This window comes from Eucalyptus grandis, chromosome 10 (genome assembly GCF_016545825.1).
Source record: "Eucalyptus grandis isolate ANBG69807.140 chromosome 10, ASM1654582v1, whole genome shotgun sequence".
Classification (NCBI taxonomy): Eukaryota; Viridiplantae; Streptophyta; class Magnoliopsida; order Myrtales; family Myrtaceae; genus Eucalyptus; species Eucalyptus grandis.
The window spans coordinates 33,019,762-33,091,850 of NC_052621.1; the positions used below are offsets into that span (position 1 = coordinate 33,019,762).

The following is a 72,089-nucleotide window of genomic DNA, read 5'->3' on the forward strand; positions in this document are numbered from 1 at the left end:
GCATCATCTGATATGGTCTTTCTTTTATACTAATCGAACGTGATTCTGCAGGCATCTTTTCTTTTCCTTTTTTCGTTTAGTATTCGATTCAAATCTTTGAGGCAATTTCGCATTTCTGCCATATCTGGTTATTTTTTGAAAGAATCTCCTGGGATGGCAGCAAAGATAGATGTCTGCGGTGGTGGAGGCAAATACCCGGTTCATACTATAGTTGCAAATGGATCAAAAGGTCTTAACCTTCCTTCTTTAAGGAGCTGGATTTGTCTCTTGAGCTTTTCTATATCCGGCTTTGGGCCCTCTAGATGATGATACCCTAGATGTTGTCCTGATTCCAAGGTGTTAAACCTTTTTTTGGAATTCAGAAACCATTTTCTTGGTGGTCTCATCATACTTTCGAAGTTCTTGTTGCATATTTCCAATCTTGGAATAAATTGCTTTGAAGGCATTGTTTTTTTTTTTTTTTGGTAAGAGCTTTGAAGGCATTGTTTTGTGCTAATAAAGTCTACGGTTACCAATTTAGGACAACTTCAGCAGCATGAGTTTTTCTCTGTCTCCCATTTTCATCCACAAGGCAAGTACCGCCATACTCCAAAAATACCTACCCCCACATCATAATTTTAGTATACTAAATATGCTTGCCAGAAGCTGCCTCAATACTGATATAGTATACTAATCAAATCACCATTTTTATCCTTCCCGATAAAAATAATCTGTGTGGGTACACGGTCGGCCTTAGCCAAAAATACAATATTTTCCCACTTGAAAATCCAACTAATTTCAATAGTCCACAAATTCATTTTTGGCGCTGTAAACTGACGCCCGGTAATTTTCTAATTAATTACTAAAATTAATTATTTTTGGAATAATTACCCACCATCACAAATAGCATTCAAATTGCACAATTTAACAGTCAATTAAATAAACAGATCACACTATTGCAATTAGCATAAAATTCGGGTCACCGACTATCCGGTCTAATTTTCGAAAAATAAATAATTAATAAAATAATTACGGAAATTAATTATTAAATGCCAATAAATAGGACTTAGGCCCGTAAAGCCTAATTAAAAGCCGAGACGAGCCCAGAAAATTGCCGAACTACTCTAGATAAATACTAGAGTTTGTTTAGGCCCTAATTGCACTACTCTAACCACCTAACATGCAATAACGATTAATTAAATGGCTAATCTACTCTAACTATCCACCTAATCCATACGTAGTCTAAACTAATCAACCCTTAAACATCATTAACTTACTAAGCAGGGATTAGTGAGTTAAACTCACTTGTCAAACGACGGCGAGGTGGAGAGGCTTGACACACTCCAAAGCGGGACCGCCTTTCGGGGTCGGGAAAGGCTTGAAAACGGGCCGGACAGAGGTTGAGAGACCCACTCGGTTCTGAGCTGGTCGAAGGCTCGAAGAAGCTGCTTTGGTGCTAGCTTGGGTTGGAAACGAGCAGAGATGAGCGGAGGGGCTAGTCGCGAGTCCAGGCAGAGGCAGGCTACGGCTCCGGCGACTCTGACGGTGACGCACGACCTCCTGGTGACCTGCTGGACACACGGGCTAGTTGAGACGGCATGGCTAGGATGTCTGTGAGGTGTGACAAGCAGGCGTGCACGCGGGGGACATTCAGCGCGAGCAGGCGAGCAGTGGTGGCTCCTGGCTTCGGGCGGTGGTGTGACAGCTTGGAGCTAGCCGCTGGTCCTTCTCTAGAAATTTTTGAAGCTCTCAAGGTGCTAGAATGGGACTAGTCGATGGTGGGAAGAGAAGGAGAGGGAGAGGAGACCCATTTGCCTTGGAGAGGGCCACATGCTTCCCTTCCTATCGCCTTGGTCCCCTTGGTGTGTCCCGCTTTGCAAGGCTGGCTTGCACAGTCAATTTTAAACTAAAAACCCCCTTTTATAAGCCTTGAAGAGGTCCACAAATTGTGCCATGGGGGCATACGAATTTCACACATTTTCCTTCACATTGGACTTCCATTCTCACTTGCATTAAATCAATTTGGGCTCTAAAAATTCCAATATTGAGTCAATAAAAAATGGTCCTTTGATTTTTCCAGTCAGAAACGGCCCTATCTCGACTTTTTCCGCCAAAAGCTCGATTTGCAAAAAAATCTTCAGAGACTGAGTCGATGTTCCTACAATGACTCGTTACATGACAAAACTTTCAATTTCTGAAATCGGATTCAAATTCGCGGTTAATTTCAATATGGCGCGAGTTTAGTGTGGCCTAGGCTACCGGGTAGCTTTTAGAAATTTTTAGTGCAAATGACCCATGGTCGATTTTCTTCGAGCCACAATGAACCTATTCGGCATATTAGCGACTCTCGATGGTTGTGAAAATCTCAAGGTTTCTAAATACGGACACAGGGTACCAAAACGATAGAAAAATCGGTTTAATGCCGGTCGACGAGAATTTTGTAATTTAGTGGATTCACCCATGTTTAGCCACACATCTCTATCGGACCGACCTATCTCTAATCTCTAATCAACTTTTAACTGTGCCGTAATGATCTCTACATATAAGCACGGTCGAGTAATCGATTCCTGGTCAAATTTCCAAGTCTAATGCATTAAAGTTCTTTAATGACTTCCCTAGATAGTCTAGTTATCTCAGGAGTGATTAGCTCTGAGAATAGCACTATAGGCGGTCGATGAAAGGCTCGATTAATTTAATTGAAAGCAGAACTGAAAAATCCAGGATGTCACACATTTCAAAGTCTGAAGCTTACCATTTTCTTGTCATTCGATATTACGAGCTCAAAGTTGTATACAAAAGAGAGAAACTCATAGTGAGACTCTGTAAGAGAGCAGTTGAGACTCTTTATTGTGAAGTCGAGATCATAAGGCTGTAAAATCTTTTTTGATCCTTAGTAAAATTTAGCCAGTAGGCTGTCAGCTTGGGAGACTGGACGTAGGCTTGATCTAAGCCGAACCACTATAATTTATGTGTTCTTATTCTCTTCTCTGAACTCCTTATTTTGTTCGTAGTTTTATCTAACTACTAAAGTCTGAACTCGTTCAAAGTCTATCATTTTCTAAAAGCAAATACTTCTACTGAACTTTGCAAAAATTTTCATAACACCTATTCACCCCCTCTAGGTGTTGTTACTAGCCCTTTCATAGCTGATTCTAAAGAATAAGAAGAAGACGAGAGTGAGAAAGATCCATAAGAGGAAAGTGGAGGAGAGGAAACTGGAGAGAAAGAGAGTGAGGAGGATGACTCAAATGAACAAGAGGGAGATGCAAATGTGAATAAGGAGTAGGAGCATTTTGACAAGGAATGAGGTGATACAAGGGAACTTGATGAAGGAGATGCTGGAGAGAAGAACAAGGAAACTGATCAATTAACCAATACTGAAAGAGAAGGAGAAGAGGTTTCTCCTTAAACTGAAGCCACTGAGATTGGGGGAGTAAGTGAGAAAACTCCTCTTCATGACCAAATTGCAGAACCAGCTGTAAGTGATGGTATCAGTCGATCTCCTCCAAATGTAGAGGACATTTATTCATTTCATTTCCCTGAAGAATCTCATGAGGGTTGGACAAAAAGGCTAATGTTTAGGGGGAGCAACATACCTTCAATGTTTAGGTTGATATTCCTTCACTTTTAGATACTCCACCGGTTCAACTTGCTGAAGCTAGTGCCTAAACTGAACCATATTCAAACTATCCTCGGATAGTGGAACTCCTTTTGGAGATTAAGGCACAACAATATGGGATGGAGGTTGAAATTCAAAAGTTGCATGCTGCTCTCAATACTACCTCAAAATCTCTCACTGGAAGGGTACAATCTCTTGATAACAAAGTTCAAAACATGAATCAACAAGCCTCTCAGAATTTGGCGAAGGTTGAGACTATCTTCCATCAGTGCCAGACCAAGCTTGAGGAGACCATGCAGACTTTGGAGGATTTCCGACTTGTTCATGTTCCAAGGAACACTTGATCATTTTCAAAAACCAATCTCTTTTCTATTTTCTTTGTGCTTGTTTGCTTTTCTCCTTTTTTGTTGGTCACAAATAGGGGGAGAATTTTGCAAATTTGAAGCTTTGACTTGTTGGTTGTATTTGTAGTTTGTGTTTTCTATGCTTTATGGTGTGGTGTGTTTTTATGCAGATTTTATTGTGTAGACCAGACTTTAGAAAATGTTTATTCATATAATGCTTAATGTCTATTATCTCAATCTATTATCTTGTGCTACTAAAGTGTTGTTTTGTAGGATAACATTTACATTATGCTTAAATCTACATGATTTGTCATCATAAAAAAAGGGGAGATTGCCGAGAAAGCTCCTACCAAGTTTTGAAGTTGAAAAAACTTTCTAGTTCTTATTCTTATTTTGAAGAACAAAATACTTCTGAAGTTATATCATAGACTCTTGCTAAAGTTTATTCATTCCATAAGTCTTTCTCATTCTGATACAATTTAGATCGAAATCGTGTCCAGAACAAGGATAAAATCATACTCAAATTTTTTAATCTTGCGACAAGGATTCAGAATGAACACATTAGGAATTTATCCTCCAACATCTGGCTCTCTGGAGAAGAATCTTACTTTCCTTCTATATATACATTGATGGAATCAATCACAAATTGATGATATCAATATTGAAAACAAGTTTCTTTTTGGAAGCATTTACTTATGGAAACCTAGATTCTGATTGTATGGGCAATCAAAATTAACAGATTTTTATCTCAATCTTCAAACATCTATAAGAATTCCTCAATCGATTCTGTCCAATGGATTGATTGGGAGAAATTCCTCTGGAAAATGCGAGTGGCTAGTAAGGCGTGGATGCGTATTTAAGGAGATCATTTAGTCTATTTGAGGTAGAGACGTGAAAATTGAAATTCCAAAGTCTAAAATATTTCAAACTACTTGTTCTTCATTGGTGATGCTTACAAATTGTATTCAAGAGAGAAAATCACATTAAGAGGGACTTAGTGAGAGAAAAGGGATCTTCCACTAAGTGTTTGCACTAAAAAATTATACTTCTCTATTGATGCTATAGTGAATTCCAGTGAGAAGACTGTCGGTGTTAAAGAGTGGATGTAGGCTTAATCTAAGTTGAATCACTATAAATTTCGTGCAATCTTCTCTTCCCTTAACTCTCTTTATTTAGATCTATTGCAATCTTTAAGTATCGCAAAAATCAGTTCCATCTCTTATCTAATTCTGAACATTCACTAGAAGTCTGGTGACTCGTTTTATCAGACTTTGTTTGGTTCTTAGACTTTGTTTGAAATTTATTTTATTTATCACAATTTCTCTTAATCATCTATTCACCCCCTCTAGGTGTTCGTACTAGCTTTATCAATTAAACTAGAAGAAGAGAGAAAAGGCCATACGAAGAACAAAGCGTCCACTTTTGTGAAAAGCATCGTCTCCGTCCTCATCTCCATCGCCAAAGCCAAGTCCATGGCCATCGAGAACGAGACTAGCATAGCAAAGGGCCTCCTCATGCTCTTCTCGCTAATGAATAGCCAGAAGGTCCTGTTCAGTTCCATCTTCGACAAGATCCACAGTCTCCTTGGCCATGGCAACGAATACAACACGATGATAACACCAACCAAAGCAGGGCCCTAGTGCTGTACGAGGCCAAGGCCAACAAGTCACGGCCAAGGAGGCCGTGTGTCACGACCCAATTCTCCGAGCGCGTGCCAATCCCTCTCGGTTGATTAAATAGCGACGTCCTATGACGCATCGCCAACCCATTTATTTTAATGCACATGCGGAAGCAGATAATAATCCCCAGACAACAATTCTATGGGATAAGAAAGTAGGGCCATATATTTTTCTTTTTAAAACCAGCATCCATAATCACGCTTAAATTTATATATACACTAAACAATACATATTGTACATTACAATATGAACTATAAAAGTCAGGTCCTACACAAAACCAGTTCATAATGCAGGGTCTGCAAAACAGGGGTGGGGTTCTAAACAGCTACAGGTCCTTGTCCTCCCCGTCATCTCCCTCCATAATCCAGTTGGAGCCTACTGCTGAATACATGGGAGATCCTGGATCTTCAAGGTCAGGGTCCACCGGGTCTACCACCGAACCTCCTCTAGGGTTTACAGTGCCCTTTCCAAAAGCAACCACCATCACATACAGAGATATCTCAGATTTTGGTATGGGGCCCTCTCTCTGTCCATTACGATACAGGCGATACCATGCCCTGTATTGATGGGGTACCTTCTTGGTAAACCCGCATCAACCCAGACTATGGACTTCACCAGTTCGTACTCTAGCCCCTCAGGGTGCCCATGGATCGAAATATGAGACTTTTGTTCTGTGATCTTCTTTGGTTGTCCAAAATGCTCTAGAGGAGCGGCCATCTATGGACTTGAAATGTTATCCCACAATAGGGTGAGTCGACGTCTCAGCAAGTTCAACCCCCTAAGACCCGACTAGGAAGAAAATACGCCATCAAGGCTGCCTAAGCACAAACACGAATAAGAGGACTTACCTTGGCCTCAGTTCCTTCATGCAAGTCGATATAATTCAAGTAGACATTTGATTATTTCAACCAATCAAATCATCCAATCTGATCGAATCATCGATCAATCGACTCAGTCGATTCCATGTCAACAGGACCATTCCTCGGTCATCTCAATCAATACTATCTATAAAGTCCGGTCATACTCAGGACTGCTCAGTCTAAGCTGATAGTAGATAGTATAGCTCACCAGAAACTACCTCAAATATAATATAGCTCACCAAAAGCTGCTTCAAATATAATATAGCTCACCATTTTTATCATTCCCTATAAAAATAATTGTGTGTGAGTATACGGTCGGCCTTAGCCAAAAATACAATATTTTCACCTTTGAAAATCCCACTAATTTTTACAGTCAACAAATCCATTTTTGGCGCTGTAAATCGACACCCAGTGATTTCCCAATTAATTACTAAAATTAAATAAAATTTGGGATAAATTCCCAAATTTACAAACAACACTTAATTTGCATAAAATAAAAGTCAATTAAATAAACAGATCACACCACTACAATTAGCATAAAATTCCGGTCACCAATTATCCTGGTCTAATTTTCGAAAAATAATTAATTAATTAAATAATTACGAAAATTAATTAATAAATGCCAAAAATACACACTTAGGCCCGTAAAGCCTAATTAAACGCCGAGACGAGCCCGAAAAATTTCCAAACTACTCTAGATAAATGCTAGAGTTTGTCTAGGCCCTAATTACACTACTCTAACCACCTAACATGCAATAACAATTAATTAAATTACTAATCTACTCTACCTATCCACATAATCCTAGCTTAGTCTAAACTAATCAACTCTTAAGTGTTATTAACTTACTAAGGAAGGATTAGTGAGTTAAACTCACTTGTTAAGCGATCCGCTCGGATCGAAACGACGGGGACGAGGTGGAGCTCGACAAACTCCAAAGAGGGCTTGCCAACCGGGGCTGGGAACGACTTGAAAACAGGCTGAACAGTGCTGCGAAGACCCACTTGGCTTGTTCTCTGTCCGGTGCTGGTCGAGGGCTGGAAAGGATGGCCGGTGGTTGCGGCTTGCTCGCAAATGACGAGGAAAGGTCGGAGGGGACTGAACCAGGTCCAGGCGGGTGGTAGCAGCACTTCATGATGGCAAAAGAGGTCTAGATTGTGATTTGAGCTAGTCGGAGGACCTCCTGGACGCAAGGACTAGGCGAGATGATGGGGCTGGGACGGCGGCGAGGCGTGACGAGCGACGAGGCTCGCGGGGGTGCGCGACGGCGAACGACGATGGCTCCGACTTCGGATGGTGGTGCGGCGGCTCCGGCTGATCTCCTTCACTCTCTGCAAATTTTTCTGAAGCTTAAAGAGGCTAAGGAAAGGGGCTGCTCGATCAGATAGGGGAAAGAGAAGAGAGGGGGACAAATTGGCTTGGAGAGGGCCTACCATGGTCTCTCCCTATCCCTTGTGTTCCCTTGACCGGTCCCTCCTCCTTAGCTAGTGTCCACAGCAATTTTTCAAACCCAAATGCCCTATTCTAGAAGCTTGAGATGGTCCAATGGTCATGGGTGGTGGGGCATACGAATTTGTACATGATTTTGCTTCAATTGGACCTAAATGCTTCTCAATTCAATTCAATTCGGTTGTTAAAAATTCAACCATGAAGCTCACGATCAAATTGGCATTTTTCCTTGCCACTAGAACCCACTTGCATCCCAATTCTGCGATAAAAAATGGTCCTCTGATTTTTCTGGTCGAAAACGGCCCTATGCCGACTTTTTCCGCCAAAAACTCAGGTTGCAAAAAAATCTTCGGAGACTGAGTCGACATTCCTAAATTGACTTGTGACAAGACAGAACTTTCAGTTTCTAAAATCGGATTCAAATTCGTGGTTAATTTCACTCTGGCACGTTTTTAGCGTGACCTAGGCTACCAGGTAGCTTTCGGAAATTTTTAGTGCATATGACCCATGGCCGATTTTCTTCGAGCCACAATGAACCTCTTCGACACATTGGCAACTTTCGGTTGTCATGAAAATCTCGAGAATTCAAATATGGACACAGGGTACCAAAACGATAGAAAAATCGATCTAGTGCCAATCGACGAGAATTTTGTAATTTAGTGGAATCACCCACGTTTTAACCACACATCTCATTTGAACTGACCTATTTTTTTTTTTATTTCAAATCGATCTTTACTATGCGGTAATGATCTCGGCAGATGAGCACGGTCGAGTAATCGATTCCTGGTCAAATTCTCAAGTCTATTGCATTAAAATCTCTTATTGACTTCCTCAGATTGTCTAGTTATCTCATGAGTGATCAACTCTAAGAACAGTACTATAGGCGCACCAATCAAAGGCCTGATTAATTTAATTGAAAGCATAAGTAAAAATCCAGGATGTCACACCGTGAAGGTGGGGGATGAGGTCCTCGTTGGGGGCGATCTGACCACGTTTGATGGAAGGGCATAGGTGGTTCATCCGGTGGAGGCAGCAGCTCTTGTCGTAGCGAAGGAGGCCAGCTTGCTTAAGGAGGTGTGGGCTCATGTCCTCACAATTAATGTAGCCAGTAAGGAGTTGGTCCTTCTTCCGGCATCCAGGGCCCCTCTTCAGCCCCACCTTGTTGTAGCATAGGGTCATCACGAGGTCTACGTGGACCACATCATCGTTTAGCATCGTGGATAAATTTTTCTTTAAAGAAATGCTACATCATTTAAAATTCTCAATGGAAAAAGCCACGTCAACTATTTAGTCGGAGATTCTCGCCGTTAACACTTAAGTGTTTGTTTCTTTTCTAATTTTAGCACTTAAGTATACATTTTGAAAATTTTAACACATATTTGTCCTTCCATGCCAAGTCATGACACTTGGAATATTCTTCTGCCAATGATCTTTAAACTTGAACATATGTATATGTCTCATCCTCCCACTCTACCAATCTCTCCCTTTTTTTTCTCTTTTAAGTGTGCGAACAAACAATTTTATGTAAGCATTTTCTTATGTGATGGGCGACATGATGTCATCCATCCAATGCAAGATATTCTTTCTTTAGTCTTAGGCATGTATGTCAGCATATACTCAATCTAATGAGTTGGAAAAAAGAGAGCAGAAAAAGATAGAATGGCTTAAATGAAGTTGAGGAGTCACACGTAATGTGCGCAGGCTACGTGAGTCATGAGTTAGATTACTAATTTAATAAAACAAAAATTTTAAAATAAAAGAACCTGTAAGAGGATGGAAGAAATAGAAACATTATTATAGTAGTCCAATTAACATCAATCAGGTGCCAATGCTTATGTTGAAGAGCCTAGACCGGTAAGAGGACCTACAAGCCCTCATATGTTCATGAGTAAATTACAAAGCTTTTGTATAATGACTTTGCATTTAAATCACATATATACTACAAGTTAAAAAGAAGCCATGCCATCTTAGATAGTCAGGGGAACGATATCGTCACCATTCTGCAAAAGTAAAAGTATCCAAAACAAAGCTGCACAAAAAAGACATCATGGTGCTTTTCCACTTACGAATTTTGAGCTTAATCGCCGAGGAGTAAGTTGAGGCCAAACATCTCCTCGGAAGCTTCTTCTGGCTTGAAAAAAATAGCAAGCTTTGCTGAAATTTTGGCACTCTCGGCCATATGGTCCATATCTTCTGTGTTGGACCACAACCGGTGGGCTAACTGCGTATGTCGACTAAAAATAGTAAGCTAACAGTAAGTTCTCCAAAATTCAAAGCACTTTAAATTGAGGTGAATGGTATTTCAAGCTTACTTGCATGTCCACATTTACGTATGACAAGACCCTCACAGCCGAAACCATAGCTGGGCAATATCACTACATCGGTCATAATATATTTGTACACAGAAAAGCTCTCTTTAGATGAATCAAGAATTTCTAAATTGAAATACTTAACAAACTTTAAACACCTGAAAGCTATGGCTTTTGTACGCGGTCCATAGTGTGTTCTCCAACACAATGTAAAAGAAGTCCGGTCTGACCCACGCGGGCCAAGCCCTAATGACTCCCCTCCACTTGAGTCATCGGGTGTCACACCCAAATCTTTGAATCAGATAGCAGAGATATAACATTCTTTGATATGGAAAAAGCATGATATAAATTCTAATAGAGAAAACGAAAATTTTGCAAGGTCCTCCAGAATAATTAATCCATCGTTCATTACATAGCTCAAACATGGCAAGGGAACAAAGCTCACGCAATGCTGACCAGGTTGATCCTTCTGCTGGGCAGTGGACTCCTCTATTCAGAAGCGGAAGCCATACTGCCGTCACACTTCTCAACTGCCCGAATTATATCTGCTTGAAGCTCATTATTCACAGAATCCTCCGGTGAATTATGAGAACCACTACTTGAAGAATTTTCTCGGGATCCATAATTCAAAGAAGGAAACTTTCTCTGACATCCCTCAGGTCTTCCGGGACTCTTTTTTTTCCACGTCGAAGGGGGTGTGCTATGGTTTATCTCCATCTCCTCAATTGAAAATGAAATATTAACGAGACCTGACTCACAACTTTTACTCCTAACTAGCTTGAAACTTTTGGATGTAGGTAGCTCTTTCTCCCGCATCATTTGAGTATGGTTTTTCAAGAGACGGTTCAGCATAATATTGAGGAATAGTGTCTAACTGCCTAGTTTCATCATAAGTTGGTGATCCCAATTTCTCTTTTTTCTCATCACCTTGCTCAACCAAAATATAGTCAGAGATGCCTTCCTTCTTCTCCATATTAATCGTGAATACGTAATCCCACGATCTCAATAGTTAGAACAAGAACACATATAATTGAGTAGAAATATTAGCGCAATTGTTTTGGGATCCATCATCCTTGAAGCGGAAAAGTGATGATCCAAGCGTAAGTAATTCTCCTCTGTTGCCCTCTGTATCACTAGCTCAATGAGACGGCCCCTCACCCATAGTGCTTAGTAAATGCTCCTTTGTGAAGATAATTGTGTGAGTTAGGGTTAGAAGAGAGATTTAAGCATTATTTATAAAGTTTCCAGCCAAGTCCTCTCATTACGGGCTGAGCTCAACTGGGCCCACCCTAGCCAACCCTATATTAAATTAATTAAGAAACATTATATCTCACCTTAGACCAATTCTGTAAAATGATAAATTACAATATCAATTAATATAGCCTACATTAGAAAAACTTTTACATTCTCCCACTTGGGCTATATTAATTGAAATTATACTATTTGTGTGTGTCTTAGTCTAGAGATATTTCTTAATAGTCAATCTTATCCCATAAAGTCTCAAATACCGAATTATGACGATAACTACATGTATACACATAGGGCTTTCCATGACTATGAGTGCTTTTAACTTCATTGATATGGATTCAATATAGTAGTGTGATAAATGGATAACCCCTCTCATAAAGAGTAATACCTTTTGTGTCATCTCCTTTGTCAGTCAACATTCCCTTACCTTAAGTGTCACAAAAAACTTGTGTCGCTAAAGAATTTCTTTATGATTCAATGAACCCATATATGTCTTATCATTATAGTTAACATTTCTTTATATATAATAAGACATATGCTCAAGGCTAATAATCAGATGCTTCTAGCCTTCACTCAAGGTTTGTACAATACCTTAAGATTTTTGTCAATATGTATGCAAAATAACAATATATTCATAAATACTTTATTGAATGCAAAAGTTGATATATATCAAAACATTACTAAAAGTAACAAACACAGATATAAACTTTATTAAATCAAAAATAAAAACAGCTCCCACTAAATAACAGTATCCCACGATGCTCCTAAGTCCATACTAATGATATGTCATTCAAACACATAAGGGCATAAGCCTTTAGTTAATAGATCTGTAATCATATCATCTGTAGAAACATGCTCTACTGTAACATTTCTATTCCATACTATCTCCTTTATGGTCAAAAACTTGACCGCCATGTGCTTAGATCCTTGAGACCTCTATTGTTGTTTATAAACAACACTACATAATTATTGTTACAGTACAATTGTATATACCTATTCATAAAATGAAAAATAGTTCTCCCTATTGAGGTTTCAGAGCCAGGTAGCTTGAATAGTAGTTGAAAAACATGCTACAAACTCCACTTGCATTGTATAAAATAATGTAGATTTCTATTTCTCCCTCTTCCATGATATTGCAACTCTTGATACATAAAGATGTATCATGTCGTCGACTTCACATCATCCTGATAGCCAACAAAGTCTACATCTAAAATACCCTACTAGTTGTAGGTTCAAAACATGTTTATAAATCAACAAATAGTCTCTAGTCCTCTTTAAGTACCTTAAAATCTTCTTGGTAACAACCTAGTGATCGTGTCCTGGATTTGACTAATATCTGCCTAGAAGTCCTATCGCAAAAGTAATGTATGGTCTAGTGTAAACTTGAGCATACATGATACTTCCAAGTACATTAGCATAAGGTACATCCTTCATTTGAGTTTTTGCTGAATTAGGGCATTGTGAGAGACTCAATTTATCACCCTTAATAATAAGAGTAATTCCTAGCTTACAGTGCTACATATTGAATCTCTCTAAAAGACAATCAACATATGGCCTCTGAGAAAAACCCAATATATAGCGAGAACGATCCTAATGGATCTCAATGCCAAGAATAAAAAATGCATCACCGAGGTTTTACATGTCAAAATTTTTCAATAACATTCGTTTTATCTCATGTAGTAACCTAATGTCATTACTCACAAGTAAGATATCATCTACATAAAGTATGAGGAGAATATATTTCCTCCCACTGACCTTGTGGACATACATTGATCTACTTTGTTCTCAACAAATCCGAATAAAATGATAACATTATGAAACTTTATGTACCATTATCTAAAAGCTTGCTTGAGGCCATAAATAGACTTTTTCAATCTACATATAAGCTTATCTAAATCATCTGCTATAAAACCTTTGGATTGCGCCAAATATATATCCTCATTAAGGTCTCTATTTAGAAAATTAGTTTTAACATCCATCTAGTGTAACTTTATATCAAAATGAACTACTGATATCATAATCACTATAAGAGAACCTTTCGAAGAGACTGCAGAAAAAGTTGCTTGATAATCTATTCTTTCTCTCTGAGTGAAACCCTTAACAACTAGTCTGGCTTTAAACTTCTCAATCTTTCTTTTGGAATCTCTTTTAGTCTTATACATCTATTTGCAATCGATGGGCTTGTAATTTTCAGGCAATTCAACAAGTTTCTAAACACCATTATGTTTCATAGATTGCATCTCATCTTTCATCGCATCTAACCACAAATCTGATTTAATAAACAACATCCGTATAAGTCACTGGATCATCAACACAGCTGATATTGTAGTCATGCTCTCCTGGGTAGACTACATAGTTTGGTGATATAGATAAACATCTTTCTATAATCGATCTCCAGAGTGGTGCTACTGCAACCTCATTCTGAACTTGAGGGGCTTGAAGAATTTTATTAGGAATTGCCTCAACAATAGGATCCTGGGTTGTAATAGGCTCAATTTGTGGCATAGAAGGCTCCATAATCGTATGCACAGGAAGAGACAGTGATCCAGTAATCTTTATCATAATATCATTGTAACATCCTCAACTTTGAGCCCTTTACATGGTAAATGAGAAGTCCAAACTTGGTTTCACCGGTTAAGCTTGGTTGCATCCGACTTCATCCGATCATGGCTTAAGCATGAATTTCGGGCTAAATAAGGTAGTCAGTCGAGGTTAAACTCGATTAGTTCCTGGCTGATGACATGGCCTTCAAAACTGAGATATTCCAAGTTGCATATAACACCCTCATCTTGTAGTTATTTAAGGAGCATCGATTGAGATGGACACATGGCACATTAGGCCTTAGCCTTGGAAGACAAGTATAAAACTTGGACTAGCCAAACTTTCTTAGAACAACAAGTGTGAACAAATGTGAACTAATGTGAACGCGTTAAATGATGTGTGGAAAAAGGTGTCCCTATAGCCTAGGGCCAATCATACCCTAAATGCCTAAGTGTGAAATGTGGACCTTGGAGCCTACAAGGAATGGGCCACACGCTCGAGAGGAAAAGAGAGAGAAGCCAAGTCAAGTCCAAACTTTGACTCAACATCTTAGGTGTCCCTATAAACTTAGATCATCATGACCTTAATATGAGCTTGGAAGGCAAGTCAGCCAATTCATAAATGCTAGATGACTCATTAGTACAAATGGATCAATGAGAAGAATGCCCTTTGTCCTTAATCATTCCCTTATAATCTTAGGGCGTCAATGTGGCATCCTAAAATTTCATAACGAACCCTGAATACACTACGACCTATGGCGAGATGATGGAAGCATTAACAGACTATATTATAATCATTAGATCAATCGATTACAATTAAGCAAGGGCCGAGCATTGAATGGACTATTGTTTTGTTGGAAATGCATCCTATGTCCATGTGTGATCAAGGATTGTACTAAATGATAAATTGATAAGAAATTTTCTATACTTAGCCATGTACCCTATGAATCGAATCTCCCTTGATTAATGTTGTAATATTTTATGGCCATGTGAATATTTGTGATTATGTAATTATAAGTGGGGATTAAAGTGAAAAAATAGGAGCAAGTGTGGGCTGGACACTTAAGGCCCGAAACAGCCCAAAGCAGCCCACCATTCCCCCTATTCGGTCAACCAAGGCCCGGCCCAAATAAGGCAACTTCCATGCATGAAGTTTGACAAGTGGCGAGAGGGATTCTATAAAAGTCGCTGCCCTTATTGCTTCACCGGAAACCTCCATGCAAACCAAATGATTACAAGCAATTAAGAAAATAAAAGAAAAGGTGAAGGGGGCGGAGTGACCGAGAGAAAGAGAGAGGGATGAGGGTGTTTCGGTGAGGGAAGAAGGAGACCAGCCCCGCCATGAGTGCGCCTGCTGCCGCCATCGACGCCGCCTAGGTTTGCCGTCGATCAAGCTACGTTCGAAGTCCTCAAATCGCTGTTGTGCTTGCTGTGATTTCGTTGGATTTAAGGCAAGTGAAGTCCATTGATCTACATTTTGCTGTACTGTGGTAGTCTAGTGGAATGTGGTAGATTATGGAGATGTTTGAATCTTGATGCTGGATGTTGGAATTTCGAAAGTATAGGAGTAGTTCTTCAAGCTAGTAAACTGTTTCATGGAAAAACAGCTTGATCTTTGGCGACTCCGTGAATTTTATATAATTATCCAGTTGAAATTTGACTTCGTCTTCTTGATGAAAGTTTTAGATGACATCTGGAGGAATAACATACTAACATTTGAGAAGAAACGGACAAGTATAGGTCGGTGAAACGATTTTTCTTTAAAAGTGTTAGATCTGGAAACTGTTACTGAGGGTTAGGGAGAGTTATTGTGATTATAGCTTTTGATATATCATGAATCAGACTTCAAGTTCTTCACAAAAATTTTACCTCTAGCTTTTATATATAACATATAAAATTTTTAGAGTTTTCTGAGTTCATTTATGGGTTATACCGAATTTGTTATTAAACCTGTGCAATAGTGATGTTTGAAGTTTTATGGATGTGATTGTATGGACCATTACGACTCATGCGAAGTTTTCTTGACTTAGCATCCTTCATAAAACCTTTTTTTCTAGGTCTCTTTTACAACATGTTAAATTTTCAGAATTTATTAAGATCGTTTAATAATTTTTCCAGAATTTCAATTAGTGGAGTGCATTCTGTTTTATCCGAGAAACTGTTTTATTTTAAGAACAAATGAATTGCTTTGTAAGCTGAAATGTCTTGAGTTGTTATTTATACAATGGATGCGGTGAAATTAAGCATATCATATGGCATCAAATGTTATTTTCAAAGCGAGACATATATGTTAATATATCATGATGTTAATGATACCGTCGGACGGCTGTGACGACGATGCCTTGGGAGTGTCGGGATGCTCGGAGGTATGTGCCGGATGCCCAGAGGTGTGTGCCAGATGTTCTTGGGAGTTTTGAGATACCCGGAGGTGTGTGACGAATGTCCTCGTGATGCCAGTTGGGGTACGAGATGCCCGGAGGTGTGTGTCGGAGGTCTCGCGATGCTTGGTTAGATGCGAGAGCCAAGAGGGATGCAAAGATTGGTCCTTGGGAAAAATGAGATACTTTTGAATATCAAAATGGGAAATGAATCATGTGCATGTGTGTGCATATGGCATGGTGCATGAATTGTCTATGAATTCGAGTTGGTACTATTGGGCATTGAAAATGTAGTCATTAAGGCAGCGAATGGATCTCATGGAGATATATGCATGATTGTATGGATGATATGAATCATGCGCATGTATGTGCATATGGCATGGAACATAAATTGCCTATGAAATTGAGTTGGTACTATTTGGCATTGAAAATGTGATCATTAAGGCATTGAATGAATCTTATGGAGATATATGCATGATTGCATGGATGATATGTGCATTACATATGATATCTTGGTTGTTTTGCTTGTTGCATTATGTAGTTTGATGAATCGTTACTGCTGAGTGGTTGTACTCACCCGTTTTGGGGACTAACATTTCAGATTGAGAGATGCCTCTATTACTTGTCACACGTGGCACTTTTTACAGTGTCCCAGTTGATGTTGAGTGCTCGTGTTCGGAGCACATCTGTGTTGGTGTTCGAGGATTGGTATTCGTCCGTGTTCTAGTCTTAGTCATGTATGACGTGGGTCTACTTGATGGCCTCGTGGTACAGGAGAACCTGTCTGTGCATGTTTGTCGCAACGAGATCATGATGGGGATGCTGCCGCCGCTGCCAGCCGATGGACCGGGCTAGGTGTGATTGTGCATGTTATGGGTAGCGGATGACACTTTTTGGATGGCCGACACTAAATGATGGACCGATGTGCATGACTGCAGTGGAGTCGGGTACTTTTGGATATAGCCGAGCATAGAAAAGCCTTGGCCTTTTGATGTACCAACTCATGAAGTCCATTAAAGTTATGTAAATAAAAGTGTTCGGCTCTAACTTATATATATGATGTGTAGTTGGTGTGCATTGCATTATTTTGTTGGAGTATGGGATAGGGAGATTTGAATATGCTTCCGCTATATGAACTTCGCTGGGACCGATTTAAATTATATAAACCCTAAGGACTTATGGACCCATTAAAATTCTATGGTATCAGAGTGACATATTATTAGGGTAAATGAAAGGCAAATGAACTATGACGACCCTAACGGATCGGGGGCTGTTTCGAGGTTGCCATAACAGGTGGTATCAGCGATGGTTATATGTGGAGTGATAAGGAGCCTCATTTGGAAATTGAGGAATATGATGACAATGCACACCATAGGATACTAATTGGGATAGTTGACTAACTTTGAACAACGGGTGATGGGCATTCACTCGTAGATCCCTAGTAATTTGCATGAGTTGTTTTTAGGTGCTAGTAACATGTTTATGTTACTTATATATATATATATATATATATATATATATATATATATATATATAGTTGTAGTTGCCTTTAAATGGAGACATTGAGTCAAAGATTATTCCCGAGGCAAATGCTTAGAAACTGCAAGAAAATCATGGTACGAGCTGGAAGTTCTCATCCATCGAGGGCTGAAGCCTCTGCTACAAGGTCTGAATCCCGAATGGAAGACATCCTGCAGGCATTGGCCAATATAGGAAATCTTATGGAAAGACAAGCACAGCAACAACCCGAAGTGTAACGTCGCCCTCAAGGACTGGTGGAACAATTTCTAAAGCTGAAGCCACCTAAGTTTAGTGGAACAGGAAGTCCTGAGGAGGCGGAACAATGGATAGATGGAATGGAATGAATTTTTTGGTTGTTGGACTGTAGTGATTCTGAGAAAATAACTTTGGCAGAGTACCAGCTGGACGGAAATGCAAAGTTTTGGTGGAGAGCTTCAAAAGATGCGATCTTTCCACCATGTACTAATATAAACTGGGATGAATTTGTTAGAACTTTCAATAAAAAGCATTTTTCTGACTATGCCAAGGATAAGAAGATCATAGAGTTTGTTCAGTTAGAACAAAGGGAGCTAACAGTGGATCAGTATGAAGTAAAATTTTCTGAATTGTCTAGGTATGCTCCCGGATTGATTGAGGATCGAGAGGAAAAGGCTAAGAGATTCCTAAAAGGGTTGAGGACTGATATTAGGAAACAACTGTTGCCTTTGAATATAAGGGATTATAATGAGATTTATGAAAGGGCACAGTTGGTGGAACAAGAATTGGTGAGAGGGCAATCAGAGTCTAAGAGACAATTGACCTTTAGTGATATCAGACTAGGTAAGAGACCCTATCTTAGTCAATGTCAGACCTGGGATTCTAAGAAAAATAGTAATTTTGGAAACTTTGGAAAAGCCAGGGATGGCCTGAATTTAGGAAAAACATCTTATCAAAATAATGCTTGTCGAAGATGCGATGGGCAACATCGCCTAGGACCTTGCAATGGACGACTGAAATATTATGGTTGTGAACAAGTTGGACACCTCAAGAAAGATTGTCCACAAGAGAGGTCGCAGCTGAATGTTAACCCGATGCAACGAGTACAACAACGTACTGGTGGACCATATCCACAAAGGAATCCACAGAGACCACCAACACAAGGAAGGGTGTATACGATCACCCAAGAGGAAGCGAAAGCTTCCATAAACATTATCTTAGGTACGATTTTCATAAATGGCAAGAAGGCATATGCATTGTTTGACACGGGTGCTACACATTCATTTGTATTTGAAAGATATAGGCAATTGAGTAAAATAGAAACTACATCTCTTGAGACGCCTCTTTGTGTTTCCACGCCATTAAAGAATATGGTACTATCTACGATGGTATGTGCAAAATGTAAGATAACTATAGAAGGACGGGATATGGAAATAGATCTAGTTGAGATGGCTATGTATGACTTTGATATTATCATAGGGATGGACTGGCTCCATAAGTATCGGGCTAAGGTGGATTGCTATAGGAAAGTGATCAAGTTCATGTTACCTGACAAGTCTAGTTTTGAATCTTTCAGAGGTTAGACAAACCCCTCTATAGCCATTATTTCGATGATAGAAGCTCTTGAACTACTTGACAAAGGATGTCAAGGATACCTAGCAGTAGTAAGAGATCTTACTAAGAAAGAGGCTAAAATCGATGAGATTCAAATAGTCAGGGAATTTTAGAATGTGTTTCTTGAGGAGTTGCCTGGATTACCACCGGAATGAGAAATTGAGTTTGAAATTGAACTAATGCCTGGAACAGGACCAATATCGAAAGCCTCATATAGAATGGCCTTGATGGAACTGAAGGAATTGAAGGTGCAAATACAAGAATTGCTTGATAAGGGATTTATTAGGCCAAGTGCTTCACCTTAGGGTGCACCAGTTCTATTTGTGAAAAAGAATGATGGGTCGATGCGTTTATGTTTTGACTATAGACAGCTAAACCAGGTGATTGTAAAGAATAAGTATCCCTTGCCTAGGATTGATGATTTATTTGATCAATTGCAAGGAAGTTTAGTCTTTTCTAAAATCGACTTAAGGTCAGGATACCATCAGTTAAGGATAAAGAAAGAAGACATTCCTAAGACTGCATTTAGGACTCGTTATGGACATTATGAGTTCCTAGTTATTCCTTTTGGATCAACGAATGCACCGGCCACATTCATGGATTTAATGAACAGGATATTTATGCCTTATCTAGATCAGTTTGTAATTGTTTTCGTTGACGATATCCTGATATATTCTAAAGGACCTGAAGAACACGAACGACACATGAGGATAGCATTGCAAACACTAAGAGATCATAAGTTATACACCAAATTTAGTAAGTGTGAATTCTGGCTAGACCAGATAATATTTTTAGGACACGTGGTGTCAAGAAATGGAATTGCAGTAGATCCTACAAAAGTTGAGATGGTAGTGAACTGGCCGAGACCGACGACACCAACCGAAATTCGGAGTTTCTTGGAACTGGCTGGCAACTATAGGAGGTTTATTGAAGGATTCTCACAATTGGCAGGCCCTTTAACAAAATTGACCCGAAAGAATGTAAGGTTTGAATGGAGTGGAGAATGTGAAAGAAGTTTTCAAAAACTTAAAAGGAAGTTAACTACAGCTCCAATTCTAACTATACCATCTGGATCTGATGGATTTACGGTGTATAGTGATGCATCTCATAAAGGACTGGGATGTGTTTTTGTGGCACTCCGAAACACCTAAGGTCACCACAGATACCAAAGAAGAACCTTAGTTCCTAGGCATATATATTTTTATTTTTTTTAACGGTCCCAGTGCATCTTATTTGTGGAAGCATAATTAAGTCTTACTAATTCTCCCTCCAACAATCATGATACAATGCACACCACTAAACACCATGAGAAAAGAAAAAGCCAAGACACTTTCATTTACATATTTTCATGATGGATTTTCTCGGGTCAGCACAACAAAAGAAAGGCCAAGACTTTTAACTACACTCGGCCATAACCCCAAAAAAGAGACAACTCGACCCTCTATGTCGATCATGCAAAATCCTCCATCTACTAGTGTCGGCTATTGTCCAAAAAGTAGCAGCTCCTACTCCTCACACGCGGGCCGTCACACCCATCCCGGTGCGTCAGACGGTGGCGGCGGCAACATCCCCCGCATCACTCCGTCTCGACAAATGTGAACAGATATGAACTCCTGAATGACCGGGCCCTCAGCCAGGCCCGTGTCATACATCACTAATGCACGAACCCGAATGAACGTCAGACTGGGGATAGTGGGATAGTCGATCTCCACACACTCGACCTCCACATCCGATGGAAGGCCGTAAAAGACGCCCCCGCGTGACAGCAGGGAGCAGCACCTTTCTAATCTGAAATGTTGGTCCCCGAAGGGGTGAGTACAGCCACTCAGCAAGTAAAAGGTCCAATAAACCACTCAATGCAATCACACAATACAATCATAACAATCATAGCATAACACATGTTATTCATGCATCCATGCATAACTTACCTTGAAGCCATGCATATGTCATCATACCACATGTACATACATCCTCATATAATCATCACCATCATGTCATACATTTACCGTCATGCCATAAGTGTACATACATCCATGCACTCACCATCATCATGTCACATATACCATAATGCCATAGGTGCACATACATCCATGCACTCACCATCATCATGTCACATATACCATCATGCCATAGGTGTACATACATTCATGCACTCACCATCACCATGCATTCATGCATACATGTTGCCATACCATGCATAATTCAATTTCAATTTCCCAATTTTATTCTTTTATTTTGAGCCGCCACATTTCTTTTTCAAGGGACCAGTATTTGCATCCCACATTTATCACTCGCACCCAACTTGGCATCGCGAGGAACCTCTGGCACACACCTCCAGGCATCCGGCACACACACTCCGGGCATCTCGTACCCCAACTGGCATCACGAGGTATCCCCCGGCTCACACCTCCGGGCTTCCGGCACCCCCACATTCGGGGCATCTCGAAACTCCCAAGGACCCTCCGGATTTACGCCACTAGGCCACCGGGCATCCGGCATTTACACTCCCTGGCCGGGCATCCCGACACTCCCGGGGCATCATCGGCTCGCACCTCCAACGGCCTTCTCATTTATCATAGTTCACATTCACAATTATAGCTCAATTTCAACATGGCATATGATATGATGGCAACAAGATCATCTTCAGCATTTGATTCTTATATGTAGTTCCAATCATCATCATATATGCAGCAAGATCCAATCACTTATGACAACACAATCCATGGGGTCCATACAATTTAGAATAATCCATACATCATGACTTTTTGAAATTTACCAAATTCCAGCTTGCACAATTTCGGAAAACATATAAATTAAATATCCATATGATCTTCAAAAATTATAAAATCTGAACATGTGATAGTCGAGACATAAAGGCAGCAACTCCATGAAGAACACATGCCCAAAAGAACTTCACACAAAAGGATATAGCTCACACATTACAGCTTGCAAAATTCGGACACATCAGATTGCGCGGATCTTGAAATATTTCAATTTAAATACCCGAATGACCTTAAAAAATTATGAAATTTTACCAGGTGATAGTCAGGACATAAAGGTAGATTTTTCATGAGACATCAAGGCCAGATTCGTCCTAGATAATTAACTATGGGCAGTCGAAGCCCCTGTTCCTAGTACTGAACAGTCCAGATTTAGCTGTCTCCGAAAAATCAAGGTTTCACCTACTTATCTTCCTTCATTTCCTCTGAATATTTGATATTTTTTGCCTCACGAGGTCCACTACAACTTTAATTAAGGGATCTAGGTGAGATTCTCAAAGGAAAGTCACTTTATAGTCCACGAAGTCACTGGGGTTCAGTACAACATTTCCAGATCTAACATCTTCCAAGGAAAAATCGTTTCACTAGGCTATACTTGTTCGTTTTACCTAAAATTTGAGTATATTAGTCTTCAAGATGTTCTCTACAACGTTTGTGAAGAAGTCGAAGTGAAATTCTCAGTAAAAAGTGACATGCAACACACAAAACCACCAAGAGGTCAACAAAACAGCTTCAGATCTAACATCTCCGTATTGGGAGGGTTTTACCCCTCAAAACTCAACCATTATGTCTCAAATTTTAGTATGTTATACTTTGAGATGTTGTCTACAACTTGTGTGAAGAAGTCCAAACCAAAATATGACTCAAACCTCGCATGTAAGCCTCTACAACATTCTGGTTCAGGCGGTTTACTCGAAAACAGCTTACCACTTCAAAGCAACACACTCAAAGCTTCGGTTTCTCACACCCCAAACGTCCGAGATTCATCACCATTCAAACACATATGCAAGAAACAACATGCAAGAGCAGAATATGGATCTCAACTTGCCTTTGTACCAAGCTACAGCGAGCACGACGGCGGCAAACGGATGCACGGTGACGAGCAACAGACGAGCGGACGGACGGACACACGGCTTCTTCCTCCTCTCTCTAGGTTCCTCACTCTCTCGACAGCCCTCTCTCTCTCCCTCTCTCAAAACCGGTCACTCTCTCTCTCTCTATTCCCTTTTATTTCCCTTCAATTCAATCATTAGCCATCATTAGGAGCCACCCAAAATGACCAATAGGTGAAGCCCCCTTTTTGCCACTTGGCAAATCCCATGCATGATGGGCTTGGAAGTTGGGCCGGCCTCTCCCCTCTCTCCTTGTGGTCGACGGCTGCCCTCTTCATGGGCTTCATGGGCCAAGCCAATTTGGCCCACTTTAGGTCCAATACCCTTGGGCCTAAAGTTCAATCCTAATAAATCCCAATTTTACTTTTTAATAATTCATTTTTAATTCCCTCTTTTATAGATTTCGAATTCTCAATTTCATATGGCCATAAATCTTGTGACATTTAAACTATAGGGATCAAATCTATGAGGTGCATAGCCAAGAACAAATTCTTCTTATCAACTTATCCTATAATACTAATTTTGATAACTCATGAACACAAGATACATAACACTTGGTCTCAAAAGAAAATCAATGGCTAAAGCATAAACCAAAGGCAATTTCATTACCTAATCATAGACTTTAACACATCTAGAGGTTGCCTTGAATTTTGGGATGCCACAGTTTTGATGCAGCATGGTAAGGTCATAGCCTATGCATCGAGGCAGTTGAAACCTCATGAGTTAATTACCCAACCCATGACTTAGAATTGGCGGCTATAGTATTTGCTTTGAAAATATGGAGACATTATCTGTATGGAGAGAAATTTGAAATCTATACAGATCATAAGAGTTTGAAGTACTTGTTTTCGCAAAAAGAGTTGAACATGAGATAGAGAAGGTGGATGGAATTACTAAAGGATTATGATTGTGAAATACGGTACCATCCGGGAAAAGCAAATAAGGTGGCATATGCCCTTAGTCAAAAGTCGGCTATAAACATGGCTAGTCTAAGGATAACATAATGGAATCTGTTAAAGTCAGTAGTAGATTCAGACTTCAAGTTGGAAATAGACCACCTCACCGGTATGCTTACTACACTAAGGATTGAACCTGAAATTATTCAGAAAGTTAAGATTCTGCAAGAATCTGATCTGGAGATTGTGAAGATACGAAATGCTGTGTCTTTAGGAAAAAGACCAGAATTTCAAGTCTCTGATGATGGAACGGTAAGATGTCAGGGACGGCTCTGTATTCTTGACAATGAGGAAGTGAAGAAAGAAATCCTGTCGGAAGCACATAGGACTGACTATAATTTTAATCCGAGTAGTACAAAGATGTATAGGAATTTACGCCAACAATACTAGTAGAATAGTATGAAAATGGATGTAGCTAAACACGTTTCTCGATGTTTAACGTGCCAGCAAGTGAAAGCGGAACACCGCAAACTCGCAGGACTATTGAGACCATTGGATATACCATAGTGGAAATGGGAGCACGTGACGATGGACTTCGTGCAAGGATTACCAAGGACATCAAGTGGTCACGACTCTGTTTGGGTAATAGTAGATCGCTTGACTAAGTCTGCCCATTTGCTAGCGGTTTGCGTAGACTACCAGATGGATAAACTTGCTAAGATATATGTAAACCAGGTAATACGCTTACATGGTATTCCTGTAACAATCACATATGATCAAGACTCTAGGTTTACTTCAAATTTTTGACGAAGTCTCAAAAATGCCTTAGGGACAAAGCTTCAATTTAGTACTGCTTTTCATCCTCAAACAGATGGACAAACAGAAAGAGTGATCTAGACTCTGGAAGATATGCTAAGAGCTTGTATTATTGATTTTAAGGGAAGTTGGGATGAAAAGTTGCACTTGATAGAGTTCGCTTATAACAATAGTTTTCATAAAAGTATAGGCATAGTACCGTATGAACCCCTGTTTGTTGGAATGAAGTAGGTGAAAGGAGATTGACGAGACCTGAATTGGTGCAAATTACTAATGGTATCAGGAAAAGACATAAAACAGTCCAAAGTAGGCATAAAGACTACGCAGATAAGCGTAGAAGACCTTTAGAGTTTGATGTGGGGGATCATGTATTCCTTAAAGTATCCCCTCTGAAAGGAATATCACGGTTTGGAATGAAAGGTAAGTTGAGCCCTAGATTTGTTGGACCTTTTGAGATACTCGAAAGAATAGGAGACGTAGCTTATCGTTTGGCGCTGCCTCCTAAATTGGGAAATTTACATGATGTGTTCCATGTATCGATGCTAAGGAGATATCAACCAAATCCTGGTCACATACTCAATCATGAAGCCATCAAAGTGGATGAGAAAATGAGATACATTGAGGAGCCCGTGCAAGCATTGGATCGAAAGGAGAAAATTCTTAGGACCAAGAAAATTCCATTGGTTAAGATATTATGGCGACATCATGATGTGGAGGAAGCCACATGGCAAAGTGAAAATGAAATGAGGGAAAGGTACCCTCACTTGTTTAAAGAAACGTGAGTAATGTTTAATTTCGAGAACGAAATTCTCTAAGGAGGGGAGAATTGTGGCATCCTAAAATTTCATAACGAACCCTGGATACACTACGACCTATGGCGAGATGATGGAAGCATTAACAGACTATATTATAATATTTAGACCAATGGATTACAATTAAGCAAGGGCCGAGCATTGAATGGACTATTGTTTTGTTGGAAATGCATCCTATGTCCATGTGTGATCAAGGATTGTACTAAAGGATAAATTGATAAGAAATTTTCTATACTTGCCGTGTACCGTAGGAATCGAATTTCCCTTGATTAATGTTGTAATATTTTATGGCCATGTGAATATTTGTGATTATGTAATTATAAGTGGGGATTAAAGTGGAAAAATAGGAGCAAGTGTGGGCTGGACACTTAAGGCCCGAGACAGCCCAAAGCAGCCCACCATTTCCCCCTATTCGGTCAACCAAGGCCCGGCCCAAATAAGGCCACTTCCATGCATGAAGTTTGACAAGTGGCGAGAGGGATTCTATAAGTGTCGCTGCCCCTATTGCTTCACCGGGAACTTCCATGCAAACCAAATGATTACAAGCAATTAAGAAAATAAAAGAAAAAGGCAAGGGGGCGGAGTGACCGAGAGAAAGAGAGAGGGGTGAGGGTGTTTTGGCGAGGGAAGAAGGAGACCAGCCCCACCGTGCATGTGCCTGCTGCCGCCATCGCCGCCGCCTAGCTTCGCCGTCGATTGAGCTGCGTTCGCAGTCCTCAAATCGCTGTTGTGCTTGCTGTGATTTCGTTGGATTTAAGGCAAGTGAAGTCCATTGATCTACATTTTGCTGTGCTATGGTAGTCTAGTGGAATGTGGTAGATTATGGAGATGTTTGAATCTTGATGCTGGATGTTGGAATTTCGAACGTATAGGAGTAGTTCTTCAAGCTAGTAAACTGTTTCATGGAAAAACAGCTTGATCTTTGGCGTCTCCGTGAATTTTATATAATTATCCAGTTGAAATTTGACTTCGTGTTCTTGATGAAAGTTTTAGATGACATCCGGATGAGTAACATACTAAAATTTTAGAATAAACGGACAAGTATAGGTCGGTGAAACGATTTTTTTTTGAAAGTGTTAGATCTGGAAACTGTTACTGAGGGTTAGGGAGAGTTATAGTGATTATAGCTTTTGATCTATCATGAATCTGACTTCTAGTTCTTCACAAAAATTTTACCTTTAGCTTTTATATATAACATATCAAAATTTCAGAATTTTCTGAGTTAATTTAGGGGTTATACCAAATTTTTTATTAAAACTGTGCAATAGTGATGTTTGAAGTTTTATGGATGTGAATGTATGGACCATTGCAACTCATGCGACTTGACTTAGAATCCTTCATGAAACCTTTTTCCCTAGGTCTCTTTTACAACATGTTAAATTTTCAGAATTTATTAATATCGTTTACTAATTTTTCCAGAATTTCAATTAGTGGAGTGCATTCTGTTTTATCCGAGAAACTGTTTTATTTTAAGAACAAATGAATTGCTTTGTAAGCTGAAATGTCTTGAGTTGTTATTTATACAATGGATGCAGTGACATTAAGCATATCATATGGCATCAAATGTTATTTTCAAAGTGAGACATATATGTGAATATATCATGATGTTAATGATACCGTCGGACGGCTGTGACGACGATGCCCCGGGAGTGTCGGGATGCCCGGAGGTGTGTGCCGGATGTCCTCGTGATGCCAGTTGGGGTACGAGATGCTCGGAGGTGTGTGTCGGAGGTCTCGCAATGCTAGATTGGGTGCGAGAGCCAGGAGGGATGCAAAGATTGGTCCCTGGGAAAAATGAGATCCTTTTGAATATCAAAATGGGAAATGAATCATGCGCATGTGTGTGCATATGGCATGGTGCATGAATTTTCTATGAATTCGAGTTGGTACTATTGGGCATTGAAAATGTAGTCATTAAGGCATCGAATGGATCTCATGGAGAGATATGCATGATTGTATGAATGATATGAATCATGCGCATGTATGTGCATATGGCATGGAACATAAATTGCCTATGAAATTGAGTTGGTACTATTTGGCATTGAAAATATGATCATTAAGGCATTGAATGAATCTTATGGAGAGATATGCATGATTGTATGAATGATATGAATCATGCGCATGTATGTGCATATGGCATGGAACATAAATTGCCTATGAAATTGAGTTGGTACTATTTGGCATTGAAAATGTGATCATTAACGCATTGAATGAATCTTATGGAGATATATGCATGATTGGATGGATGATATGTGCATTACACATGATATCTTGGTTGTTTTGCTTGTTGCATTATGTAGTTTGATGGATCTTTACTGCTGAGTGGTTGTACTCACCATTTTTGGGGACTAACATTTTAGATTGAGAGATGCCTCTGTTACCTGTCACACGTGGCACTTTTTATAGCGTCCCAGTTGATGTTGAGTGCTCGTGTTCGGAGCACATCTGTGTTGGTGTTCGAGGATTGGTATTCGTCCGTGTTCGAGTCTTAGTCATGTATGACGTGGGTCTACCCGATGGTCCCGTGGTACAGGAGTTCCTGTCTATGCATGTTCGTCTCGACGAGATCATGATGGGGATGCTGCCGCCGCCGCTAGCCGATGGACCAGGCTGGGTGTGATTGTGCATGTGATGGGTAGCGGATGACACTTTTTGGATGGCCGACACTGAATGATGGACCGATGTGCATGACTGCTGTGGAGTCGGGTACTTTTGGATATAGCCGAGCATAGAAAAGCCTTGGCCTTTTGATGTACCGACTCATGATGTCCATTAAAGTTATGTAAATAAAAGTGTTTTGCTCTAACTTATATATATGATGTGTAGTTGGTGTGCATTGCATTATTTTGTTGGAGTATGGGATAGGGAGATTTGAATATGCTTCCGCTATATGAACTACGCTGGGACCGATTTAAATGATATAAACCCCCAGGACTTATGGACCCATTAAAATTCTATGGTATCAAAGTGACATATTATTAGGGTAAATGAAAGGCAACTGAACTGTGGTGACCCTAATGGATGGGGGGCCGTTTCGGGGGTGCCATAGTCACATCGTCAAACTAGTCGTGCCACTCCATGAAAGCTCATTGGACCACTTGTTAGGGCCATTAAATAAAGCTTGGCCTATAAATAGGGAACCATCCTCTCCATTCTCTTCGACCTTTGGCTCACTTATTCTCTTCCTCTTTTCTTGCATTTCCTCTCCCTCTCTCGGCCTTGCTCACCCACCACCTCATAAGATGACCGTCTCTTGGTAAAATCACCTATAGTTTATCGAGGTTTGTAGAAGGTAAGTAGAATGTCTAACTCTTCGCTAGGGAGATAGCCTACGTCATCGAGTTTAGTGGCGTGCTCACTCATGTAAGCTGTGTGTATGTTGTTACGTTCTTTTGTATGGTTTGCTCATGTTTTCATGCTTAAGTGTGTTCATGTCCCAAGACAAGGTCGAGATTTGCTCAGCTTGGAATTGACATCAAGTCGTGATGGCCCAAGCCGCAAGGCCTTAGATCAATATTGAAGTGTGCTGATTCTAAGTCTTGTTGGGTGCTGACATCGGCCTAAGCATGCGACTCAAGCCACAAACCAAGAATCGTGCCCGGCATATCATATAGTATGATGTTAAGAGCCATGACACACTCACTTGAATGAGCACACCCTCAGGCCTTGTATGCATCAGCTAAAATGAAGACGAATAACCATCTTGTGTATGCACTTATATGATGCACCTAAAAAGGAAAAAACGTCCGTCGCCACATAGCATTGGTGGCGATGCCTCGTTCATTGAACGGGATGCCCTGTTTGAGCCATAATGCCTTGAGTAAGCTAGCCCCACGATTCCCTAGTTGAGCTAGGATGCCTGAGTTTAGCCCAAATGCCTTGGTGAACTAGTGTTAGGACGTCTCGGTTGAGCCAAGATGCCCTGGTTGAGCTAGGATGTCAAGCTTGAAGCTAGATGCCTCGGTTGAGCCGGGAGGGCCTAGTCGACCCAGGACAATGGTAAATGAATATGCATGAGTGCCAGTATATGCATAAGCATGATATGTTGATGTGTTCATTGATATGTTGAAGGTAAGCATGCATTGAAGTATGTGATAATTGACATCTGCATGAAGTCAAGAATAGCAATAAGTTTGCTATCGATCTGCCATCAACATTACATTACGAGTGTTGTACCTTGTGGCATCCCAAAATTCAAGACATCCTCTAGAGAAATTAAAGCCATTAAATAGGTAATGAAATTACCTATGGTTTATGCTTTAGTCATTAGTTTTCTCTTAAGATTATGTGTTATGTCCTTGTGTTTATGAGATTTTAAATTAGATAGATTAATGATAATAATCTATGCATGGCCATGCACCTTATAGACTAAGTTCCTATAAATAAAATGTTACAAGGTTTTTGGCCATGTGGAATTTAGTAACTAAATTCTTAAAGGAAGAATAAGAAAGGGGAAAATTTGATTTTATTTAGGTTTGAGCCTTAGGCCCAAAGGTGGATTTTAATGGGCCAAGTTGGCCGGCCCATTGAAGCCCACGAATGGGCTGTCGTCGGCCACAAAGGAGGCCGGCCCAAATTCCCCAAGCCCAAGCCCAAAAGCCCATGCATGAGCTTTGACAAGTGGCAAAAGTGGCAAAAAGGAGATGGCATGCATTGGCCAATTGAGAGGCAACCTAATCATTGCAAATGATGAGGAAATGGGGGAATAAAAGGGAAGAGGAGAGAGAGAGGTGACCGGTTAGCCATTCGGCCAAGTGAGAGAGAGAACCGTGCGAGAGAGAGGGAGAGAGTGTGGCCGAGAGAGGAGAAGCCGAGAGGAAGGAGCTCGCCGTCCGTCCGCCCGTCGCCGCCCGTGCGCCGCCCGTTCGCCGCCGTGTGGTCATCGCTAGCTCCGTTTAGAGGCAAGTTGGGAGTCCACTTTCTACTCTTGCACCAATGTCTTGCATGTATGGTCGGAATCTAGGATGTTTGGAGGCATGGGAGTGAAGCTAATGTGGTTTGCTCTTGAGTTGCATGCTGTTTTCGTATGAATCCGCCTGAGCCAGAACTTTGTGAGAGCTTGCATGCATGTTTTGAGTTCGATTTTGACGTTTATTTCTTCATGAAAGTTGTAGCCAACATCTTAAAATATAACATACTAAAATGTGGTACAAAATGGTGGATATTTAAGGGGTCAAACTCTCATCCTACGAAGACACCAGATCTGGAACGATTTCACTGACCTTTCGGTGGATTTGAGGTTGCATGTCGATTTTTACTAAGAATATCTTTTCTACTTCTTCATGTAACTTGTATAGAACATCTTAAGCTACAACATACTCAAATTTGAAGTAAAATGGACAAGTATAATCTAGTGAATCGACTTACTCTTGAAGACGGTAAATCTGGAGACGTGGTACAGGACACCTGAGACTTCATGGACCCATATGATGACTATACTCTGGATATTTGACTTAGATCCCTTCATGAAAGTTGTAGGGGACCTCTTGATATAAAACATATCCAAATTTCAGAGGAACCGAAAGAAGAATAAGTGGGTAAAAACTCGGTATTTCGGAGATGACTACACTGAACGTTTCGTTATGAGGACCAGAAGCTTCGGACGATATATAAAAATATATAAAACCAATTTGGCTTAGAAGTCTGCATAAAAAATATACTTTAGTGTCTTAGGTAGAACCTGGTAAAATTTCATAATTTTAGGAGGTCGTTAACATATTTTAATTGAATTATTCCGAAAACTGCACATTCTGTTTTATCCGAAATTTCATGCTGTATTTGTGTGAATGATATCTGTTGTGTGGAATTTTGTTGGCCATGTGTTTTTCGTGAAATCAGTGTCTTATTGTCTTGTCTATGTTATGTCTTAATTTCGTGATTTTGGAAAATCATATGGATATTTAATTTAATTATTTTCGAAAATGATACAAGATGGAATTTAAATAAATTTAAAAGGCATGATAAATGGACTATGCTAAATTGTATGAGTGCCCTAAATCTTATGTTTATGATTGATTGCATATTGCTGCATGTATGATGATGACTGATGATGCACGTATAGATCGAAGCATGAAAGTCGTATTGTTTGCCGTTACATCATGTGACATGTTGAGTTGAGACCTAAATTGGTAAGCAAGAATAACGATAAATGAGGAAACGGAATGTGGCGGATGATAATGCCCTGGGAGTATCAGGATGCCCGGGATGGAGGGTGCCGGATGCCCGGAATGTATAGAGATACATGGCCGGATGGCCTTGGGAGTATCAAGATGCCCGGAATGGTTGGGTGCTGGAAGCCTCGGAGGTCTTTGCCCGAGGGGATGCCTCGTGATGCTTGTTGGGATGCGAGATGCCCGGAATGTGGGGGTGCCGGATGCCCGGTGGCCTTAAATGGCTGAATGCCGGAGGTTTTTCTCGTGATGATGATATGCATGTATGATATGATATAATGATGATCACTTATGGCATGATGGTATGCATGTATGATATGATATGATGATGATCACCTATGGCATGATGATGATATGCATATATGATATGACATGATGATGATCACTTATGGTATGATTACATGTATATGATATGATCGTGATGATGATGCATGATGGTATATGCATGGCATCAAGGTAAGTACGCTTGAATGCATGAATGGCATGTATGATGTTGTGATTGTATTGTATGATGCATTGAGTGGTTATTGGATTCCTTTACCTGCTGAGTGGTTGTACTCACCGCTTTGGGGACTAGCATTTCAGATTAGCAGCATGTCGCTTCCTGCTATCACGCGGGGTGTGTTTTACGGCCTACCATCCGATGTAGAGGTCGAGTGCGAGCAGTTTGTCCGTCCCTCTATTCCTGGATTGACATATATTCGAGTGCGCTGTTTAGTCATGTACAATGTAGGCCTGGCTGGGGGCCCTGTTGTCCAGGAGTTCATATCCGTCCACATTCGTCGTGACGGTGTGATGCGTGGGATGTTGCCGCCGCCACCGCCTGATGCACCGGGATGGGTGTGAGGGCCCGTGCGTGACAAGTAGGAGCTGGAACTTTTTGGGATGGTTAGCCGACACTAGTGATGGGGGATCTTGCACGTGAGTTGTAGTGGGTCGAGAGTTTCTTTTCGAGGTTTTAGGCCGGGTGTGGCTGTGTCCTGGCTTTTCTTTTGATGTACCGACCCAAGAAAACCCATCTTGAAAATATGTAAATAAAGTGTCATGGCTTGTCTTTTAATTATGATGATTAGTGGTGTGCAATTGTATCATGGTTGATGGAGGGTGAGATGGGAATGTTTTATTTTGCTTCCGCTAATGAGTCGTGCTGGGACCATTTAAAAAAAAAAAACAATGTCTATGAATTACGACGCTTCTTCTAAGAGATGTAATAAGGTGCAACGTTGGTGCCTGTGGCATCCTAAGAGGGGTTCGGGGTGCCACAGCCCCCTTTTTGGTATCAGAGCGAATGGTTATAGGTGGAATGATAAGGAGCCTTATTTGGAAATTGAGGAACATGATGACAATGCACACCATAGGATATAAAACGAAATAATTGAATAACGGGTGATGAGTATTCACTTGTAGATCCCGAGTAGTTTATTTTGAGTTGCCTTTAGGTACCGGTAACATGTATATGTTACTTATGAAGTAGTAGTAGTTGCTTTGAATGGAGGCAGTGAGTTTCAGATTATTCCTGAGGCAATGCTCGGAAATTGCAGGAAAGTTATGGTGCGAGCTGGAAGTGCTCATCCATCGAGGGCTGAAGCCTCTACTACAAGGGCTGAACCCCGAATGGAAGACATCCTGTAGGCATTAGCCAATATTCAAAATCTGATGGAAAGGCAGGCGCAGCAACAGCCCGGAGCAGAACGCCGTACTCAAGGATTGGTGGAGCAATTTCTGAAGTTGAAGCCACTTAAGTTCAATGGAATAGGAAGTCCTGAGGAGGCGGAGCAATGGATTGATGGGATGGAACGAATTTTCCGGCTGTTGGACTGCACTGATTCTGAGAAAATAGTTTTAGCAGAGTACCAGTTGAAGGGAAATACAAAGTTTTGGTGGAGAGCTTCGAAGGACATAATCTTTCCACCAGGTATTGATGTTAACTGGGAGGAGTTTGTGAGAGCTTTCAATAGAAAGCATTTTTCTGACTGTGCTAAGGATAGGAAAATTACAGAATTTGTTCAACTAGAACAAAAGGAGCCGAGAGATCGGTATGAGGCTAGATTTTCTGAACTGTCTAGATATGCTCCTAGATTGATTGAGGATCAGGAGGAAAAGGCTAAGAGGTTTCTGAAAGGGCTGAGAACTGACATCAGGAAACAACTGGTGCCATTGAACATAAGAGATTATAATGAGATTTATGAAAGGGCACAGTTAGTGGAGGAGAAACTGTTAAGAGAAGGGTCGGAGTTTAAGAAATCGTTGAATTTTAATGATGTGAGAAGGGGTAAGAGACCTTATTCTGGTCAAGGTCAGACCTGGAATGTGAAGAAGAAGAGTAATTTTGGAAATTTTGGAGGAGCAAGAAATGGTCTGAATATAGGGAAAACACCCTATCAGCCTGGTGTTTATCAAAGGTGTAATGGGCGACATGGCCCAGGACCTTGCAACGGACGACTGAAATGTTTTGGTTGTGGACAAGTGGGTCATCTTAGGAGAAGTTGCCCACAAGAGAAGTCGCAAGTGAGTGTTGGCTCGGTGCGACAGGGGATATCGAGTCTTTGTTAGATCAAACCCACAAGGAAATCCTCAGAGGCCACCAGTACAAGGAAGGGTGTATGCGGTCACCCAAGAGGAAGCGGAAGCTTCCAAAAATGTTATCTCAGGTACGATCCTTATTAATGGTGAAAAGGCATATGCATTGTTTGATACGGGTGCAACGCATTCATTTGTGTCTGAAAGATATAGACGTTTGAATAAGATATAAGTTATGCCTCTTGAGACGCCTCTTTGTGTTTCCACGCCTTTAAAGGATATGGTATTGTCTACGCTGGTGTGTGGAAATTGTAAGGTATCAATGGGAGGAAAAGATATGGAAATAGATTTGGTTGTAATGGCTATGTATGATTTTGACGTTATCATAGGAATGGACTGGCTTCGTAAGTATCGGGCTAGAATGGATTGTTATAGAAGAGTGATCCAATTCGTTTTACCTGATCAGTCTAGCTGTGAATTTTTAGGAAGTCAGACCCATCTTCCTGTAGCACTTATTTCAGCAGTAGAAGCCTGTAAGTTACTTGACAAAGGATGTCGAGGGTACCTAGCCATAGTTAGAGATTATGCAAGGGAGGAGCCTAAACTTGAGGAAGTTCGTGTAGTTAACGAATTTCAAGATGTATTCCCAGAGGAATTGCCTAGATTGCCGCCAGAGCGGGAGATTGAGTTTGAAATTGAATTAATGCCTGGAACAGGACCAATATCAAAAGCCCCATATAGGATGGCCTTAGTCGAATTGAAGGAGTTGAAAGTGCAACTGCAGGAGTTGCTTGACAAATAATTCATTAGACCAAGTGTTTCACCTTGGGGTACGCCGGTCTTGTTTGTGAAAAAGAAAGATGGATCGATGCGCTTGTGCATTAACTATAGGCAGCTGAACCAGATGACCATTAAGAATAAGTATCCTTTGCCTAGAATTGATGACCTGTTTGACCAACTCCAGGGAAGTTCGGTCTTCTCTAAGATTGACTTGAGGTCGAGATACCATCAGTTAAGAATTAAGAAAGAGGACATTCCTAAGACTGCGTTTAGGACTCATTATGGACACTACGAGTTCCTTGTAATGCCATTTGGATTGACTAACGCGCCGGCTGCATTTATGGGTCTAATGAATAGAATATTTCAGCCTTATTTAGACCAGTTTGTGATTGTTTTTATTGATGATATTCTGGTATATTCAAAAGGGCCTAAAGAGCATGAGCAACATTTGAGGATAGTTTTGCAGACCCTGAGAGAGCATAAGTTGTATGCTAAGTTTAGTAAGTGTGAGTTCTGGTTGGACCAGATAATATTTTTAGGACATGTGGTGTCGGGAAAAGGAATTGCAGTAGACCCGGCAAAAGTTGAAATGGTAGTAAATTGGCCGAGACCAACGACACCCACTGAAATACGGAGTTTCTTAGGACTGGCTGGTTATTATAGAAGGTTTATTGAAGGATTTTCACGACTGGCAGGACCTTTAACTAAGTTGACCCGAAAGAATGTAAAATTTGAATGGAATGGGGAATGTGAAAGAAGTTTCCAGGAGCTTAAAAGGAAATTGACCTCAGCTCTAATCCTGACTATACCCACTGGACCTAATGGTTTCACAGTGTATAGTGATGCATCTCACAAAGGACTGGGATGTGTTTTGATGCAGCATGGCAAGGTTATAGCCTATGCATCTAGACAATTGAAACCCCATGAACTGAATTACCCGACGCATGATTTAGAACTAGCAGCTATAGTGTTTGCCTTGAAGATATGGAGACACTATTTGTATGGGGAGAAGTTTGAGATTTATACGGATCATAAGAGCTTGAAATATCTGTTCTCACAAAAGGAGTTGAACATGAGACAAATGAGGTGGATGGAGTTGTTAAAGGATTATGATTGTGAGATAAAATATCATCCAGGGAAAGCGAATAGGGTAGCGGATGCTCTTAGTCGTAAGTCGGCTATGGAAATGGCCAGTTTAAGGATGGCAGAATGGGAATTGTTAAAGTCTGTAGCAGACTCAGAATTTGAATTGGAAATGGATTGTCTTACTGGTATGCTTAGTGCATTAAGAATAGAACCCGAGATTATTCAGAAAGTTAAAATCTTACAAAAATCTGACCCAAAGATTTTGAAAGTGAAAGATGCTGTGTCTTTAGGAAAAAGACCGGAATTTCAAGTCTCTAATGATGGAATAGTAAGATGTCAAGGACGACTTTGTGTTCCCGACAATGAAGAATTGAGGAAGGAAATTCTGTCGGAGGCACATAAGAGTAATTATAGTATCCATCCAGGTAGCACAAAGATGTACAGGAATATGCATCAGCAATTTCCGGTGGAATGGTATGAAAGCAGATACGGCTAAGCACGTTTCTCAATGTTTGACGTACCAGCAAGTAAAAGCGGAGCATCGTAAACCTGTAGGACTCTTGAGACTGTTAGACATTCCAGAATGGAAATGGGAGCATATAACGATGGACTTTATACAAGGATTACCAAGGACGTCAAGCAGTCATGACTCAATTTGGGTTATAGTGGACCGTTTGACTAAATCGGCTCATTTCCTAGCGATTCGCATGGACTACCCAATGGATAAGTATGCGGACATGTATGTAAGTCAAGTGGTATGCTTACATGGTGTTCTAGTGACTATTACTTCAGATCGAGATTCGAGGTTTACTTCGAACTTTTGGCGAAGTCTTCAAATTGCATTAGGAACTAAGCTTCAGTTTAGTACTGCTTTTCATCCCCAGACAGATGGGCAAACAGAAAGAGTAATCCAGACATTAGAGGATATGTTAAGGGCTTGTGTAATTGATTTCAAAGGAAATTGGGATGAAAGATTGCATTTGGTAGAGTTTGCCTATAATAATAGTTTCCAGAAAAGTATAAGCATGGCTCCCTATGAAGCATTATATGGAAGGAGATGTAGGACTCCTGTTTGTTGGAGTGAAGTAGGTGAAAGGAAACTGACAGGACCTGAACTGGTACAAGTTACCACTGAGGCTGTTGAAATTATCAAAGAAAGACTTAAAACAGCTCAGAGTAGGCAGAAAGACTACGCAGATAGGCGTAGAAGGCCTTTGGAATTTAGTGTAGGAGACCATGTATTCCTTAATGTATCTCCAATGAAAGGGATATCTCGATTTGGGATGAAGGGTAAATTAAGCCCTAGATTTGTTGGACCTTTTGAAATACTCGAAAGGATAGGGGATGTAGCTTATTGCTTAGCGCTACCTCCTAAGTGAGGAAATTTGCACGATGTGTTTCATGTATCGATGTTAAGGAAGTACCAGCCGGATCCTGGTCACATACTCGATCATGAAGCCATCAAAGTGAATGAGAAAGTAAGGTAGATTGAAGAACCTGTGCAGATATTGGATCGAAAGGAACAAATTCTTAGGACTCAGAAGACTCCTCTGGTTAAGGTATTATGGCGACATCATGATATGAAGGAAGCCACATGGGAAAGTGAAGATCAGATGAAGGAAAAGTACCCTTATTTGTTTCAAGAAGGCACGAGTGATGTCTAATTTCGAGGACGAAATTCTCTAAGGAGGGGAGAATTGTGGCATCCCAAAATTCAAGACATCCTCTAGAGAAATTAAAGCCATTAAATAGGTAATAAAATTACCTATGGTTTATGCTTTAGTCATTAGTTTTCTCTTAAGATTATGTGTTATGTCCTTGTGTTTATGAGATTTTAAATTAGATAGATTAATGATAATAATCTATGCTTGGCCATGCACCTTATAGACTAAGTTCCTATAAATAAAATGTTACAAGGTTTTTGGCCATGTAGAATTTAGTAACTAAATTCTTAAAGGAAGAATAAGAAAGGGGAAAATTTGATTTTATTTAGGTTTGGGCCTTAGGCCCAAAGGTGGATTTTAATGGGCCAAGTTGGCCGGCCCATTGAAGCCCACGAATGGGCTGTCGTCGGCCACAAAGGAGGCCAGCCCAAATGCCCCAAGCCCAAGCCCAAAAGCCCATGCATGAGCTTTGACAAGTGGCAAAAGGGAGATGGCATGCATTGGCCAATTGAGAGGCAACCTAATCATTGCAAATGATGAGGAAATGGGGGAATAAAAGGGAAGAGGAGAGAGAGAGGTGGCCGGTTAGCCATTCGGCCAAGTGAGAGAGAGAACCGTGCGAGAGAGAGGGAGAGAGTGTGGCCGAGAGAGGAGAAGCCGAGAGGAAGGAGCTCGCCGTCCGTCCGCCCGTCGCCACCCATGCGCCGCCCGTTCGCCGCCCTGTGGTCGTCGCTAGCTCCGTTTAGAGGCAAGTTGGGAGTCCACTTTCTACTCTTGCACCAATGTCTTGCATGTATGGTCGGAATCTAGGATGTTTGGAGGCATGGGAGTGAAGCTAATGTGGTTTGCTCTTGAGTTGCATGCTGTTTTCGTATGAATCCGCCTGAGCCAGAACTTTGTGAGAGCTTGCATGCATGTTTTGAGTTCGATTTTGACCTTGATTCCTTCATGAAAGTTGTAGAAAACATCTTAAACTACACCATACTAAAATTTGGTACAAAATGGTGGAGATTTAAGGGGTCAAACTCTCATCCTACGAAGACACCAGACCTGGAACGATTTCACTGACCTTTCGGTGGATTTGAGGTTGCATGTCGATTTTTACTAAGAATCTATTTTCGACTTCTTCATGGAACTTGTAGAGAACATCTTAAGCTACAACATACTCTTGAAGACGGTAAATCTGGAGACGTGGTACAGGACACCCGAGACTTCATGGACCCATATGATGACTATACTCTGGATATTTGACTTAGATCCCTTCATGAAAGTTGTAGGGGACCTCTTGATGTAAAACATATACAAATTTCAGAGGAAACGAAGAAGAATAAGTGGGTAAAAACTCGGTATTTCGGAGATGACTACACTGAACGTTTCGGTATGAGGACCAGACGCTTCGGAGGACTATAGAAAAATATCTAAAACGAATTTGGCTTATAAGTCCGCATGAAAAATATACTTTAGTGTCTTATCTAGAACCTGGTAAAATTTCATAATTTTCGGAGGTCGTTCGGATATTTTAATCGAATTATTCCGAAAACTACACATTATGTTTTATCCGAAATTTCATGCTGTATTTGTATGAATGATATCTGTTGTGTGGAATTTTGTTGGCCATGTGTTTTTCATGAAATCAGTGTCTTATTGTCTTGTCTATGTTATGTCATAATTTCGTGATTTTTGAAAATCATATGGATATTTAATTTAATTATTTTCGAAAATGATACAAGCTGGAATTTAAATAAATTTAAAAAGCATGATAAATAGACTATGCTAAATTGTATGAGTGCCCTAAATCTTATGTTTATGGTTGATTGCATATTGCTGCATGTATGATGATGACTGATGATGCACGTATAGATCGAAGCATGAAAGTGGTATTGTTTGCCGTTACATCATGTGACATGCTGAGTTGAGACCTAAATTGGTAAGCAAGAATAACGATAAATGAGGAAACGGAATGTGGCGGATGATAATGCCCTGGGAGTATGAGGATGCCCGGGATGGGGGGTGCCGGATGCCCGGAATGTATAGAGATACATGGCCGGATGGCCCTGGGAGTATCAGGATGCTCGGAATGGTTGGGTGCCGGAAGCCTCGGAGGTCTTTGCCCGAGGGGATGCCTCGTGATGCTTGTTGGGATGCGAGATGCCCGGACTGTGGGGGTGCCGGATGCCCGGTGGCCTTAAATGGCTGAATGCCGGAGGTTTTTCTCACAATGCCAGGATGGGGTGCGAGTGTAAAGTATGGGATGAAATTGATGATCCAAGGAAGGGTGATGTGGTGATCGAATTGAAAGTTAAAAGTGGAAATTGAATCATGCATATATGATATGATATGATGATGATCACCCATGGCATGATGGTATGCATGTATGATATGATATGATGATGATCACCCATGGCATGATGATATGCATGTATGATATGATATGATGATGATCACCCATGGCATGATGGTATGCATGTATGATATGATATGATGATGATCACCCATGGCATGATGATATGCATGTATGATATGATATGATGATGATCACCTATGGCATGATGGTATGCATGTATGATATGATATGATGATGATCACCTATGGCATGATGATGATATGCATATATGATATGACATGATGATGATCACTTATGGTATGATGACATGTATATGATATGATTGTGATGATGATGCATGATGGTATATGCATGGCATCAAGGTAAGTACGCTTGAATGCATGAATGTCATGTATGATGTTGTGATTGTATTGTATGATGCATTGAGTGGTTATTGGATTCCTTTACCTGCTGAGTGGTTGTACTCACCCCTTTGGGGACCAACATTTCAGATTAGTAGCATGCCGCTTCCTGCTGTCACGCAGGGTGTGTTTTACGGCCTACCATCCGATGTAGAGGTCGAGTGCGAGGAGTTTGGCTGTCCCTCTATTCCTGGATTGACGTATATTTGAGTACGCTGTTTAGTCATGTACGATGTAGGCCTGGCTGGGGGCCCTATTGTCCAGGAGTTCATATTCGTCCACATTCGTCGCGACGGTGTGATACGTGGGATGTTGCCGCCGCCACCGCCTGATGCACCGGGATGGGTGTGAGGGCCCGTGCGTGACGAGTAGGAGCTGGAACTTTTTGGGATGGTTAGCCGACACTAGTGATGGGGGATCTTGCACGTGAGTTGTAGTGGGTCGAGAGTTTCTTTTTGGGGTTTTAGGCTGGGTGTGGCTGAGTCCTGGCTTTTCTTTTGATGTACCGACCCAAGAAAACCCATCTTGAAAATATGTAAATAAAGTGTCATGGCTTGTCTTTTAATTATGATGACTAGTGGTGTGCAATTGTATCATGGTTGATGGAGGGTGAGATGGTGATGTTTTATTTTGCTTCCGCTAATGAGTCACGCTGGGAGCATTTAAAAAAAAAAAAATGTCTATGAATTACAACGCTTCTTCTAAGAGATGTAATAAGGTGTAATGTTGGTGCCTGTGGCGTCCTAAGAGGGGTTCGGGGTGCCACATACCTATTGGATTTTGATGATAAGATATACTTCTAGTAGAGATTTAGGGATTTTATTTATAGAGTCCATGACTTACCCGTTTTTTTTTTCCAGAATTATAGGTATGGAGGAGTTGCCCTAGCCTTTTTTAGCATTGAGCATGTAATGGTTGTAAATATAACGGTCCAAGACAAAAATGGCTTATAAATGTAACTGATGTAATTGTATATTTTTAAATGATTGTTTTCCTAGCTGCTTGTTGTTGTCTGGGTGTGATATGTACACTTCCACATGTGCTTAATGAAGAGATATAAAGAAACGGGATGGCGACGTGCCTGGAACGTCACGAAAATAATCCTTGCTGCTCAAGACCCTAGAAATGGAGCCAGGGTTGTGACAGTCATCTTCAATAATTTGTGAGCAACTAGCCTTTTCAGCTACATCAATTTCAAAAAAAATTTGTTGTTTGCGATTCCACAATTCTTTTAACTCCATTTGGGTTATAAAATTGATAGCTCTTTGAATGATCTAAGTAAGATACGAAGTAACACCAAGTAGTTTTGGAATTCAACTTACTCAATGTTGGATTAAATAATTTTACTTCTGCTGGACACTCCTAAACTTTCAGATGATTCAAGCTATGTTTACGTCCAGTCCACAACTCAAAAGAAGTCGATAAAACTACTCTGCTAGAAACACGATTTGGAATTTAAAGCATTGTTTTCAAAACTTCACCCTATAGAAAATTAAGTAAATTTGTTCTACTAATTATACTCCTCACCATATCCATAAGAGTGCAATTGTACTTTTTGACTCACCATTTTATTCAGGACTCCTAACAAAGTAATTTGAGCTACTATTCCAGAATCCTCTTAGTATTTGGCAAATGGTCCTTTAAATTGTCTAGCATCACTATACCTACCAAAATACTCACCGCCATGGTCAGATTTGACAATATTTATGGCTTTTCCAATCTATTTCTCTACTTTAGTCCAAAAAATCTTGAATCTGTCAAGACTCTTACTTTTCTTTAATCAAGTATAGGTATCCATATCGAGAATAGTCATCAATAAATGTGATGAAGTAGAAATTTTTACACAAAGTTGTTGTGTATGGTCCACTAATATTAGTATGAATGACTTCAAACATGTAAGAATTTCAAACTGCGGTTTTCTTCTTTATCTTAGTCATCTTTCCTTTACAACAGTCTACACTCTCTAGATCACTTTTAAGAGTAAGCAAGATATCAGCATTTCTATACTTTCTCTAAAAATGTGATCAAGACGTTTATTTATACCACAATGCATAAGAATATTCCTCAAGCAGAGGTCTTTTGGAAACAATATTTTCAGGTGCATAAGCGATGACCATATCATTAGGAGATAAATACAATCAGTACAATACATTGGATATAATGCAGCACCCAACACTTTTTGAATTGAAAATATAATAATACTATTACTCTCAATTTGAAAAGAGTCTCCAAACATGCCCAATTAAGATATAGAAACTAAATTCTATCTAAATGACGGTATGTAAAAATGTTTCTTAACATCAACCTAAAACAAGAATCTAGAATCAAAATAACATCTCCCATGAACTCGACGTTGACTTTAATGTTACTTCCTATAGTGAGCTTTGATTCGTCATGATTTGGCATCATTCGATTTATGAATCCATTTAGGCTTACTCTTAGTTCTCTTGGACAACAAATTTTTGTATTTATTGTAGCGTTACCACCATCCTTCTCAAAGGGTGCTATCTTGGGACCTAGACTGTTAGAAGGACCAGCAACTTCAGAATTTCTTTTATGATTAGAAGGACCGGCAGCTTCATAATTTCCCTTATGAGCATTTTTTTTTTTAACATTTTACCCTTGTTACTATGGGAACTAGAGACATAAAGAGCAATATGCCCTTTATTTTTCTTCAATTTCTCTTCCTTTGCCACCACCCTTGCAATCGAATCATTAATTGACCAAGTCTAATCTTGGGAGTTATAATTGGTCTTGATAATCCCAAAATCAAGAGGAACAATGTTTAAAGCTTGATGCACAATGCAAATTGTATAAATAATGACATTAAGAGCCTGAAGTTTTATCAGTAGATCTACTATCCTCAGAACATAATCCCTAACTCCACTAGAACCATCATACTTCAAATTAAAAAGTGCTTGCATGTATGTCCCTATCTCAGCATTAGACGAGACATGATTTCTAACCACCAAAGCTTTTATCATCTGTCTAGCTGTGCAGTCTATGAGCAAATAACTTTTCAAGTGTTCTATTTAAATACAACACTTTATGGACAACATGCAAATTCAATTGCTCTTTTCCTAAGCAGCAAATTGTGCTTGCTGAGCTTCCGTACTTTTAGTAGTAAGATATGTCGGCTTATCAGCAGTAAGAGCAATATGAACATCTACCATATCCATACTAAACAAAAAATCCTCTCTCCATCTCTTAAAATTTGAATTAGTAAGAATCTCAATAGTAATGGAGTTACCATTTATAGAAAAAGTGACTAAAAAGAAGTAATGTATATAGTTAGCATCATGTGAGAACTGTGTAACTTAAAGACGAACAAGTACACATCTAGAGAATTACATGCATCATGACATAATCACATTTGGGCAGAATACATGACATGTAGTTGTATACTCACCACATGACAATGGCCATGAGAATATATTTTAACTTTCGTAAATTCATCACCTTTGAGTATATGAACCACTAGGATTAGTCACTCCACCATATGTTGTTCATGTATCCCTCAATGAACTAACATACAATCACCTCCTTTGGAAGTATGACCACGCATTATAACAAGAGACATCCCATCATTATAAGAAATCAATATTTCTCACACTCAATCAAGTATGACACTTTGATTGTCACAACTCAATTAAATCCTGAACACTCTCTCATACCAAGGGTACAAACTTTACTTCTCACTTACACCATATACATGTTATTTTAACTTTAGTGACATGGGCAATTTATCAATAAAATTACATATCATACCAATTATACCGCTTTACTCATAGATACAATTTAAACTTTATACACATTATTAATAAATTACACTCTACAAAACATCTATGTGATAATATACCTGTAAATCAACACCCGTATTTCCAAAATCATAGAAAAAACAAGAAAATATGCAAAAATATCCTAGAAAATACATGTATTTAAGGTTACGTATGTATTTTCACATTTATAAAATCATCAAGCATGTAAAATAAATAAACTAAAATGTAGAGAATCATCATACGAGCATGTAGCCGTTGACCACATGTCAATTGGCGCCGCCTGCATGCGCCACCTCTATGCACGGTGCATAGAACACACGCGACGTGGCCCCTAAGGTTGCGCATGATAACATTTCCGTTTCTTGATTTCTCTATTTCTCTGGTCCCTGTAATAGGTTTGGAACAGAAATCTGTTTGGTAACGCAATTTGATTTCTCTATTTCTGAAACAGATTTCTATTCCAGAAATTGATTTGGAAGAGAAATCAGAAGCTAGAAATTGTAGCTTCTCTGTTTCTGAAATAGAAACATAAATTATTTCCTTTTCTCCATCCTTCAGAAATAGAATTTTTGTTCTCAAATTGGCAAAAGAGGTTATCATACCACCTTCCTTTGATGTTGTCCCACAAGAGATTCTTATGGATCCTAAGCATAAACGTTACTTCGAGGTAGAATTCTCATATATTCATTTACACTATCAATTTTATTTTGTTCATAATCTTGTATAATACTAGTCTTTGATAAAATACTGATGGCACCCACATTCATGCTTCTATACTTGTATCGAAGCAAATCCCATTTAGAGATATGAAAGACACCACCACTCGGAATGTGATGTGCGTTTGTTCATTTGATATGAAATTTACTTTTGTATATGCTGGTTGGGAAGGCTCTGCCAACGATTGTCGAGTGTTTGCAGCAGCACTGGAGACTCCTCACTTGGAATTTCCTTGGCCGCCACTAGTATTTGTTTGTCCTTTAAGGAGTAATTTTCTTTATGATCATATTTATAGTTACAAATTATGACCAATGTATGAATACATTGTTGTAGGCAAATACTATGTCATGGATTCTGGTTATGTAGCAACTCCAGGATTTTTAAGTCCTTTTAAAGGTGACCGGTATCATTTAAATGAGTATAGGGGTAGAGTGAGACGGCCAACAACCGCAAAAGAATTGTTCAACTATAGGCATTATTCTTTAAGGAATTTCATTGAAAGATCATTTGGGGCATTGAAGAATTGCTTTTTCATTTTAAGACACATGCCCTCATTTGCAATTCGAAAGCAAGCACATATCGTAATTGCATGTTGTGCCATCCATAATTACATCCATGATCAAGACAAGATGGATAAGAAATTTTCCCTATATAGATGTCCGATGTACTTGGTTGAACCTACACAGGATGAGCTTGCAAACGTTTAGTTGACCGAAGAGGGAAACCAAATAAATACGCTTAGGAAAACCATTGCCAATAAAATGGCAAAGGATAATAATATGCCGGAAATTTCATGAAATTGTATTTTTAATTTTGTAATGTATTAGTATTATTTCGATTATTATTTTGTATTTGAGGATTTCCTATGTTGTTATCTATCCAATTTTTATTCCTAGAAATAAAAATTTTATTCTGTTATCAAACGGATTTTTGTTCTAGAAATAGAAATTTTGAGTTGTTATCAAATGGGTTTCTTTGCTCAGAAACTTGTCAGGGGAATAGAAATTGAGAAATCAATTTCTGGCCAGAAATCAATTTCTATTTTTGAAATTTTATCATGCGCAGCCTAAGCCATTTTTTCGGTCCAATTAGAAACGATTCGATCGGTCCTGATTCGACTATACAATCTGTCGTGACCCAATCTCTCCACCACCTGACCTCGGGGAATGGAAGGGGAGAAGTGTCGGATTTAGGGATACTTGACCACAGAAAGGCATCATCACCTCGCCTTCCGAGTGCACCTCTTGTGAGTTCCCTCGCAGATGGTCACGAGTTCTCCCAAGCTCATACCCCGCGTGATGGCGGAAGGTGTCGTGACCCTACCTTGACATCGCGGAACGTCTTGTTCGATGGTTTTAAGGTCAAAAGGAAATCGGATGTAAAGGTGATTTTAAGAATATTTTGACGATCATGATAATCCTTAAGACGTACATCCACCAAAGGTGGCATCACTTCATCTTTTTTAGCTTCACCATCTTGAATATGCTAAATCATACTTGTGGTCCTTTTCCAAAGATTCATACCCCTCATGATGGGTTTATTAAGTGATCTAGTTGTTTAAGACAACCTAGAAATAAGACGGAAGTCGCCACTAGCCTTGTTTTTAGGGGGTCAACTTAAGAACCTAATCGAGGGGTTAGGAGTAATCCCTCAATTTTTACACAACTAAATATCCAAGTTCGAGGATTTTGCTTAGGCTAATATTTCTATTAGCGCCCTTTCGGTACCTAACAATATGTCACCTAAAGTGTCTATGCATTTTCCTTTTACCTTTTCGAGATCGTTTATCCTAAACTAAGTGATCATGCATGGATGGTCATTTTTGTGTCATTCTATTCCTAAAACAGATAAAAGAAAGCACACAATTGAATTTAAAGTACAAGACAGTAAGTAAACAACCAAGGAAAGCAAATAATCTATCATACAATCCTTAAAAAAGCAAACTTAAAAGCAATAAAAGGTAAGCAAAAAGAAAGAACTTGCAACTCGTCAGGTGTTTATACAAATGAGAAAACCCGAGACATATGTTGGGGATAAATGGTACAAAATTACGGTTGGAAAAGACATCGACATTCCACCATCTTCGTGTCAACTCCATCTTCGGGATCCTAATCTAATTCTACTCTAAACCTAAGCTAGGTACATATAGTAGAAAGAAACAATCATGCATGTGAAAACAATAAAAAGCACAACATAGGTCAGAATCAATCAATCAAGTGAAGCAAAGTTCAAAATCAATCAAGTTTGGGCCTCAGGTTGGCCTTTGTAATGCATGCGTAGATCCCTCTAGACACTTACCCAATTAATTTTATGACTTATAACTATTATTGACCTTTTATGTTCTCATATAGCCAATAACACTTATAAGTCCTTAAAGAGATGCTCTAGGTGATTTCCCAATATTTTCCATCGGCATCATGCATGGTGCCTAACATACATCTAGAATTCACATGCATTGGCCTTGTTTCTCAATCAATCAATCAACTGAGTGAACTATCGATGAGTCACTTATTCCAAAAGCATGTGACAATCACGAACATAAACATTTCTAACGAATGACATAATTGTATGCATGAAGGGTAAATGTGATATTTCAAAGATGAGCTTGGAATCATTCATAATGAATAGTAAATTTTTTTGAGACAAAGTGATGTATCGACTATAGAATGCATTTAATTGCCAAGGCTAGCCTGAAGCTCACACAAATGCACTCATAGACATTGCAGATATTTTAAATACGGTCTAAACCACAACTATCATAATTCCAAATCAAAGTTCATTGAGATTTGAAGACATTTTTAGACAAAGGAATATCTAGGCTATTGAATGCATTTAATTTCCAAGGCTAGTCTATTGCTCACATAAATGCACTCACAGACATCGCAGACATTTTAAATATGGTTTAAACCATGACTATTATAATGCCAAATCAAAGTTGATTGAGATTTGAAGAAATTTTTAGAGAAAGGAATATCTAGGCTATGGGATGCATTTAATCACTAAGGCTAGTCTAGTGCTCGCATAAATGCACTCACAGACATCGCAGATGTTTTAAATACAGTCCAAACCACAACTTTTCCAAAGTCAAATCAAGTATCCAAAAGGATTTCTAAATGTTGGGCATCAAAAGCATCACATGTACCATAGAAGTTTTGATGTGCAGTTGAAAAGTCAATTCATTTGTTGAAAACCATTTGCCGAAGAAGATCCAAGGATTCGAAACAAGTTTCATGGATATGACATGTCCGAATTACATGCATAAACTAGCTCAAAAGCTCTAAATAAGCAATCACAATAAAGCCTATAACAGAATGTTTCAGACAAAGCACATTTAATCAGCAAAATTGAGTGGCACCCATTCATGATCTAACTCTAAAAAAATACCTAACATGCATAACATTATATGGAACAACTTTCGTGAAAAAAGTTTCCCTAAAATATGTAAGCATGTTTTATAAAAACCTAACAATGCACGTTATTGCATCAAGAATTTGCTAAATCAATAGGACATCAAGTCATTGCAACTGAGATTTATCCTACCAAATGAAGTCTGCTAAATCAATAGGACATCAAGTCATTGCAACTGAGATTTATCCTACCAAATGAAGTCTGCTAAATCAATAGGACATCAAGTCATTGCAACTGAGATTTATCCTACCAAATGAAGTCTAAAAATCATGAAATTTCACCATAACACAAATAAAAGGATAACAAGCAAACTTTACTACGGGTACAACTTGAAAATCTTCACTGAAAAATTGCTACAAAAATGGCAAAAGTCTGCCCAGACAAGGATAAAAACATGATTCCGATTTCATTCCTTAGTTAGAACTCTAATCTAGTTTAGAAAAAAATGGAAAATGGGTCTAGCAAGGAGTAATTTGCATGAAACCAGCGGCATTGAAAGTTGTATGCCTTACTGAAAGGGCTAGTATGAACACCTAGAGGGGGGTGAATGGTGTGAATAAAATTCTTCGCAAAGTTTAGTAGAAATAATTTTCATTTAGAAAATCACAGACAAATTCAAACTTTAGCGATTAGGTAAAACTTTAAACAAAATAAAGGAATTTAAACTTAAACAGTTAATCGAAGCTACAAATCAAAATAAAGACGTTTAGGGAAGAGAATAAGAACACAAGGTTTATAGTGGTTCGGTTTAGATCAAGCTTACGTCTACTCGCCCACGCTGACAGCCCACTGGCTAGGTTCCATTAAGAATCAAAAGAGATTTTACAACTTGTGATCTCAACTTCTCAGTGAAGAGTCTCTACTGGTCTCTCACAAAGTCTCACTATGAGTTTCTCTCTTTTGTATTCAACTTTGAGCTCAATGAATGAAATAGCAAGGAACTAGGAAGCTTCAGACTTTGAAATTTTTCTTCCACGCACTGTATCGAACAACTTGAGTTCACCTCAAATACTCCTTCATGCCTTCATGACCGTTGGCACTTTCCAAAGGAATTCTTCCAATCTACCCGTTGGACAGAATTAATCAAGGAGATCTCGAGTCATTTGATGATTTGTGATGAAAGCCCGTCAATACTGTTCGCCCATACAATCAGGATCTTGGTTTCCATTAGTAGAACCTTCCAAGTTTGCTCGCCTTCCAAAAGATTTGAATATTGGAATTGATTTTAATAAGAATAATCAATCATGTAGGTGCTAAATCCAACCATAAGGTCATCCGTAAAGCATACGAATCAAAACCTTGAAGAAATAAAGATAATCTCGCATCTCGCATCTGGATAAGTCTTCATTCTTCAGTCTAGAAACTCTCGGTGTGGGCAGACTTTGAAACTAAAGTCTGGAGGTCTTCAGACTATGACGCTAGAGTCTGGAAGTCTTCAGACTAGACTTTGGAAATGTTTTGTCAACTTCAAAACAGTTAAGGAGTTTTCTCCAACACTTATGACTTCTGAGAAGGGCCCAAGTTCTATCGAAGTCAACTCAGTACTCTAAAGTTGAGGTTTGGGAAAGTGTGCACGTTAGTTATTAAGAAACCATAATGCAAATATGCATTATTGAGGCTTAAAATGACTCATGCAATGCACAAACAGCATGAAAATCACACACAACCTTGAATTGGATGCAACAAATGATTATGATAAACATCTAACCTTAAGTCGGCATGTGAAAATGTCATACAAGTCAATGCCAATGTAACATGATTTAATACTATAATGACATATTTGAGGATTTCAAAGTGCAACTAGCCTATTTGTGACATAGCTTTCATATTCGAAATGACATTCAATCATGATGAACCACATATGCACAAGAAGCTTGCAATGAGTACTTTAATAGGTAAGAAGGCATCGACATGATATTTGGTGTCTAAGGGACCCAAACATGCATGAGAAAATACGCACATGATAAGGCTTTGAACTAATCTCAACATGACAGAAGATGTTCGATTTAGGTCACCTAAGAACGTGCAACAATCTAATGAAAAAATTTGCACATAGAATGCATAATGAGAAGCATTTTCTGTTAGACATCAAAGCCTAATTATGAGTGCACAAATCATTATGAAAATGGCAAAATAGTTATGCGTTACTAAACATCCTAAATGCAGCAGAACATATATGTTTTTACACATGCAATTGACAAATCAAATGACAATGAATCATGCAAATCATGTACCGATAAAAAGCATACAACATATATTTCAATCTTCATGAAGATAATAAGGCCAAATGAATTCATCTATATGCTCAATTTTGCCAAAATATGTCTCTGATTAGTGCGGAGCAAACTGACACATGTTCAGATTTAGGTAGTTTTGACCGATTAAAACTCATCCAAAAAATCTAGAAAAATGCAGGACATTCTCGAGACAATTTGGAATAAACCTCTTGAAGGCAACTTTGTAAAAATCAAACACAAAAATCAGCAAAAAAATAGCAAACTTCAAAGGCGATCTAAAAATAGAACCTAATTGCAGAATCGAGCAGATTACGAAGCATTTTTCGAGGGTCAAACATCGACTGTTCGGGCCGTGTGACCTATCAAATCGAAGGCCTCAGAATGTACTTTCTAAATTTAGAGGGTCTCCAGTTTAAATAAGGTCATCTAATACCTTGTTTTAGGCCAAATAGCAACCACATCACAGATGCACAAAAATCATTCAATCAATCATGAACTTGCAACTTCAGCAAATCATTGATCAATCCTATCTTCAATAGATCTAAACATCTCATAGAGTCCTAAGTGCGAAACCTAGCCCTGGTTAGCTATTCTAACCCCGCTTCATCGGATTCAAGTTTGAGATTGTTACCTTTTGTGTGATTTCATCGATTTTGATGCGAACAAACAAAGAAATGTTTGTCGGAACTTGATCATACCTCGATCTAACCTCCAATGGATAGATTAAGATGCCTTGGACTACCTTTAAGCTAGTTGGACCGTTGGTTTGCAGCTACAATAGAAACCTATTTAAGATAGACCGCTCCTTGATTCACCGATGAAGGAGGTGATCATCGGAGTGGATTTGGTGACCGATTAGCCAAACCTTGACCTCCATCAAGTTGAGACTTCACCTGGATGAAGATTGGAGGTGTCACGCCCCGATCCTCTGAGCGCGCGCACATCCCACTCTAGTCGATTCAAATGCGACTTCCCACGACACGTCGCCGACCCATTCAATTTTATTACACATGCGGAAGCGAAACAAATCCCCTGACAACATTTAACTTGGGATAGAAAAGCAGGCAATCAATCACAACCAAACAAGCTTTCTATAAACACATAGGTTTATATACAACACTGGATGGTCTACAAAATAGATAGGCTCAACAACTAGGAACTGTCTTATGACCAACTTGTCGACACGTTCGCCGATTCTTCAGCCTCCACCTTCCGAACTCCGGGAGTTACGGTCCTCCACGACCGTCATCTAGGGACTGAAATATTATCCCACAACCGGGATGAGACTACGTCTCAGCGAGTCCTACCATCTAAAACTCAATTAGGGAGAAAATACGCCTCAGGGCGCTCTAGCCACACAAATAGGATAGAGGACTTACCTGGCCTCAATTCCTTCCTGCACGTCAGTACAATTCATATTCAACAATGCTCGCACAAGCTGAAACTACCGACACTTATATCAGTCTATCAATTCAATCAATCCAATCATTCGCAATGATTCAATTCAATCATATTATCTATCTTTCCATACCGTCTACCAAACCGATCGTTAATACGACATATGCTTTCCAAAGTCAGAAAGCGATAGATAATATAATAGCTCGCCGTAAGCCGCCGCAATATTCATATAGTATACTATAGCTCACCGAAGCTGCCGCAATATTCATATAGTATACTATAGCTCACCAGAAGCTGCCGCAATATTCAATATAGTATACTATAGCTCACCAGAAGCTGCCGCAATATTCATATAGTATACTATAGCTCACTAGAAGCTGCCGCAATATTCATATAGTATACTATAGCTCACCAGAAGCTGCCATATATATATGTATATCATAATTGCTCGCCTAAGCAGATACATATATATAAACCAATGCTCGCCAACGATGATCATTCAATAATAAACCAACTCATACCTCAATTCAATCAATCAATCAATCCAATCGATTCAAACGGGTCATACAAACCAATTACGGTGCTAAAAGCTAACACTTTGGGTATTTTCAAGTTAAATACCACAACTTCATGAATTTCACACAATTCCACACTTTTGGAATTATTCACCATAATCATCAATCACTCAATTTCTCAATTTAAACATACAATTAACACAAACCGACCGCACCGTCGCGATCGGCGTGAAATTCTAACGACCGGCCATCCCAAGGCATAACTTTCGAAATTATTAAATAATTAAATTTAATTCCGAAAATTAAATAATTAAATATTATATTATAATAATATAATTTAATAAAATAATATTTATAAATTCGAAATAATTAATTAATTGAAAATAATTAATTAGGGCTTAAACAAGATTACACTAATTTAATCATACAATTAGCCCTCATTAAACACCAATTAAAATAATCATACAACTAATCTAATTTATATTAAAATAATCTAATTTAATCACATAAACCTAATTAGACTAATCTAAACCCCTTAAGCGTCATTAACTCACTAAGCAAGAATTAGAGGATAAACTCGCCCGATTAACGATCCGAACGGCTCAAAACGACAAGGACGACGCGAGGGTCGATAGTCTCCAAGGCGGGCCTAGCTTCCGGGGTTGGGAAGCCGGCCAAAACGGGCCAAATAGCCGCTGTCATACCCATTTTTCTGCTCACTGATCGCTGCTGGTTGAGGCCGAAAATGAGCAGATCCGGGGCTGGTTGGGGTCGAGAATGGGCGGAGGAGCTGAACCGGACCTAGGCGGGGCTTCACGGTGGCCGGAGGTGGGCTGGACGGCTTCGGCGGAGCTTCACCAGATCTGAAACGGTTGCTGGAACAGAGGAGATGAACTAGCGACTCGGCTTGCTGGAAACGGGCAAAGCGGGGCTTCGGCGGTCCAGGCGGTGGTTCCGGTTGCTGCACGGCGGCGAGACGGCGGTCCAGCAGCTAGCTGGCTGCTCTGTCGTCTTCCCAGATCTGCTGGGTTTCGAACAACACAAGGAAGAAGGAGAAGAAGCCGACACCAGCAGAAGGGGAAGAGAGGGGCGAATCTGCGTGCGGCTGGACGAGCGACGGCCTCCGGTGACTTGCGGTGGCGTTCTGACGTGAGGCGTGCGACGATGGGGCTGCTCGGCGGTTCTTCTGATCTGCTGAGGTCTCGCACAGCAGGGAGAGAAGGAGAGAAGCGACGGAAGAGAGAAGGGGAGGAAGAAGAAGACCGGTTCTCTCTCTCTCTCTCTCTCTTTCTCTTTCTCTTTCTCTCTCTCTTTGGCCCCACCATGACCTCATGGATGATGTCACAATCCACTCACCCAATCCTCCACAACCTCTTCCAATGGTTGCAATTTCATTTTCCGCCGGGGTCCAATTCTTGTACACTTAATTTAATCAATTCTCAATCAATTTCATTCAATTGAAGCTCAATTAAATTAACCCATGTGTCCTCGGCCTTCTCATGACATTTCCCCATCAAATGATCCAACTTGCATCCCGAAGATTCGATTAAAAACGACCCTCTGACAGTCCCGAACATAAACGTCCTTACTTTGCTTTTCTGCCAAAAATCTCGGTTTGTAGAAAAATCTTCTGGAGATGAGTCGACATTCCTAAAATGAATTGTGACTTGACAGGACTTCCAATTTCTATAATCGGGTTCAATTTCACGGTTAAATTCAATCTGGCGCGACTTTAGCGCGTCCTAATCTACCGGGTAGCTTTTAGGAATTTTCGTGCAATTGACCGTGGTTGATTATTTTCAAGCCACAAAGTGCATCTTCGACACATTGGCGACTCTTGATTGTCGTAGAAATCTCGAGGTTTCAAATACGGACACAGGGTACCAAAACGATAGAGAAATCGGTCTAGTGCCGATCAACAAGAATTGTGCAATTAGATGGAATCACCCATACTAAATTACATGGTTCTGTTGAATCGACCTATCTCCGGTCTCTAATCGGTCTGTGCCGTAATGGCCCTTGTAGATTAGTACGGTCGAGCAATCGTTTCCTGGTCGAATTCTCAAGTCTATTGCGTTTAGATTCCTTAACGGCTTCACCTGATAGACTAGTTATTCGTGAGTGATAAGCTCAGAGAAGAAAGCTATAGACGCGAAGATGAAATGCCCGACTTATTTAATTGAAACCAGAATTGGAAAATCGGGATGTCACAGGAGGGCTTTGAACACACCTAGAGGTAGTGAACAACATCGATATGAATGATTTACCCAAATGGGCCCGATTGAGACCGCTTTTGTGTTGCTGTTAAAGATCTAGTCGTCGGAGCCAATCCAGCAATCAATTGTTCAATCTTCAACCTTTGGATGGACGAGGACACGTTAGAGAGGGGGTCGTCAATGGTTGAGCCTTCAAGGATCACCTGCCTAAACTAGTTTGGTCAATTGAACCGGCTAGTAAGAAGATCAACCTAGGCGATGGTCTTTGAAGCAACTCTAGAGGAGCTATTAGGTGAGAGGAATGAATGTCCATTGAGTTTCGACAGACCGCAATGAAGATGGAAGGAGATTGGGGAAGGTCACTGTAGCTGGATCATAGGCCGGTAGAGGTCTGGTGGTCGGCAGCAAGGCATGACGGTGAAGGTAGATCCGCGCGCTAAAGAGAGAGGGAAGAGAAAGGATGTGGGTGAGAAGGAGAACTGGAGAGAGAGTTTATTATAGGCTTCTTTTTTTTTTAAAGATTTACCAAAATGAGCCCCCCTAATTTTGGAGAGAAAAATCTTATTTATAACACTCCCAAATCGACCGATCTCGGCTGTCGATTTGATCCCATGGTCAAAATCTTAATCTATTGGCCAAATCACAATTTTAAAGGGTTAATCATGATCAAGAGTTGTCGGGCAACCAATTAGATGGGTCCGATTTGCGAAAAATCAAGTTTAAAACAAAAATTGCGCTTAATGGCCTAATTAAGGGTCAAATTACAAATTCATGAAATTCGAAGGTTAATTCACAAAGTCATGAGAAAGTGAGGGCCTATGAGTGAAATTGACATAGCGAGGATCTTGGACAGTCACCAGAGGTTTAGAATCGGCTCGCAATGGGCTGAACCGGCCTGCCTTGCTAGCAATCAATCAACCAATCAAATCGATTCACACTGGTTTGACCTATTCTTGATTGGTTCTTACTAGTTCACACCTTTTGTGGCCTTATGGGTTCAAAATTTATTTAATTTGGTCCTATTGAAAAGAAAACTTGCATGATTTGAAGGGAAATTGTCAGATTTTGATTCAATTAAGCAAATTGACTTAAATGAGCAATTATTGTGAAAAACAACGGACCAAAACTATGAGTACATGGGATTGCGCCTTAAAGGCTAAAATGAGCAATTGTGCAATTCCTTGGCTAAAATTACAAATTAATTGAAATTGAATTCGATTAATGTTGCAATAGACCTATTTAAGTAATTACCCACCTGTAGAATCATCGAATGGATTTAAATTGACCTTGATTTACAGTGTCAAAATTTAGGTAAAAAATAAATCAAGGTCTAAAATTAAAATTGGAATTAGATTCATGCAATTGAACCTCAGTCTTGAATGGGTCAACCTAAATTTCTTCAATTGAAACTTGATGACTCGATTTTCTTACCTTCAAGAGGGTAAAGGGTGCGTTTGGATGAGCATTTAGAAAGCCCATTCAGCCCCCAAAGCCCCTTCAGCCAAAATAAGGGTGTTTGGTAACCTCCTCAAGGAACTTTCAAATGAAAGTGGAGTCCTTGGAAATGTTGAAAACATTTTTTTCCTTCCTAAACTACCCTCATTAATTTTTCATATTTCTGTTATTACCCTTTTATTTATTTATTTTATAAATGTAAAAGGAGCAGCCCTTCGCCGGACCGGCGAAGGGCGCGGCCGCCGGCGAGCCGAGATCTAGCGCCGGCGGCCGTCGGCCGAGGTCGCCCGAGGTCACCGAGGTCGCGAGGGTCGCGCGACGGCGAGGGCCGCCTGTGGCCGCGAGACCCGGGCGGCGGTCGCCCGGGTCGCGCGGCCCCGGGTTGAGTGACCCTGGTCGCCCAAGGTCGGGCGACCTCCGCGGCCCTCGGGCCGGGTCGCGTGACCCTCGGCTGGGTCGCGCGACCCTCGCCGGAGGTCGCCCGACCTCGGGCGACCTCGGCCGACGGCCGCTAGCGCCAGATTTGGCTCGCCGGCGGCGCGGCCCTTCGCCGGTTCGGCGAAGGGTTTAGCTGAATTTTCAAAAAGAAAAGAAAAGAAAAGAAAAATAATACCCATCAAAGCCCCTTGCAAAAGTTTTTTTTACCAAACACACATTCAACTCAAAGTCCATTTGCAAATTTTTTTTACCAAACACAACTGCATTTTCCCAAAATAGCTTTGGGCTTTCAGCATTTGCATTGGACTCAAAGCCCATTGCAAATGCTGAACCAAACATAGCTAAAATCCCCCAAATCAAGAAGTTCTAATGTGAATTTCTCGAAATCCACCTCAGATTTGCTTATCTTAAGAATACGAGTAGAAAACAATCGTCCATTCATAATCATGAAGAATTGATTTTGACCCCATAATTAAGGCTTAAAATGGTAATTTGTGCTCCGATATGGCAATCTAAGAAATTGAATGAGCGAGCAGATTTAGAATGGCCCTCAGATCAAATCTCGTAAAAGGAACTATACCTAATTATGGCTAAAACAAAAGTAATTTTTTTGGGTCGATTTAGAACCTTAAAACGAAAAATTCGGAAAATAATGTTCTTCATAGAATTTTGCTAAATTTCCAACACAAAAATCAAATTGACACTAAAAAGAAATGTTTTCGTAGATTTCTTATATTTTCAATTTTTTGGTCAAAGGTTTGATCAAAGTCAACCATCTAGTTGACTTTTTTTAAAAATTGATTTTTTTGGTCATACATTTGATTTTTTTGAAAAATTGACCTGAGAAAAATGAAATTAAAGTTAAATGGTATCTTTTTAGATGAAAAGTCAATTTTTGACTTAGAGTCCTTTGACCAAAAAGTTAACCCCAAAGTCAATCATTTGACTTTTCATTTTTTTCTTGAAACTAAATTGTAAATCGCTTAAAAACAACAATACTAAAGATGGAAATGAAAAACGACATATTTTGGCCGAGAAACGGGGTTCGTCGTGATTGAAAAATCAAACCTCGAGTTTTACCTCATTTAACGCATCAATTAAAATTAATGTGTGAACAAGTGCTCCTCTTTAAGTGGGAGTTCGAAGAGATTCTACTCAAGCACAAAATTGATACTTACAATTTTTAGTCGACTCCATTTTGGGGAAAAGAAAATAATAGGAAAATAACATTTGGTTAGGGACATACTTGAATACTTACCTTCGCTCATTGGGATGTCTGAACTCATGCTTAGGATTTTTCTCTCGATCTCTCTCGTGGAATGCAATGAAGTAAATGAAGTTGTTAAGGAAAAGGAATGGTTTAAGGATGACCATTAGCCTTAGGACAAGGTTTAAGGATGACCTCAAATCTAAAGTGAAGATTTATGAGGATGACCTAAAACCTAAAATCAAGGTTTATAACCTAGAACCTAAAATCAAGGTTTATGAGGATAACCTAGAACCTAAGGAACGAAGTTTTAAGGTTTACTAAGAAACTAAGGGATGAGGTTTTAAGGTTTACCAAGAATCTTAGGGAAAAAATTTAAGATTTATTAGGAATCTAAGGGACGGGGTTTAAAGTTTGTCAGGAACTTAGGGGATGACGTTTAAGATTTACCGGGAACCTAAGGGATAAAGGGTATGGTTTAGGATGACCAAAAACCTAAGACAAAAGGTATGGTTTAAACTAACCCAAAAGCTAAGGTATGGTTTAGGCTAACCAAAAACTAGAGACAAAAAGAAGGGTATGGTTTAAGCTGACCAAAAAGCCGATTCACTAGGGAACATATATTTTGAAAAAGAAATTTAGGACTATTTTGAAGACTAATCTTGTGAAATCATTCAAACATGACTTGGTAAACAATACCAATCATCAAATTCCTTTTGAGAGGATTTTAACAAAATGAAGTTTGATTAACCATCTAAGGGTTAAATCAAATATGCTAAATCAGAAATAACCTAATCAAGAAGGTCTTTCATACTGGCTCTCAAAAGTCTTCTTACTCCCAACCATTGATGTGGGAAAGCTATTCGGTTCTCACTAAAGACGTCTCACGTAACTTATGTTTAAGGATTTCAGAAGTGTTCATAGTGAATACAAATTCGTTGATCAAACGGTCTTTGAAAGGACCATAATGTAAGCTTGGTCATGGGCTTACACAAAGGATACTCACTTTGAGACCAAGAAAATAATAGTCAATCTGTATCTTCATCGGGTTCACAAGTCAAGAACCTTGAAGATAACATAAAATAGGATTGTTTCCACTCCTTGTAGCGGTAGCTCCTACGCGAAATTCTTACTTCAACTCAAACCATCCCAATTGGAAAAGACCTTGGATAAGGGTTGTAATGTCGGTTACGATGAGGCTTGAAAGGCTTGAAATTTTTTGGATATCAAGAGTTTAAAAGTGAGTGATTATCTTGGCATCATTACCATCACACAACTTTTAGGAGGTCACAACTTTTGAAATTTAATCTATCTCGAGAGTCCTTTTGACTATTTTTGTTTTGAAACATGAGAGCTTCGCTCTCTTTTCTAATGACATTGCTTGCAATGTATGTTCTTTGCAAAGCATTTTTTGTTTTTTTTTGTTTTTCAATGCGTGTTCCCTTGCATGACCATTGATCTTGCTTTTTTTTTTTTTTGGTAATGAATTATTATGAGTATCGGCCTTAGTTTTACCAAGCACACTATTTTTTTATGCCACCTAGTTCACACTCTCTTTTTAGTATCTAGGACTCTCAGGTGGTTTTACAAATGGGACCAACGTTCTTCATTTCTGTTGGTAAATCATATGCCTTGCCCTAGTGTAGGGAGATAATTATCACTTGGGATTTCAAAAAGAATTGTATAAGGCTCAAATTGGATAAGCAAAGAGTAATTGTGTTTGGATAGTAAATGGAATGCTCTTCGTCATTTCGAGATGCTTCAAGCTTCCATAAAAATTCACCTGAAGCTTGCACAAGAAGATTGATGCAACTGAAAGCAATAAAATCTTTCTTAAAATTTTGCTCTATAATTTTCAACCAAGACCCTCTATTTTGCCCTAGTGTGGGGTTGTTCTTGATAGGGTTATTTTGAAAATGCTCCCTATTTGGCTCAAAGTGGCTTGCAAGGGATATCAATAGTATTTGGGATTGGGAAAGAAATGCCTCTATCATTTCAATCCATGTATCCACTATGAATGAATCCTATGCCTTGAGACACGGTTCTTTTTCACTCAATTCTCTTGGAGTATGTATAATGATGAGTTTGGTCAAAGGACTACCTCTCATCATCTTAGGCATCACAATTTGGCATAATTAACAATCATTTTCAAGTTTTTCAAAACTTCAATTGGATAAATCCCTCTCCATGGGGAATTAAGACTTGAATGTTTTTCAAAAGATATGTTCCATTAACTCCTTTGGGGAAGATTTTGGAAACAATGTTGAAAATTTTTGGACAAAGTTGATTTTGTTTACCGAAAAGGAATTCACTACTTAGTGTTCCAACCAACTAGATCTTTCCTAAATTCTAAGGAAGGTGGTCGAACTTTGAAATGTTGATTCTCTTGAGGTCGATCTTCTGATGATAAATGAGATCTTCCTTGGGGATTCTTTGGTACCTACAAGATGAACAAACATGCAAATGTAACATGTATGCATGAGTGCAAGATGCAAATATCCTAAAGTTGCTCGAATTCAATCCAAAACCGGCTCAAAGGTCTTTCACTTTATTTACGGAAAATATGTCTTAACAACATCAGCATTTAGGGGTTTTGGCAACTCTCAGCCATTCATCTTTATAAGAATCAATACTCCGCCAGGTAGTATCTTCTTTACAACATATGAACCTTCGTAATTTAGGGTAAACTTCTCACGAGAGTCTGAAATAATAGGCAAGACCTTCCTCGAGATGAGATCAATGATCTCAAAGTGTCTTGGTCGGACCTTGCGATTGAATGACTTTGCTACTCATCTTTGGTAGCTTTATCCATGGCAAAGAGCTTTTATCCTATTCTCAATTCTTTGTCGGATCCATTCAACTTCATAAAGCTTGACTTGAGAAAGTACCCTCAGTCAAGGAATTTCTGAAAGGGCTAGTAAGAACACTTAAATGGGGGTGAATAGGTGTGAAGACAATTTTTTGCAACGAATAGTAGAAATAAATTGCCTTTAGAAAATCACATACGAATTCAGACTTTAGAGATTAGATAAAACTTCAAACAAAATAAAAGAGTTTAAACTTAAGTAGTTAATTAGAGCTATGAATCAAAATAAAGGAGTTTAGGGAAGAGAATAAGAATACAAGGTTTATAGTGGTTCGGCTTAGATCAAGCCTACATCCACTCTCCCATGCTAACAGCCCACTGGCTGGATTCCACCAAGAATCAAAAGAGATTTTACAACTTGGTGATCTCGACTTCTCAGTGAAGAGTCTTTTATTGGTCTTTCATAAAGTCTCACTATGAGTTTCTTTCTTTTGTATATAACTTTGAGCTCAATGAATGAAATAACAAGGAACTAGGAAGTTTCAGACTTTGAAAATTTTCTTTCACACACACTATCGAACAACTGGAGACTCCGCCTTAAATACTCCTTTATACCTTCACGACCGTGGGCACTTTCCAAAGGAATTCTTCCAATCTACCCGTTGGACAGAATCAATGAAGGAGATCTCGAGTCGTTTGAAGATTTGTGATGAAAGTCTGTCAATCCTGTTCGCCCATACAATCAGGATTTTTGTTTCCATAAGTAGAACCTTCCAAGTTTACTTGTATTTCAAAAGATTTGAATATTGGAATTGATTCCAATAAGGATAATCAATCATGTAGGTGCTAAATCCAGCCATAAAGTCATTCGTAAATCATATGAATCAAATCCTTGAAGAAATAAAGATAATCTCGCATCTGGATAAGTACATCTGGATGAGTGTTTATTGTTCAGTCTAGAAACTGTCAGTGTGGGCAGACTTTGAACCTAAAGTCTGGCGGTCTTTAGACTTTGACACAAAAGTCTGAAAGTCTTCAGACTAGACTTTGGAAAGGTTTTGTCAACTTCAAAACAGTTAAGGAGTTTTCTCCAACAATCTCCCCATTTTTTTTATGGTGACAAAACTTTCCTGCAGATTTAAGAACTTTTGACCTGCAAAACAACTCTTAGACAATACGTGATATCTTAAAAAAAAAAATGATTAGGATCTGGATAGCATTGATTCTGCAACCACAGAAAACATGTTAATCTTCAAAAGATAATACAAACCACTATACAACCATAATCATTATCACCAAACTAAGTTACTACAAGCGTCAAAGTCAACTAGAATAATAGTTCAACAATCAAAAGTTCACCAGTCAAACAAGTCAAACAACAAAAGTTTAACAAAAGATAGTCAAAAGATGAATCAAAAGATAAATCAAATTTGCGCATTCTCCCCCTTGTTATTAGCAGCAAAAAGTGGAGAATGATAAAAAGATTAATCAAATCAGGTGCGTTGGGGGATGCGAACGAGCTGGAAATCCCCCATATACTGAACTGTCTCCTCCAGCTTCCTCACTGACTCCTTCCACTTCTCAATATCTTCACCCTTGGCAGTCTCTTGAACTTGAAGCTTCAGGGTCTGTACCTACTCGTGTAGAGAATCCGAAGTAGATTTCAAAGCTGATTGGAGGTTCTTGATCTCAAACTCCATTCCATATTGTTGTGCTTTTAACTCCTGAAGGAGCTCTAGCAGCCTTTGAAAGTTTGCAGTTGATTCGATTTGAGCACCAGCAGCGACCAAATTAATTTGTGGAGTGTTGAGAGGTGAGGGAACATCAGCATATCGATCACCAAGACTCGGAGAGGATGCTTCAATATCAGCTTCAGGAAAATTAGAGGCATAGACATGCTTTATGTGACGTCCCAGTAGCGTCACATACTAAGCGCAAGCAGAAATTATACGGATTATCATCTTACAGGACTTATTGATTTCAATTGTCAGACTGTAGCACCTAGCTATCATTGGTTAGCATGTATAACATGGACGCTTTAAGATTTAAAGCTTTATATCACAAGGTCGCCCTGCAATAGTCATGTCATATAATATTAGACAATCTGTTAGAGAAAACTCCGTAACTGTTTTGAAGCTGACAAAACCTTTCTAAAGATCTAGTTTGAAGACTTGCAGACTCAAGTGTTATAGTCTGAAGAACTCCAGACACTATCGTCAAAAGTCTGAAGATCGCGAGACTTTAATTTCAAAGTCTGACCTCACTAACAGATTCCAGACCGACGAGTGAAGACTTATCCAGATGCAAGTTTATCCTCAAGACTTCGGTTCGTATGATTTGTGGAAGATCTTATGGTTGGATAGAGCACCTTATAATCAATTATTCTAATTGGAATCAATTCGGATGATCAAACCTTTTGAAAGGCGAAGTATACTTGGAAGGTTCTACTTATGAAAACTTAGATCCTGATTGTATGGACGAACAGGATTGGTGGGCTATCATCACATTCCTTAAACAATTCGAGATCTCCTTAATTGATTCTGTCCAACAGGTAGATTGGAAGAACTCATTTGGAAAGTGCCAACGGTTGTAGAGGCATGGAGGAGTATATAAGGAAGACTCTCAAGTTGTTTGAGTGTGTGCATGAAAGAAAAATTTCAAAGTTTGAAGCTTCCTAGTTCTTTGCTATTTCGATTGTTAAGCTTAACTTGTACTCAAAAGAGAGAGCAAACACTTGTGAGACTTTGGGAGAGTGTAGTAGAGGTTTTACACTGTAAAGTCAAGAACGTGAGACTGTAAAATCTCTTTTGATTCTTAGTGAATTCCAGTTAGTGGGCTGTCAATGCGGAAGAGTGGATGTAGGCTTGATCTAAACCGAACCACTATAAACTTTGTGTTTCTATTCCCTTTCCCTGAATGTGGCACCCCCATAACGGCCCCGATCCGTTAAGGTCGCCACAGTTAGCTTACCTTTCGTTTGACCTTATGATATTTCACTCTGATACCATATAATTGTGATGGGTCCATAAGTCCTGGGGGTTTATATCATTTAGATCGGTCCTAGCGCAATCCATATAGCGGAAGCATATTCAATCTCCCTATCCCATACTCCAACAAAATAATGCAATGCACACCAACTACACATCTTATATAAGTTAGAGCCGAACACTTTTATTTACATAACTTTGATGAACATCGTGAGTCGGTACATCAAAAGGCCAAGGCTTTTCTAAGCTCGACTATAACCAAAAGTACCCAACTCTACACTAGTCATCTACATCGGTCCATCATCTAGTGTCGGCGGTAAAAAAAAAAGCTTCATCCTCCCTCCATCGCGCTCAGTCACACCTAACCCGGTCCGTCCGCCGGCGGCGGCGGGAACATCCCCAACATAACCCCGTCTCGGCGGACATGCACGGACAAGAACTCCTGAGTGACAGGGCCGGCGGGTGATCCAACGTCGTACAAAACCAAAACCCGCACACTAACAAATACTAGCCCCCGAATCTCAGAATGATGATGCTCCGTACACTCAACCTCTACATCGGTCGGTATGCCATAGAAAGTACCGGGGGTGACTGACGACAGAGACATTACTCCTAGTCTGAAATGTTAGTCCCCAAAAAGGGTGAGTACAACCACTTAGCAAAAAAAGATCCACCAAACTACAAAATGCAACAAGCAAGGCAACCAAGATTTCATGCACATAATATCTATGCAACCATGCATATAAATCCATAAGGTTCATCCCATACCTTAATAACCACATTTTCAATGCCAAATAATACCAACCAAATTCATAGACAATTCATGCACCATGCCTTATGCACACACATGCACATGATTCATTTCCCATTTTGATTTTTAAATGGATCTCATTTTCCCAGGGACCAATGTTTGCATCCCTCCTGACTCTTGTATCCAATCCTAGCATCACAAGGCCTCCGTCACACACCTCCGGGCATCTTGTACCCCAACTGGCATCACAAGGCCTCCGGCACACACCTCCGGGCATCTCGAAACTCCCGAGGACATCCGGCACACACCTCCGAGCATCCCGAAACTCCCGAGGCATCGTCGACTTAGCCGTCCGACGGTATCATCAACATCACAATGTATACATATATGTCTTACTCTCAAAATAGCATTTGATGCAATAATGTCAAAGGTTTGAATCAATCTTTGATGCCATAGGATATGCTAAATGTCACTACATATGCTGTATAAATAACAACCTAAGATGCCACATCTTGTGGAGTAACTCATTTGTTCTTGAAAAAAAAAAACAATTTTCGGATAAAACATAATGCACTCCTTTAATTAAAATTCTGGAAAAATTAGTAAACGATCTTAATAAATTCTGAAAATTTAACATGTTATAAAATATATCTAGAGAAATTTTTTTTATGAAGAACACCATGTGAATAAAACTTCGTATGAATCGTTATGGTCCATGCATCTCAACCATAAAACTTCAAACATCACTATTGCACAGTCTTAATAAAAAATTCAGTATAACTACGAAATAAACTCAGAAAATTCTGATATTTTGATATGTTATAGAATAAACCTATAGGTAAAAGTTTGATGAAGAACTCGAAGTCAGATTCATGATAGATCAAGAGCTATAATCACTATAACTCTCCCTAACCATCGGTAACAGTTTCCAGATCTAACACTTCCAAAGAAAAATCGTTTCACCGACCAATACTGGTCCGTTTCTTCCCAAATTTTAGTATGTTACTCCTTAAAATATCATATACAACTTTCATCAAGGACACAAAGTCATATTGCGGCTAGATAATTACAGAAAATTCACGGAGTCATCAAAGGTCAAGCTATTTTTTCCATGAAACAGTTTGCTAGTGCTAAAGAACTACTTCTATTCTTTCGAATTCCAACATCCAGCATCAAGTTCAAGCATCTCCAAAATCTATTACACTTCACACACAACCACAGCAAGCATAATGTTGATCAATGGACTTCACTTGCCTTAATTCCAATGCAACCACAGCAAGCAAAACTGCAACTTGAGGACTTCGGGCGCGGCTCAATTGACGGCGAAGCTAGGCGGCGTTGACAGCGGCAGTAGGCGCATGCACGGCGAGGCTGGTCTCCTTCTTTCCCTTGCCAATGCACCCTCACGAACTCTCTCTCTTTCTCTCGGCTACCCTCTCTCTCGATCACTCCCTCATCCATTCCGCCCCTTTCTTTTCCTTTTAATTTCTTAATTAGCTAGTAATCATGAGGTTTTTGCATGCAAGAGACACTTGGCTCCAAGAGGAAGACAAGTGGCTTCATCAAGAGGACAAATGGAGGAGGTGGCGTGGCCTTCCCCATCCAGTTCTCTCCTCCCCTTCGGTCGACGGCCTTGTGGGCCTCTTGGGCCTGCTTTGGACCCGAAACTTTGTGGCCGAAAGTCCAAATTAAATGTCCCACAATCTCTGAAAAATAAGCCCACAATTTCTGTACAATTATTAAGCACTTGGTTTCCACAAAAAATCGATTTGATATCCCTATAGTCAATTTGCTTCATATACAAGGATATAATTAAAGTTCTTGCGTGCAGTCCAACTCCTCAAAATTTTACTCTTAATTTTCAGTAGGCGTGTCCCTCACGAGTGGCCGAATTCCATCCCTTCGGCACAAATTAAATTGACCAATGTCCAAATTCCTCTCTTATTCCATATCTACTTAATTGGTATGGTTGGGATTCTTGGAGGCCACAATTCTCCCCTCCTTAGAGAATTTCATCCTCAAAATTGGACATTACTTATGTCTCTTTAAACAAGTGAGGGTACCTTTCCCTCATTTCACTTTCACTTTCCCATGTGGCCTCTTCCATATCATGTTATCGCCATAATATCTTAACCAATGGAATTTTCTTGGTCCTAAGAATTTGCTCATTTCGATCCAGTACTTGCACAGGCTCCTCAATATATCTCACTTCCTCATCCACTTTAATGGCTTCATGATCAAGTATGTGACTAGGATCCAGTCGATATCTCCTTAGCATCGACACATGGAACACATCATGTAAATTTCCCAATTTAGGAGGCAGCGCCAAACGATAAGCTACGTCTCCTATTCTTTCAAGTATCTCAAAGGGTCTAACAAATCTAGGACTTAATTTTCCTTTTATTCCAAATCGAGATACTCCTTTGAGAGGGGACACTTTAAGGAATACATGATCCCCTACATCAAACTCTAAAGGTCTTCTACGCTTATCTGCGTAGTCTTTCTGCCTACTCTGGGCTGTTTTAAGTCTTTTCCTGACAATTTCAACAGCCTCAGTAGTAATTTGTATCAATTCAGGTCCTGTCAATCTCCTTTCACCTACTTCATTCCAACAAGCAGGGGTCCTACACCATCTTCCATATAATACTTCATATGGAGCCATGCCTATACTTTTCTGAAAGCTATTGTTATAGACGAACTCTACTAAGTGCAACTTTTCATCCCAACTTCCCCTAAAATCAATAACACAAGCTCTCAGCATATCTTCCAAAGTCTGGATCACTCTTTCCGTTTGTCCATCTGTTTGAGGATGAAAAGCAGTACTAAATTAAAGCTTTGTCCCAAAGGCATTTTGGAGACTTCGCCAAAAATTTGAAGTAAACCTAGAGTCTCGATCAGATGTGATCGTTACAAGAATACCATGTAAGCGTATTACCTGGCTTACATATATCTCATCAAGTTTATCCATCTCGTAGTCTACGCGAACTGCTAGGAAATGGGCAGACTTAGTCAAGCGATCTACTATTACCCAGACAAAGTCGTGACCACTTGATGTCCTTGGTAATCCTTGCACGAAGTCCATCGTCACGTGTTCCCATTTCCACTCTGGTATATCCAATGGTCTCAATAGTCCTGCAGGTTTGTGGTGTTCCACTTTCACTTGTTGACATGTTAAACACTGAGAAACGTGTTTAGCTACATCCGTTTTCATACTATTCCACCAGTACTATTGGCGTAAATTCATGTACATCTTTGTACTACTCGGATGAATACTATAGTCACTCCTATGTGCTTCCGATAGGATTTCTTTCTTCACTTCCTCATTGTTGGGAATATAGAGACGTCCCTGACATCTTACCGTTCCATCATCAGAGACTTGAAATTCTGGTCTTTTTCCTAAAGACACAGCATTTCGTATCTTCACAATCTCCGGATCAGATTCTTGCAGAATCTTAACTTTCTGAATAATTTCAGGTTCAATCCTTAGTGCAGTAAGCATACCGGTGAGGTGGTCTATTTCCAACTTGAAGTCTGAATCTACTGCTGACTTTAACAGATTCCATTCTGGTATCCTTAGACTAGCCATGTCCATAGCCGACTTTCGACTAAGGGCATCTACCACCTTATTTGCTTTTCTCGGATGGTATCGTATCTCACAATCATAATCCTTTAATAATTTCATCCACCTTCTCTGTCTCATGTTCAACTCTTTTTGCAAAAACAAATATTTCAAACTCTTATGATTTGTATAGATTTCAAATTTCTCTCCATATAGATAATGTCTCCATATTTTCAAAGCAAATACTATAGCTACCAATTCTAAGTCATAGGTTGGGTAATTTAACTCATGAGGTTTCAACTGCCTCGATGCATAGGTTATGACCTTGCCATGCTGCATCAGAACACATCCCAGTCCTTTATGAGATGCATCACTATACATCGTAAATCCATCAGATCCATATGGTATAGTTAGAATTGGAGCTGTAGTCAACTTCCTTTTAAGTTCTTGAAAACTTCTTTCACATTTTCCACTCCATTCAAACCTCACATTCTTTCAAGTCAATTTCGTTAAAGGGCCTGCCAGTTGTGAGAATCCTTCAATAAACCTCCTATAGTAGCCAGCCAACCCTAAGAGACTTCGTATTTCGATCAGCGTTATTGGTCTCAGCCAATTCACTACCATCTCAACTTTTGCAGGATCTACTGCAATTCCATTTCCTAACACCACGTGTCCTAAAAATATTATTTGGTCTAGCCAGAATTCACACTTATTGAATTTGGCATATAACTTATGATCTCTTAATGTTTGCAATGCTATCCTCAGGTGTCGTTCATGTTCTTCCGGTCCTTTAGAATATATCAGGATATCATCAATGAAGACAATTACAAACTGATCCAGATAAGGCTTAAATATCCTGTTCATTAAATCCATGAATGCGGCCGGTGCATTCGTTAATCCAAAAGGCAAAACTAAGAACTCATAATGTCCATAACGAGTCCTAAATGCAGTCTTAGGAATGTCTTCTTTCTTTATCCTTAACTGATGGTATCTTGACCTTAAGTCAATTTTAGAAAAGATTGAACTTCCTTGCAGTTGGTCAAATAAATCATCAATTCTAGGCAAGGGATACTTATTCTTTACAATCACTTGGTTCAGCTGTCTATAGTCAATACATTAACGCATTGATCCGTCCTTCTTTTTTCACAAATAGGACCGGCGCACCCCAAGGTGAAGCACTTGGCCTAATAAATCCCTTCTCAAGCAACTCTTGTAGTTGCACCTTCAATTCCTTCAGCTCCACCAAGGCCATTCTATACGGGGCTTTCGATATTGGTCCTGTTCCAGGCATTAGTTCAATTTCAAACTCAATCTCTCGCTCTGGTGGTATTCCAGGTAACTCCTCAGGAAACACATCCTGAAATTCCCTAACTATTCGAATCTCATCGATTTTTGTCTCTTTCTTGGTAAGATCTCTTACTACTGCTAGGTATCCTTGACATCCTTCGTCAAGTAGTTCATGAGCTTCTACCATTGAAATAATGGCTATAGAAGGGTTTGTCTGACCTCTGAAAAATTCAAAACTAGACTGGTCGGGTAATATGAACTAGATCTCTTTCCTATAGCAATCCACCTTAGCCCGATACTTATGGAGCCAGTCCATTCCTATGATAACATCAAAGTCATACATAGCCATCACGACTAGATCTATTTCCAGATCCCGTCCTTCTATAGTTATCTTACATTTTGCACATACCATTGTAGACAAAACCATGTTCTTTAAAGGTGTGGAAACACAAAGAAGCGTCTCAAGAGATGTAGTTTCTATTTTACTCAATTGCCTATATCTCTCAGATACAAATGAATGTGTAGCACCTGTATCAAACAATGCATATGCCTTCTTGCCATTTATGAAAATCGTACCTAAGATAACATTTTCGGAAGCTTCCGCTTTCTCTTGGGTGACCGCATACACACTTCTTTGTGCTGGTGGTCTCTGTGGATTCCTTTGTGGATACGGTCCACCCGTACATTGTTGTACTCGTTGCATCGGCTTAACATTCAGCTGCGACCTCTCTTGTGGACAATCTTTCTTGAGGTGTCCTACTTGTACACAACCATAACATTTCAGCCATCCATTGCAAGGTCCTGGGCCATGTTGCCCATCGCATCTTCGACAAGCATTATTTTGATAGGATGTTCTTCCTAAACTCTGGTCATCCCTGGCTTTTCCAAAGTTTCCAAAATTACTCTTTTTCTTAGAATCCCAGGTCTGACCTTGACCAGGATAGGGTCTCTTACCTCGTCTGATATTACTAAAGGTCAACTGTCTCTTAGACTCTGATTGCTCTCTCACCAATTCCTGCTCTACCAATTGTGCCCTTTCATAAATTTCATTATAATCTCTTATGTTCAAAGGCACCAGTTGCTTCCTGATATCATTCCTTAATCCCTTTAAGAATGTCTTAGACTTTTCCTCTCGATCCTCAATCAATCTGGGAGCATACCTAGATAATTCAGAAAATTTTGCTTCATACTGATCCATTGTTAGCTCCCTTTGTTCTAACTGAACAAACTCTGTGATCTTCTTATCCTTGGCATAATCAGAAAAATGCTTTCTATTGAAAGCTCTAACAAATTCGTCCCAGTTTATATTAGTACCTGGTGGAAAGATCATGTCTCTTGAAGCTCTCCACCAAAACTTTGCATTCCCCTCCAGTTGGTACTTTGCCAAGGTTATCTTTTCAGCATCACTGCAGTCCACAGCCGTAAAATCTGTTCTATTCCATCAATTCAATGTTCCACCTCCTCAGGACTTCCCATTCCATTAAACTTAGGTGGCTTCAGCTTCAAAAATTGTTCCACCAATCCTTGAGGGCGACATTCCACTCCGGGTTGTTGTTGCGCTTGTCTTTCCATCAGATTTCCTATATTGGCCAATGCTTGCAGGATGTCTTCCATTCGGAGTTCAGCCCTTGCAACAAAGGCTTCAACCCTCGATGGATGAGTACTTCCAGCTCGTACCATGACTTTCCTACAGTTTCTAAGCATTTGCCTCAGGAATAATCTTTGACTCAATGTCTCCATTTAAAAGCAACTACAACTATATATATAAGTAACATAAACATGTTACTAGCACCTAAAGACAACTCATAAAAATTACTAGGGATCTACGAGTGAATGCCCATCACCCGTTGTTCAGGCTAGTCAACCATCCTAGTTAGTATCCTATGGTGTGCATTGTCATCATATTCCTCAACTTCCAGATGAGGCTCCTTATTACTCCACATATAACCATTGCTTTGATACCAAAACCGCTATGGCACCCTCGTAACGGCCCCCGATCCATTAGGGTCGCCACAGTTAGCTTACCTTTTGTTTGACCTTATGATATTTCACTCTAATACCATAGAATTGTGATGGGTCCATAAGTCCTGGGGGTTTATATCATTTAGATCGGTCCCAGCGCAGTCCATATAGTGGAAGCATATTCAATCTCCCTATCCCATACTCCAACAAAATAATCCAATGTACACCAACTACACATCTTATATAAGTTAGAGCCAAACACTTTTATTTACATAACTTTGATGAACATCATGAGTTGGTACATCAAAAGGCCAAGACTTTTCTAAGCTCAGCTATAACCAAAAGTACCCGACTCTACACTAGTCATGTACATTGGTCCATCATCTAGTGTCAGCGGTCCAAAAAGAAGCTTCATCCTCCCTCCATCGCGCTCAGTCACACCCAACCCGGTCCGTCAGCTGGCGATGGCGGC

At 39.7% G+C, this 72,089-nt stretch overlaps 1 protein-coding gene across 1 annotated transcript; it reads right to left on the reverse strand.

Moving 5' to 3' along the window:
* Positions 1-5,946: 5,946 nt before the first annotated feature.
* On the reverse strand, positions 5,947-9,143 carry LOC120288845 (transcription factor MYB14-like). The gene is made up of 3 exons (XM_039303008.1): positions 8,876-9,143; positions 6,470-6,483; positions 5,947-6,147 (listed from the first exon to the last, which is right to left on the reverse strand). The coding sequence occupies exons 1-3, from the start codon at positions 9,141-9,143 to the stop codon at positions 5,947-5,949; spliced, it is 483 nt and encodes a 160-aa protein (XP_039158942.1).
* Positions 9,144-72,089: the final 62,946 nt, after the last annotated feature.

Excerpts from the sequence above, each read along its gene's own strand:
- LOC120288845 (XM_039303008.1), bottom strand. The coding sequence starts at position 9,143 with ATGCTAAACGATGATGTGGTCCACGTAGACCTCGTGATGACCCTATGC.